Source organism: Alosa sapidissima, chromosome 5 (genome assembly GCF_018492685.1).
Source record: "Alosa sapidissima isolate fAloSap1 chromosome 5, fAloSap1.pri, whole genome shotgun sequence".
NCBI lineage: Eukaryota > Metazoa > Chordata > Actinopteri > Clupeiformes > Clupeidae > Alosa > Alosa sapidissima.
In genome coordinates, this window is record NC_055961.1 from 4,552,646 (window position 1) to 4,623,596 (window position 70,951).

At 43.5% G+C, this 70,951-nt stretch overlaps 6 protein-coding genes across 17 annotated transcripts in view; 3 read left to right on the forward strand and 3 right to left on the reverse strand.

Moving 5' to 3' along the window:
- Positions 1-3,614: 3,614 nt before the first annotated feature.
- cnot8 (CCR4-NOT transcription complex, subunit 8) lies at positions 3,615-14,866 on the reverse strand. The gene is given in 9 exon segments (XM_042091925.1): positions 3,615-4,590; positions 5,422-5,495; positions 5,498-5,531; positions 7,194-7,265; positions 7,267-7,339; positions 12,752-12,913; positions 13,539-13,732; positions 13,850-14,035; positions 14,714-14,866. Coding segments are annotated over 8 exon segments (855 nt in total). The 5' UTR covers positions 13,967-14,035; positions 14,714-14,866; the 3' UTR covers positions 3,615-4,461.
- A 7,365-nt stretch (positions 14,867-22,231) lies between these two features.
- On the reverse strand, positions 22,232-38,670 carry fam114a2 (family with sequence similarity 114 member A2). Of its 2 annotated transcripts, none has more exons than XM_042091918.1 (14): positions 38,524-38,670; positions 36,833-37,061; positions 32,751-32,850; positions 32,487-32,591; positions 31,932-32,023; positions 30,656-30,790; positions 30,017-30,184; positions 27,801-27,921; positions 27,536-27,624; positions 27,301-27,411; positions 25,947-26,092; positions 25,237-25,309; positions 24,972-25,025; positions 22,232-23,652 (listed from the first exon to the last, which is right to left on the reverse strand). In XM_042091918.1, the coding sequence occupies exons 2-14, from the start codon at positions 37,046-37,048 to the stop codon at positions 23,554-23,556; spliced, it is 1,509 nt and encodes a 502-aa protein (XP_041947852.1). In that variant the 5' UTR covers positions 37,049-37,061; positions 38,524-38,670; the 3' UTR covers positions 22,232-23,553. The 2 variants fall into 2 exon arrangements, with proteins under 2 accessions (XP_041947852.1, XP_041947851.1); XM_042091917.1 differs by having other exon boundaries at positions 31,932-32,026.
- Positions 38,671-39,142: 472 nt separating this feature from the next.
- pgrmc1 (progesterone receptor membrane component 1) lies at positions 39,143-44,149 on the forward strand. 2 transcript variants are annotated; one of them, XM_042091928.1, is made up of 3 exons: positions 39,143-39,472; positions 40,613-40,807; positions 44,046-44,149. In XM_042091928.1, the coding sequence occupies exons 1-2, from the start codon at positions 39,181-39,183 to the stop codon at positions 40,789-40,791; spliced, it is 471 nt and encodes a 156-aa protein (XP_041947862.1). In that variant the 5' UTR covers positions 39,143-39,180; the 3' UTR covers positions 40,792-40,807; positions 44,046-44,149. The 2 variants fall into 2 exon arrangements, with proteins under 2 accessions (XP_041947862.1, XP_041947861.1); XM_042091927.1 differs by having other exon boundaries at positions 39,144-39,472; positions 40,613-40,768; positions 42,723-44,149.
- Positions 44,150-48,737: 4,588 nt separating this feature from the next.
- On the forward strand, positions 48,738-50,025 carry mrps12 (mitochondrial ribosomal protein S12). Of its 5 annotated transcripts, none has more exons than XM_042091933.1 (3): positions 48,738-48,893; positions 49,092-49,147; positions 49,526-50,025. In XM_042091933.1, exons 2-3 carry the CDS (start codon positions 49,102-49,104, stop codon positions 49,903-49,905), a joined length of 426 nt encoding a protein of 141 aa, XP_041947867.1. In that variant the 5' UTR covers positions 48,738-48,893; positions 49,092-49,101; the 3' UTR covers positions 49,906-50,025. The 5 variants fall into 5 exon arrangements, with proteins under 5 accessions (XP_041947867.1, XP_041947868.1, XP_041947869.1 ...); XM_042091934.1 differs by having other exon boundaries at positions 48,744-48,967; XM_042091935.1 differs by having other exon boundaries at positions 48,744-48,939.
- Positions 50,026-50,363: 338 nt separating this feature from the next.
- Positions 50,364-60,713, reverse strand: nlrc3l1 (NLR family, CARD domain containing 3-like 1). The gene is made up of 7 exons (XM_042091911.1): positions 60,576-60,713; positions 59,289-59,471; positions 58,747-58,851; positions 57,983-58,075; positions 56,841-56,949; positions 55,256-55,496; positions 50,364-54,117 (listed from the first exon to the last, which is right to left on the reverse strand). The coding sequence occupies exons 2-7, from the start codon at positions 59,396-59,398 to the stop codon at positions 52,487-52,489; spliced, it is 2,289 nt and encodes a 762-aa protein (XP_041947845.1). The 5' UTR covers positions 59,399-59,471; positions 60,576-60,713; the 3' UTR covers positions 50,364-52,486.
- Positions 60,714-65,520: 4,807 nt separating this feature from the next.
- The window catches only part of cnksr2b (connector enhancer of kinase suppressor of Ras 2b), a 91,604-nt gene continuing 86,173 nt past the window's right edge, over positions 65,521-70,951 (forward strand). For all 6 annotated transcript variants that reach the window (XM_042091903.1, XM_042091906.1, XM_042091907.1 and 3 more), the window contains exon 1: positions 65,521-66,063. In XM_042091903.1, the coding sequence (XP_041947837.1) occupies positions 66,000-66,063 (64 nt within the window). In that variant the 5' untranslated portion in view covers positions 65,521-65,999. The remainder of the gene's footprint in view (positions 66,064-70,951) is intronic.

Here is a 70,951-nt window from a genome sequence, read left to right on the forward strand (position 1 = left end):
ATCAACTGCTAACTGACAGAAAATAAAAAGTTTAGCGATCAGGAATTTGTTCGATTGCGGACATGCACAGACTTGGAGTGCATTGTAGGCCTAGGCTTAGGTTACTTTCACTTGATAGAGTGTGCATTCATTACGTGAAAGATGCTTCAAACAAAAACAGCGATCAAACATCAAATTTATCATGACGTATTGTCACAAACACTTACTCCAATTAGAAAATCAAAACCAAATTCATGTAAGTAAAGACTATGTTAAAGTGTTCTTACACTTATCTCATTGACGCCTGTATAAGGGGGTGGAGGATGTGATATTTTTGACCTGATACATTTGCCTAAATAAAAGGCTTTAAATTAGAAGTATTTTAGCTTTGATTTTCTTTTGACGCTTCAAGGTAGATCTTGCCTTTGTTCAGGGCGAGGTTAGGGATCTTGGGCTCAAAAAGGTTGGTGACCACTGCCCTACATGGCTCTGCCCCCACACACCTGTCTGAACTCCTGCACCCCTACTGTCCTACACGCGCCCTGCGTTCCTCTCATCATGGCCTCCTCACTATCCCCCAAACCCGACTCCGCTCCATGGGCGACCGAGCATTTTTCTCAGCGCCCTCTTGCCTGGGGAATGCTCTGCCTCAGCAGATCAGATCTGCTGCCAGTATCAACTGCTTCAAGTCTCTCCTCAAAACCAAATCTTAGGATAGCTTTTAATCTATGATCTACATAGACCTTCTTTTATTGTCCTTTTAAATTGCTCTCTACTCACTTTTTAATTGCACTGGCATATGTCTGCTTCTATCCACACCCTCAAGGGTGTGTGCTCAGCCCCCTGCTCTTCACACTGCTAACACATGACTGTACAACCACTCACAGCTCCAACCATCTGGTGAAGTTTGCGGACGACACAACACTGGTGGGCCTCATCACTAAGGGCGATGAGGCTCACTACAGAGAAGAAGTAGACCTGCTGGCTAAATGGTGCAAAGACAACAACCTCCTGCTAAATGTCAGCAAGACCAAGGAGATTGTTGTCAACTTTCAGAGAGGCCACAAACAACTGCCACCACTGTCCATCGACGGAGATGCTGTGGAGAGAGTGAGCAGCACAAAATTTCTGGGGGTGCACATCAGCGACGACCTCTCCTGGACCACCAACACAGCATCACTGGCGAAGAAAGCCCAGCAGCGCCTCTACTTCTTGCGCAAATTGAAGAAGGCAAGTGCCACGCCTCCTGTCATGACTACATTCTACAGAGGGACCATCGAGAGCATCGTCTCCAGCAGCATCACAGTGTGGGGCGGAAGCTGCACAGATCAGAACAGGAAGACCCTCCAGCGCACTGTTAACACAGCTAAGAGGATCATTGGAGCACCACTCCCCTCCCTGCAGGACATTTACACCACCCGCCTCACCCGCAAAGCACTAATGATTGTCAAGGATACAACCCACCCTGCACACGAACTGTTCAGCCTCCTGCCCTCTGGAAAGCGGTACAGGAGCCTCCGCTCCCGCACCACCAGACTGGCAAGTAGCTTCATCCACCAAGCAATCAGGATGCTGAACACTCTACCCACTCTCCCATCACTGACAGCCCCCCCCCACCCACCAGCCAACCAGGAACCTAGGAAACTAGGATCCTGTCTACCAAACCCCCCCCCCCCCCCCAGTTACTTCATGTAACTGTTAAGACTATAGAAATATACAACACAACTACCTCTATTTTTTTTTTTTTTTAATATATGTCCTATATTTCTATTTTGATACATACATGTTCTATATTTCAGTCTTGCACTTTAATTTAATGTTTATTGTCTATGGCTATGTCCATAGTATGTCTATGTCTGTATTTAAAGCATGTCTATGTCTGCATGGGAAAGTAAGAAACGAAATTTCAATTCTTTGTATGACCAGTGCATGTAAAGAAATTGACAATAAAAGCCGACTTGACTTGACTTGCGACTGCCTGTACACTTTTTGTATGCCTCTTAATTAGGTTTTTTTAATTCTACTTTCTTTCCTTTTATTTACACAATGTTTAGTGCTTCGAGTACATGATAAAGCACTCTACAATTAAAATGTATTATTATTATTATTATTATTAACGATGGAAGCCGGGTATTGAACCACAACATTTCAAGCTACTGCATGTTAGCTCCACCCCTTAAACTTTGGCAACAAGTACCGGTACCCATATGTGTGGCGCCTTCTGATGTACATGTTTTGAACTTGCTAATGTGAATCATAAGGCCTGTGTCTGTGGTGTCTGGATTGTCTTGTATCCGGTATTGTCAGAGATCGACATGAGTATTTGGTTTGATAGGAAACACCCTGATGAGGGTGTCTCTGCCACTAAGGGTGGGTTGATGTGGGCATTTTGTGTCTTATGCATTTGAAGGAACAAGTCAACATTTTTTACAATTAGCTTATTCGGCATCTCCCCTAGAGTTAGAAAAGATGATACAAACCTTTCTCTCAGCGTGCAGTCTGACGTACCCACCGTTAGCCCAGCTTAGCATAGTTCATCAGGTGGTCAGAACCAACTAGCCAAGTACTCCCAACATTTTCCTCCTTGCATCTTGACTTGTATAGTTACAACATGTACAACTACCAATGTAAAATGACAGTTCCAAGTATGCATGCCTAAAAAAATCACTATGTTCTCATTTAGTGGAGGCACTGATAAAAAGCTTTTACTTCTGCAAATCTCCAAAGTAGCAGTGCTTCGCCGAAACGAGAAGAATATAGTTCCAAGTATGTAGGTTATGCTTAGAAAATCGTGTCATGTCAAGGGTATGTATTAGATATCTGACTCTGGTGTGAACGGCTAACAAGCTCATTTCCAAAAACGTAGGCGCGTTCCACAGAAGTTTCTCAGAACTACAACCACACGAATATTTCACATTTCTTAGAAATCCAACCACAATTTCACAAAACTATTGCCACAGAATCCACATCCCCCTTCTTTGCAAAATTAAACACTGCACTGCAACTCATTGTGGATACAATAGGTTTTTGTATCGTGCATTGATTTAAAGGGATTGCCTCACTGTGTAGTGTAGTCCACAGAGTAGCTAATGTTTAAATATTACGTCTGTTAATATGGTCATCTTCAGGCAGAGTCTTGTGCCCAACTCATCCCTGTGGTGGAGTGTGGAGATGTGGGGATGGCGCTTTCACCCTGCTAGACCCTGTAAGGCAGTGGTTCTCAAACTTTTTTTTGTTTTTTTCAAGCCCCACTTGGCCCAATCAACCAGGCAAAATGGAAACGTTTTTTTCATTTTGGTTAGTTATATTTCCCATCTCGGTCCGCTGGACCAGATGTTATTTTAATTCATATGTTGGTTTGTTTATAATTGTTCATGTGGCTGTTTTGTTTTGACAAAAAGACAGGCATTATTAAAGATATTTTTTATTTTCATTATTTCCTCATGTCCCACCTGTCATGTCTCTATTCCCCACTAGTGGGCCCCACCCCACACTTTGAGAACCACTGCTGTAAGGCAAACACTCTTTAATCCTAAAACAAAACAAGGGTAGAAACAAGACCACAGGAGCATGCCTGTTGCAGCTGTCTTTCTACATGCATACTTTCATTTAAAAAATAAACACAGTAGCACTGATGGATATAAACATTTTAATGTACAACAGCTTTAAACAACACATATCCTTTACAATAAAAAGATGCCACACATATCGGTTGGACATTCATGGAGTAGAAGACATGGCTGAAGGGCCGACGCCAGCCCGTCCCACCCGGCAGGCACGACCCAAATAAAATACCCAGAGACTCTGCATTAGGGGGGAGAGCGCAGAAAAAACCTGCTCACGGTCACCAACCCAACTCTTTTTTTTGTTAAAGCTTACGTTAAAAACTCCAATTCCCCCCCACAAGCAGTCTGTCCCCACAATCCTCCTGCTTTCAAAATGAGGCCCGGAGGTAAGAACTGTACCCTGGCAGCGGCAGACCCACGCAACTGGCCCACATCCGCACTCAATAGGAGCCAGACCTGAGCCAGAGTGTGTGTGTGTGTGTCTGCCGTGTGTGTGTTAGCTGGTGGCTGTTGAGAGCTGTGTTGGCCCTCAGGAGCTCGCTGGTGTTTCATGGTTGCCAGGGGTACAGTTCCCCACTCCAGGCACAAACAAGAACCTGTTGCAATGCTGTAAAACTGAAAATACACGGTTGAATACAAAACCTAAAGTCATCCAAATTACTTGGACTGATTTATTTTTTGTGTGTTTTCTGTTTGGGGATATTTGCTCAAGTCCCCCTGGAATGATTCTTGATTATTTTTGTTTTTGTTGGTATTGTTGTTGTTTTTGTTTTGTGTGTTGGTTTTTCTCTGAACAGAGTTGCATTTTGTTGCAGGAAGGGTTGATACCGTAGACACAAAGTTGTTGAATGGAATTGAAAACAAGTGCATCATGGTCTGGCTTCTGCAGGTTCGGGGGGGGGGGGGGGGGGGGGGGTCAGTGTTTGTTATTGCTCTCTTCCTGGGACGAGTTTGAGATGCCGTTCTGATTTTGGGAGGACCCTGACCCCAGCCCATACAACCGACCGCAGTACTTGGCGTCATCGATGTTGTCTTCAAAGAATAACTGTAGAATAAAAAAACAAATTGGCCTCCTCAGCGCTCTCGACCAGACACAAACTAGGGTCCCACAGGAACTTGACAACTAGCAGTGCTCACATTGTAGTGTGGTCTAGTGACACAATCCGAACACAAACACTTTCACTGATAACCTTTCATGTAGGGCTGTGCAATTAATGAAATGAATCGATTAATCGTCAATTATGACTTCCAACGATTATGAAAACAACATATTCGAAATATAACAATTATTTTGCTGCATTCAGTTTTATAACAATGCCCTCCTTTTGTTTTGAGTTGTCGTGTGTGTTATCTTTTTGATGTATTTTCTTCAGTTGAATTATATTTTAAATTCAATTTAACTCACTGTAAAAAAATTAAGTTTTGAAAATGGATGATGGCAAAATCATTGAGTAATTGTGTTCAACAATCGTGATCCCAATATTGACCCAAATAATCATGACAATGACTTTTGCCATAATTAATCAAGTAGCCCTACTTTAATGGAAACCCTGTCAGTTGTTAATTAATGTAAGACATGTGCATGTGAGATTAATGAATCTAGTAGAAATGTAATCCGATTGTGGCAAAACAAAGTCTGAAATCTGAGGAAATACTGACTTATGTGCAGATTGATGCTCGAAACAACCTCAGCTTCACTCCTGGAGCAACCACTGAGAAATCTACCTCTCTTGTGTGGTTATAATTAAAGCGTAAGTTTGTTCATCTCGTGTAGTAAACACTAGCACAAGGTTTCCTTGAATGGGCAGTCTAGGGACGCAAAACAGATTTCTGAGAAAAGGAGCAGGTTGTACGGTACGGTATTGGAAGTGTGTACCTCTTTCATGCGGAAGAAAGCCATCCCAGTGAGCAGCGAGTCCGAGCCAGCTTGGTGCTGCCTGCCGATCCTCTCAGCTCCAGCTGGTCTGCCACCTCCTGAAGACCGCCCTGCACAGGCAAACACACACACACACATTAAAACACCATCACCTCCTGAAGACCGCCCTGCACAGGCAAACACACACACACACACACACACACATTAAAACACCATCACCTCCTGAAGACCGCCCTGCACAGGCAAACACACACACACATTAAAACACCATCACCTCCTGAAGACCGCCCTGCACAGGCAAACACACACACACACACACACACACATTAAAACACCATCACCTCCTGAAGACCGCCCTGCACAGGCAAACACACACACACATTAAAACACCATCACCTCCTGAAGACCGCCCTGCACAGGCAAACACACACACATTAAAACACCATCACCTCCTGAAAACCACCCTGCACAGGCAAACAAACACACATTAAAACACCATCACCTCCTGAAGACCCCCACAGACCCACACAAACACCTTAACATCCTATATTAACACCCAGAAATCCACACCTCAAACATCCACACACCACTCGTCAACTAGTTAATGAGTTCAAAACATGTTAAACATCTCCATCTACTAATTTAAAATAATTAACCATCTCTAATTAACATCAAATCAGATATCTGCAATACATCTATATTTACTCTACTCACGACACTGACCTAACCAAATGTCTACATTTAACTCGCATCAACCTTCTGCACATAAAATCTTGGCCACCGGCTCCACCTGCTGGTCAAACTACTCTGCCACCCATCCGACTCCACCTCACCAGGGGGCTCATTCATAAAGGCTGCTACGCAGTACGCACCAAAGAGTTGCGTGAACAGGGCTGAACTGTGCATGCTTATCTTTCACCTCCGACGTCGGAATTTATAGAAAAATTCTATACGGGCAAAGATATAAGTATAAGTATATATACTCTTTTGATCCCGTGAGGGAAATTTGGTCTCTGCATTTATCCCAATCCATGAATTAGTGAAACACACACAGTGTACACACAGTGAGGTGAAGCACACACTAATCCTGGCGCAGTGAGCTGCCTGCATCAACAGCAGCGCTCGGGGAGCAGTGATGGGTTAGATGCCTTGCTCAAGGGCACTTCAGCCGTGCCAACTGGTCGGGGTTCGAACCGGCAACACGGTTACAAGTCCGAAGCGCTAACCAGTAGGCCACAGCTGCCTCTTTTCATGCGTAAGCAGATTGCAAGGTTTGGGCGTACACCATGTTTAAGGATGGAATCTACGCTCAGTTTTATAAATGAGGCCCCAAGTCTCTGAACTTTCACTCAAACACCTCTCCTGCACCCCCCCCCCCCCCCCCCCCCCCACACACTTATACAGAACATTCCCCAGCTCTCCCTATATCCATGTTGCTTTGGATGAAAGTATCTGCAAAATATCAGTCAAAACAACAACACAAGCATTCATTGAAAGGACATCGAAAGGACACCGCTTTACATACTTGTGTATTAAAACCCACACATTTGACATCCATACATCCGTACATTGTGATTCGAGATTATTTTAACCCCACAGATTTTGTATTTTGACGATTTTTATGTTTTTATGTATGAATGCTATTTCATGCATATTGTCCATCATTGAATTTGATTTGTGTGGACACTGCTGTCTTTACTTCAAACTGGCCCTCAGGAACAATAAAGATTGATCCATGCACGTGCAGTGGCAGGGGTGAGTGGAGTGGATACCTTCAGGTTCTTGCAGCTCTTCATGAGGTACTTGACGTCATAGATGGCTGGGAAGAAGAGGTTGAGGATGTGGGAAGAACTCGTGCTCTTCCTCGGGCAGCCTCGAGTCCGTCAGCAGCTTTACCAGGTAGCCGAAGTCGTAGCCACTGCAAAGGGAAGAGACACATCAGCATCGAAAAGACACATCAGCATCGAAAAGGCACATCAGCATCGAAGAGACACATCAGCATCGAAGAGACACATCAGCATCGAAGAGACACATCAGCATCGAAAAGACACATCAGCATCGAAGAGACACATCAGCATCGAAAAGACACATCATCATCGAAGAGACACATCAGCATCGAAGAGACACATCAGCATCGAAGAGACACATCAGCATCGAAGAGACACATCAGCATCGAAAAGACACATCAGCATCGAAGAGACACATCAGCATCGAAAAGACACATCAGCATCGAAGAGACACATCAGCATCGAAGAGACACATCAGCATCGGAAAGACACATCAGCGTCAAAGAGACACATCAGCATCGAAAAGACACATCAGCATCGAAGAGACACATCAGCATCGAAGAGACACATCAGCATCGAAGAGACACATCAGCAATTAACATTAACATTTATCAATTTAACAGACGCTTCTATCCCAAGCGGCTTACATATTACATTACATTACTTTTGGCTGATGCATTTGTAACCACTGTCCCTGGAGCTTGGGGTTAAGTGCCTTGCTCAAGGGCACAACAGTGGAAACCGGGTATTGAACCCACAACTTCTTCAGGCTACTACATGCTAGCCCAGCTCCTTAACCACTACGCTACCACCACCCTACAGGCTACTGCACGCTAGCCCAGCTCCTTAACCACTACACTACCACCGGCCCATTAATAAGATGGTGATATCTCTAGCAAGTTTGTTGTGTTTTGCCATTAGTAGACCAGCTAGTGCAAGCAAGGAAGGTTATGTCCATCCTAACATGTTCTAAAGATCTTAGAAATCTTGTCTCCACCACTGCAACAGCATAATGCTATGTTCCAGACCAGGGGTGGGTAGTAACATGTTACAAGTAACGCACATGAGTAAATAAGTATTTTTTTCGAGGAACGGCAACTTTCCATATTACTTTTTCAAAACTGTACTTCTACTCTTACTCAAATACATTTTGATAATCTACTCTTTACTCGATTACATTTTTAATTGCCAATTCCGTTACGAGTACAAGTATATTATCGGAGGAGAAAGTATCTCTAAGGAGAAAAGCGCTCCCTTGGTGCACAATGGCGTGGGAGAAAAGAAACAGGACTTCAGAATGCCCCTCGATTATAAAAGTAATGACTGGCCTATGCAGAATCAGACCATGTTGTAGTCTACTACACGGAAGTAGATCTAAGCTTAGTTAAAGGTTGTAACATAAATTATCACATTCATCTAATCTTTCCGCTAGCTGTCTGCCCTATAAGCAGGCTGTCAAAAAATGCATTTCTGTAGGTAGCCTAGGCTCCGAGATCTGTACACAAAAACAATTGCTACCAACAAGGGTTGGCAACCCACTCAAAGACAAAATAACGTGTTTCAACCAATAACCGACGAGAGAGAGAGTTTTAATTGCATGGGAGGGAGGGGGAGGGAGTAGCGAGCTAGCTCTCTGTTTTGTTTAAACATCAACAGAAGTGGCGTATCCCCGCTATCACTGATACAACCTTTAAGGCAATGACGTCCTGCCACCTGCTGCATCTTCTGGTAAGACTGAGTAGCAACGAGACGAGAGGTATGACATGACACGGAAACTTTCACCTATATTAATTTCTGGCCAGCATCGTTCAACAATCACATTGGACAAGGAAAGTAGGCCTACAACTTCATTCACAAGCAAAGCAAATGCACTGGAAATCGAGTGCCCAAGTTAGAAAAACCTAGCCTCCTATCCCCTAGCGTTCCTTTACGTAGCCTCAGTGTTGTCAGTGCAGGACATGGCAGAGATGGATGGCTGGAAAAAATAGCCTACTCTCTGTCCGAGTGGACATGCCTATGCTAATATGTAGCCTAAATATAGATCTACCCATAATGTAGCCATTGTTTTTAGGTTACATTGTCTGTATGGTGAAGTTATAACCAAACTTCCGTAGCCACTTAATTATTCTGGCTATGAATGACAAGGTAGCCTATAGAAGTGTGTCAAATAATATTAAAATATATTAAATACAATATATTTGAATTGGGCTGTTAAAATATGGTTGTCTATATGATTAGCCTACAGAGGAGGAGAAAAGCAAACAGATGTAAAGGATAAGCTTACTTTTGCATCCCTTTCAAGGGCCATCAAAAATATAAAAATGAAGAAAAAAGTAACTTGTTACTTGAGTAATTTTACTTGATTTTACTTGAGTAGATTTCTCAGATGGGAATATTTACTTTTACTCAAGTAATTTTGTAAGGAAGTAAAATTACTTTTACTTGAGTATAGATTTTCACTACTCTACCCACTCTAGAAATTCATTTGTATTGAATTATTATCCTGGTGCCTTAACATGCGCTAATGCCCAACCCAGACTAGGGACTTTCCCAGAGTATAAACTAGCAGAGGAGCTGCAGAGCCTTAACATGCGCTAATGCCCAACCCAGACTAGGGACTTTCCCAGAGTATAAACTAGCAGAGGAGCTGCAGAGCAGGTTCCGTCCTGTGTTGTGGCACGTGTGTTAAGACAAAGAAAAAACACACACCTGGCCAGGCCACACACACACACACACACACACACACACACACAATATCAACAGTATAAATGCACAACAAATCTAGTCTAGGGCATGATCTCTGTGCAAAATTCATAACGATAACACATTTCACAGACAGTAGCCAGCAGACCCCAGGTCTAGATAGCATCATAAGAAGACACAGAAAGCTACAGTGTGTTTGGTGGGGTGGTGGTGGTAGTAGTGCTCTAGTGCTTATGGATCTGGGCCTTCAAATTAACCACCTGAAGGCTGAGAGCTGCCGCCACTGTCTGAGCAAGGCACTTATCGTGTGTTCCATTTGTATGTGGTGATGGCTTAAGACAACCTGTAATTTGTGAAATTACGTAACTTTGAAGTCGTCAGAACTCGCCGTGAACTGAGGGTCCTCTGATTTGTACGAGACCGCTTCTTGTCAGACGACGTTAGGGGGGCGTGCCGTCACGTTATTTTGCGTAACTTCTTGTTTTTGGTCATCTTACTAGTCGTAAGAAGAGCCCTTCGTACAAATGGAATGCCCGATAAACCCCGAGTTGCTCCAGTGGGACAATCCACAAAATCTCTAGCATCAGTATGTAGTTACAAAAACCTCATTTGTAGGCTACACTCGGAAAAAAACGGGTCGCCGGTGGTAAGCTGGTAAAGCCAAAGTCCTTTTAGGCAAGTCCCTCCACTCGGCGGCCATATGGCAACGCTTTTTGGCCACTCATCGGGCATCCATCTCGGCAGAAATGCGCGTGTGCAAGGCTTCACGACACCAATCTTGCTCCAGCGGCGAGTTCACAACACATGATTGGCACGATGTCTTCACAACACACCATATGATTGGCTCAATATATTCACATCACGCCACATGATTGGCTCAATGTATTCACATGTCGACGTTTTGCCGAGGAAAGGGTTTGGAAGTGTAGACAACGGCCATATTGGCATTACAAATTAACCCCATGCATTTATATGGAGGATTTTTTGAGTGCTGTGTCTCCTCATTAGAAAGTCTCTGGTAAAGCATCCATAGCACAGCCTGATGTTTTTGTAGCATGTGCTACATATAAGCACTATAAGCACTGTAAAGCCCTGAGACACACACACACCAAACTCACACACACATGGCACTCATTTGAATCCATCACACACACAAAGTAGGGCTACTGTGCTGGAGAAACCATGCATGCAGTCAAAACAGGCGGTGAGGCCAATTTTTGATTATTTACAGGCTCAATGCAGGGCACAAGTAGGAATCGGTTGAGTAAGTGGTCACATTTTTTAACATCTAACATTCCCTCCACACTATACCATGTTTGCAAGTAATGTGGTGTTGCATGGAATTAAATTAGCAAAATGTTTTTGCCCAGTTATTAAATGAGCAATGATTTGCGCAGGATGTTATTAAAACATTCCATGGCATGTTGCGTGACATACAAATCAGGGTCCAGCCTTTGGTTAAAACATGGCACAACCTTTCACCCATTTAGTTTCTATGTCAGGCAAGTTGATAGGTGTGTTGGGGTACACGTTGTGCTGGCTTGACCTTGCTATTGTATTATCTTTTTCACTGATTATGGTCAAATCACTGTCTATGTTGTGAATGGGAGTGCACTGTTACGCTTTTTTGAATGGCATCATTGTGTGTTGACCTTGAGCTGTATCTGAGTGTTTCACTCACAGTGGTCTTAGTACAACCTGAAGCCTTGACTCTCTGTGCGTTTTATGGTTCAATGGGTGAAGATTAGGTCTAACACACTAATCTTATTTTTAAAACATAAAACCCTTAAACAAAACATTACCAAGGCTTTTAGATATGATGCTAGAGCTAAACTGTCACTGTGTCGACCCAAACCCAGAGGCTAGCGGTGTTCCTTGCTGCTGGACTCTGACCAGCAGGGGCGCGTAAAGGTGCATTTCTCCCCCAACCTATGACTGGGCACCCTCAGTGTAATCGTAGGGGTGCGTAAAGGTGCGTTTCTCCCCCAACCTATGACTGGGCACCCTCAGTATAAACGCAGGGGTATGTTGCACCCCCCACCTATGACTGGGCACCCTCAGTATAAACACAGGGGTACAATGCACCCCCCACCTATGACTGGGCACCCTCAGTGTACCACACAGTGAACAAGTGTGCCTTCTCACCCATTTTTGATACACCCTTAGTACCTGTAGAGTTGTACTGGATCCAGCCTTGCAGGTGGGTGCCTCCCCTTCTCACTCTATGCTAAAGAGGACCATGGCTGGCCACTAATGTGTACCAGTAGCTAGTCGTTACAGAGTTATGCAGCGAGAGATCCTAACTCCCACGACATCTTAAGAGGCGTGCCAGCAACACCAGCTGCTAGTACCTTTGGGTTTTAGCCTCCTCGGTAGAATGATGCTCACATTCCACATACAAGATGTGGGTTCAAGACTAGCTGCTCGTAATACAGGCTACAGACCGCACACAGAGTCTCCACAACACAACTAGCCCGGCCTGGGAAGGAATGGAGAGTATGTCTCTGTTACAACTGCTGCTTTTTAAGATATTTAACAGGGGAGCAAGGCAACAAGTGCTCTTTGAAACCGAAATAACTATTTTTACTGCCTTCTAAGATACCTTAAAATTACCCCAAAAAACAGTCGTCTTTGAAGACAGCATTGATCCATGTGTGGAGTGTGTGTATGAGGAGAGAGAGTGTGTGCGTGGAGAGTGTGTGCATGTGTGTGTGTGTGTGTGTGTAGAGTGTGAAAGTGAGTGTGTGCATGGAAAAAGAGAGAGAGAGTGTGTGCATGAGTGTGTGGAGAGAATGAGTGAGTGCGTGGAGTGTGTGTGCATGTAATCCAGTCAAACCCACCTGTGGAAGGACAGCCACTTGACGTTCTCACACAGCACCAGGCCTGACGTCATGAGCAGTTCGGCGAAGTAGAGTGTGTCGATCCCCTCCTCCTCGTGCTTCTTAAACTGTAGGCCGGAGTTCTGCAAGAGGTCTATGGAGTCCTGGGAGTACATGTCCTCTCTGCAGGACAACCAAGAAGAGAACAAACACGTAGATAAGTATAACAGAACACAGAATGCGGCAGTATAACAGAACACAGAATGCAGCATTATAACAGAACACAGAATGCGGCAGTATAACAGAACACAGAATGCAGCATTATAACAGAACACAGAATGCGGCAGTATAACAGAACACAGAATGCGGCATTATAACAGAACACAGAATGCGGCAGTATAACAGAACACAGAATGCGGCAGTATAACAGAACACAGAATGCGGCAGTATAACAGAACACAGAATGCGGCAGTATAACAGAACATAGAATGCGGCATTACAAGCTCTGAAAACAAATACTACCGAATGGTACACCCTCCCATACACACACAAACATAGCTTACTCATATCCAGTTTTTTTCTTCTTTTTAGATTAGCTATTTTTCTTACACCCCCCTGTTTTGAGCAAAACCCTTCTCTCCGACCTGTGCTCCTCAAAAGGTTTGTGGTGCCACCCACCTCTTACCCACAGCCCTAATCGGTGTCCCATACGAGACCAAACATGCAAGTTGCTCTCCATGCATCAAAGAAAGACCCTGGCTACAAAAACACAACTGCATTTCAAGGTAATGTTTATGAGCCCTCCTACGTTAAATTGAACTTGAAGTTGAACTGCCACGTTGTTGTCCCCTGAGGGTAGTCTCCATCTTCGTTCATAAACGTGAGACCAAGTTGAATGATCTTCAGTAAGTCGACATTACATCGCAGAAGCTGATATTGATAGTCCACAGTGCTCCGAAATTCTCCGATTGGTCTGACAACAACGCCAGGAAATTCTGTGTCCTGCAAAACAAAGTGTACAAAAACAGTGTAAGAGTCACACTTCTGTCAGTTACTTTAATGGGGCTTTCAGAATACTAGACATACTGCAACACACATATACATAAAGCAGTGGTTTACCATGGCAATGAAGTTGTAGCTCTGAACGATCTGTCGGATTTTCCTCATCTCCTCCTCAACGTTACTGGCCCATACTTCACAGATGATTTGGCTGGTATCCGCTAGAGCGGCAGGCATTTTTGCAGGTTGAAGAAATGACTGAAAACTCCTGGTTATTGTATCTCCGTCAGTAGCCAGTGAAGCACACTGTAACACACGCAAGTTCAGTATCAGTGGTCAGAAGTATATTGGTCTGTACGTGAGAGTTTTAATGCAGTTAACAGTAGCCTCACTTCAATTTCTGTCAGGATTTGTCCAGAGAAGAGCACAGTGACGTTACATGATAAATGTTAAGTTATTCTGACCTGTAATTCAACAGCTAACTGCCTAGCATAGCCTACAAGCAAACACCGTTAGGTCGTCGTTACGCTAGCACAGCTAGAACTAATTGTTAACACTGGATAGGTGTAGCAATCATCACAGAAACAACTGCAGTTGTGAGTAAAAATGCTAACGTTACCTAAACGAATGTGACGACAAGCTACATTTACCTGTAGCGCGAATCGTGTTCCAGGGAGCAAAGGAAGGCCATTGAAATAACGTAATATGATCTGAACATAGAGCCTGCGCTAACACGAGTGATGCAACCATCCAAGCTAAGTAAGCTAACGTTAGCGATAACTGGTTGCTAATATTGTTTTCATGGGTTAGCAGCCATAGCTGGCTTGCTAAGTTAGACAACGTTAGCATAGACAGCTTCTTTTGTTAGCTTGTGTAAATAGATAACTTCTTATTAACTTCTTTAAAGACGTATATTGTGTGTGTATTTAGGATATTTACACACGTAAGAGATTAATGTTAGAAATAAAAGCAAAAATGTTGTACCTTTGTTGTGCGCGTGTGGGCTGATGTTGTGATGGGGCCGTAGCAAGACGTTGGTTCTTTCCTCTGTATCTAGGAAGTGGCAGACATGCTAACACGCAGGCGCATTTTGCATGGATCCTTTCCCCAAAACTTTACAAACGTGGGGAGTCAGACCCTTTGCCACTAGAGGGAGATCACGCTCCGTCTACAACAGAGCCGAAGATTTACAACTCTGGCGCGTGCGCACAGCAAACAAAATTCAGCACCTCTTCAAAAGCCTACCTGAGGCTATTCTAGATAGATAGATACTTTATTGATCCCCAAAGGGAAATATAATGAAATTCTTTGAATTGCCTAGGGGTTAATTCTGAAAAGGGCTTCCGTTAAGGCTTTTGCGGACATGTTTTGGTATAAGCTGTCACACTATTTTTATTAGGTAGACACCTAGACACCCATAGTCAAGTCAGGTCAAGTCAAGTTTATTTATATAGCACATTTCATACACAGAGGTCATTCAATGTGCTTTACATAAACAAAACCAAACGATAATAACAAATAAAAGCATAGATGGGCAATATAGTCAAAGAATAGTTAAAAGGTAAAGATCATAATAAAAAGAAAACATAAAACACAAGGTAAAATCATTTAAAAATAAAGAATAATTAGTAAGCAAAAACAAAGGCAAAAGTAGTAAAAAAAAAGTAATAAAAGACAAAGTAGAATAATTATCGAGGCAGATTCAGAATTTGTAACTTGGCACAGTTAGCAGAAAGCGTCTGAGAACAGTTTGGTCTTAAGTCTAGATTTAAAACTGGCTACAGTTGGGGCCTTTTTAATGTCATCCGAAAGTTGGTTCCACAGCTGAGCCGCATAGCAGCTAAAAGCTGCTTCACCATGTTTAGTTCTAACTGTAGGTTTTACTAGCAGGTTTTTCACCTGGGACCTGAGAGGACGAGAAGGTGTGTACTGCTGAAGCATGTCTGACAAGTATTTAGGTCCTGCTCCATTTACTGATTTATAAACAAGCAATAGTGCTTTAAAGTCAATTCTGTGACTTACTGGAAGCCAGTGCAAGGACTTAAAGGGGACCTTGGCAACTATTTCAACGTAATAAACCCGTTTAGAAATCATTTGGATGGTTAAATGACCTGTTCCAGTGAAAATGGTGACTTTCCCCGCTGCGCCTAGCGTCCTCAGGTGAAAAACCAACCTTGCAACATTGAGACTACCGTCCCGGAAAGAGAAGTGAGAAACAAGAAACTAGTTTTAAATCGTGTTTCTTACCTTGTAACATCCACATAATAATGTTAGAAAAGAAAGACTGTCTTGCTTTGCATATTTCAGAGTTATATGTGCGGAGCATCTCGTTATGGATTTCATAGTGGATCTGAAGTTTGTATTTACGCCATTTTCTTTCAGTCTTCCTACACTCTCTTTTTAGAAGTTTAACTGCTGGATTTTGCCTCCATGGTGCTTTCTGTTTTTCCTTAACTTTCTTGAATTGTAATGGAGCAATGTCATCCATAATGTTTGCCATTTTTGCATTAAAGTGATCAAATAAGTCTTCAGAGTCTGACAGTTGACTTGACTTTAGTGAAAGTGCTTGCTCAAAGAGAGCACTTGTCTGATCATTTATGATTCTCCTTTTTACCATCATAGCTGTGTTTTGAGTGTGTGGGGACATAGACACATCAAAGAACACGCAAAAATGATCAGATAAGGCCAGGTCTTTAACAGCTGTAGAGACATCGAGACCCTTTGTGATAACAAGGTCGAGGGTATGGCCGAGAGAGTGTGTTGGCCCCTGTACATGCTGTGTTAGGGAGAAAGTATCGATTAGTGCAATGAATTCCTTGGCATAATTGTTTTCAGGACTATCCACATGCAAGTTTAGATCCCCTGATATAATAAGACAGTCATACTCTATGCAAACAACTGATAGCAGTTCACCTAGCTCTTCAAGAAAAACTTTAGCTGAATGTTTTAGAGGCCTGTAAATTGTCAGTAATAAAATCTGAGGAGAAGACTTAATGCATGCACACAGATATTCAAATGAAATAAAGTCACCGAATGACGACTGATTGCACTGAAAAGACGTCTTGAAAATTGTGGCTATCCCCCCACCTCTTTTATGTGCTCTGGTAGCACTCAAGAAACTGAAGTTTGGGGGAGCTGATTCGATGAGAGTAGCAGCACTGTTTGCTTGATCTAACCATGTCTCAGTTAAAAGTAAAAAATCAAGGTTGTGTGTGCAAATTAGATCATGAATTAAGAATGATTTGTTTGAAAGAGATCTGATATTTAGGAGTGCTAGTTTTGCTAGTTTAAGTGTTGGGGAAATATGATCCATGGGGGAAATCTGAGGTTGATGTGGTACGGGTAGGAGATTGGACTGGTTTACCCTATAAGCTCGATGCATTTGTGTTCTATTTCTTGTCAATACAGGAATAGAGAATGTCATGGGCTTACTGGGTCCCGGCATGTTCTCAAAACTACTGTCAGTACCATTTATATTGCAGGGACCCTGAGAATATCATGCAATACAGTCATCATATAATTGTCCCCTGCTGCTGCCATCTGTATTTTCCACTGCACATTCCATGCTATATGCCGGCTGAGAAAATGAACTAAGAGGTTGCTGCTGCTTAAGAGATCCTTCTAAACGGGGAGGGGGAGGGCGAGGGGGTGGAGGTGCCCTTCGCTTCTTTGGTGCTAATGATCTTGGGCTAGTAAAACTCTGCATGGCTACTGGTAGCAGTCTCTCCATTCTTGCAGGGAACATCATGTGCTTGGGTGGGGATGGTGATGGGTATTCAGGGGATACTGTGGAGTTTGAGTGGGTGGTGGGATGAAGGGGTAGGGATGGGGATGGGAGATTAGGGGGGTTTGTGTGGCCTGGGGAATTTGATTGGGTGGGGACGTGATTGGGTGTGGGTGGTGATGGGAAATCAAGGAGGTTGGGGTTGAAAATTGATCCAGAGTCTCCATCTGCCTGCTGAGGTTCTGGGGAGTTTGTTGCAGATGCTCCGCTTTCAGCATGTATTCCAGTAGTGTATTTCATGTTGTTGTGTCTTTGTGGTGACAAGGAGACGACGGAGGTGGGGAGGGGTATTGGTACTGGTGTTACAACATGACCCTTCCTTTCTGATATCCTCTCAGCAGCTTTGATAGGTGCTATCTCCTCATGCTCATCACATCCATTTGTTTGCTGAGATTCCAGGGAGTTTGACGCCAGTGATTGACTTTGAGTCATTTTAGCAGCACCCATCTTATCTTGTCCAGTGGACATGGCTTGGCATTGTTGAGCTGGTTGTTAATGTTTCTCCAAGGTCTGCATTTCAGTGGAGGCTAGCGGGTGTTTATCAGAGGGCCCCACAGCAGGGGAGGTTGGGCATATCTCTGTTTCAGCCTGTGCAGAGTGTTTTGGTTTAGCTGAGTTGTTGAGGTCATCCGCTTGTTCCGTCTGTATGGCCACTGAGCGCTTATCAGAGGCTCGGCTCAAGGTTGGCAGAAAAAATGTTGGGTGCAGGAGAGAGAGGTGATAGTATTCGGTTAAGATCTTGGCCCCAGTCCAACTCAGCTCAGTGCTATTTGGTCTGAAGTATTCCCTGCGATTCCAAAAAAGGTTAAAATTGTCAATAAAATTCATCCCAACTTAAAAGCATGTTTTTGCGAGCCAGGTGTTTAAACTGAATAGTCTGGAAAATACAAAGCTTCCCTCTGCTGGGAGTGGGCCACAGATGAAAATTTGTATTCCAAGCTCATATAGGGACGAGAAAAGTTCCTTGAAATCTTCTTTGACATACAGCTGTTCTCTGTAGATGTCATTTGCTCCAACATGCACAATGATGCGCTTGATAGTTGCATATTTTGACACCAGTTCTGCAAGCTTGTTTTTTGTGTCAGACACTGAAGCATTTGGGAAACAACATACAATCATCCTTTCCCCATTTATATGTCTCACAGCAGAGTCGCCTAGAACGAGGGTTGTGGGATGAATAGGGGTCGAGTGCTGCTTCTTGTCTGTGCCCATCTTTCTATTGTTGTGGTTTGATCGCTGCCTGCTTTGGGTCTGTTCCCAGGGAAATTCCTCTCTCACGTCCCAGAGGCATTCAAATCTGTTCCATAGTGTTAGGGGCTGTGGGCTTCCCTTAGGACCCTGTAGTAGTTTGCTGATCTGTCTGTATTTCTGATACGAGGCCTGAAGTTAACATCTGAATTTACTGGTGTTGAGGTGATTACAGTTCTTGTATTACATTTTTTGTTTTTTGGTCTGGCACCTTGCCTGTGCCAAGGCTCTGTACTCACATTTCCCTTTGTGAGGTCGATGCATTCATCTGCTCTATTAGCAGTGATATTAGACTGCTGGGTTACATTCTCTGCATTTCCAGTAGTTGCTGTACTCACTTCATGAGATGCCTCTCGTAGTTCATCTGTCGTTGATGGAAGGGCATGCATCTTTGATTCCAAAGTAGAAATCCTCTGTTCTAGCTCAGTACATTTTCGTCATGATCTCCTGGGTCTCTGGCCGGAGGAGCGCATTTTGTTTTAATCCAACTTCAAGGTGAATTGCCGTTCAGTTTTTGCTCGTTGACTTGGCTGGCTCATTTAAAGTAAAAAACTAACCACTAAAGTTTCAGATTTAAATGTACTGGTTTCACTGTCTTTGCTAAACTAGCTTGTAAATGAAATAAAAGAATGAAAAAGAGTGGAAATTGCTAAAAGGATAGGTGAAGCAGGAGCAGTGTGAAATGCGTCCTACTCGCTTGAGTAGGAGTTGAGTAGCACCATAGTAGTTGAGTAGTACCATAAGATATTAGGGTGGTTGTTTTTTGTGTGACTTGTATACGCCATAGATTGTATAGGCCTATGGTATAAGCAATTTCAGGCCAACTTTTTGGTTTCCTGCACACAATATCTCCACAACCACAAGGAACATAGGCTTATACTTTTTTTTTTTTAAGAGGTATCAAATGAAAGGTAACACTCATGGGCTGTCTGCAGAAGTGTCAGAATGGACATTTATTGTACAGTGTAAGAGACAACAGAACTAGAACATGAAAAAAACAATCTCTGCCTAAAGAGAACCAGTTTTCCAAATAAATATCAGGAAGCATAGTATCTCAAAACCTCTTTCAAAAGCTGGGGGACAAGCATTCCATCCTTCATGTGCCAACCTCAACTGGTTGGTGAGGGCAACTGTGGATGGGTCACTAGTGACTGTTTCCAAACCTTTGTTTGATAGTGGGCCCTCATGAGGTGCAGAGACAAGGCATCCTGAGTTGGTGGTAAATCCACATTGGCTTTCACTTTCCGAAACAGGGCACAGCAAACATCGTGGATTGAAGTGCTGGTCGTTTTTGGATCATACAGTTTGCACTGTTCTGCTGAGGATGGAATAGCTGGACTTGGTACTTCATCCTCTCCAAAGTTGTGGAGAAGATGAAGGCACAACCTCATGATGCCACAACTAAAGGATATGAGAGGCTCATCATTGCAGTGCAGACACAGATGATGTACTGTTGTTGCATCTTGTGTTTGCAACCTGCTGAGCCCAGAAATTTGGATGAAAGCAGGAACTGCCAAGAAACCACGCTACATTAAAAGTGCATGATATTAAAATGTCAAATGAGATTCTTGATGGTCTGTTGGCATTTCATGCCATCACTGGACGTGACACTACCAGTCAGTTCACTGGAATAGGAAAAAGGATGGCGTGGAGAGTATTCCAGCATTCCAGCAGTGCCCTCATCTTCTCCACAACTTTGCTGAGGATGAAGGCACTGCTGGAACACTTTCCACGCCATCCTGTTTTAGACTACTGCCTAAGGGGGTATAGAGCATCGCTCCATGCAACACAGGGAAGGATCTGGAGTGACCATCTAACCAAGGCGAGCCAGAAATCCTCAAAGACGCTGTCACTGCACCACTGTTTTTTTTTTAACCAAGATTTACAATGAAGTCGATCCTTTCCCCAAAACTTTACAAACGTGGGGAGTCAGACCCTTTGCCACTAGAGGGAGATCACGCTCCGTCTACAACAGAGTCGAAGATTTACAACTCTGACGCGTTCGCACAGCAAACATTGAGGTCATGTGGTTTATTCTGCGCCCAAATAATACTCTGTCTCTGGCTATGCTGACCAACGTCCGAACGGATAAAGTCAGCCTCACCCCCACTCCCCAGTTTGGCCCCCGTCTGGTGCCTGCGTATCACAGCGGTCAGAAGCGGATGGAGCTGAGGATCGAGAACGTCACTTCAGAAGACGCGGGGCTCTATTACTGTGCTAAGCGCTTAGGAAACATGGTCCAGATCGGAAACTCCTCTGAAGTCACTCTGTCCAGTTAGTGGGGCTCCTATCCATCATTCACTGTGTGTGTGTGTGTGTGTGTGTGTGTGATAGATAGATAGATAGATCTCCAAGGGGAAATTCAAGAAGTGTGTGTGAGAGAGAGAGAGTGAGTGAGAGTGAGAATGAAAGTGAGAGTGAGAAAGAGAGTTTTGTACTAAGTAAATTTCTGGTAGTTTATATGTGTCTTTAAAAATGTGTGTGTGTGTGTGTGTGTGTGTGTGTGTGTGTGTGTGTGTGTGTGTGTGTGTGTGTGTGTGTGTGTGTGTGTGTGTGTGTGTGTGTGTGTGTGTGTGTGATCTTTATTCACCACACCTGACTCTTTTGTTTGTTGCAGACCACAAATAACCAAAAGCACATGAGCCTGCAGGGTCCCCACAGCATCCTGTAGAGGAGAGATCACCTTTCATTAAAGGTGCTCTAAGCGATGCCAGGCGTTTTTCAGGCTAAAACATTTTATGTCACTTACTGCAAACAGCACCTAACCAACCGCTAGCTGTCTGTGAATACACTTAAAAAAAAATGCGATCTCTGTGGACAGCCCAGGCTCCAAGAACGGCAACAAAAACAACCTGGGCAAACCTAGCCCATGAAAACAAAACAAACTGTTCCAGCAAATCACAGACGAGATGCGCGTTTAGGAGTTTCAATTGCACGGGAGCAGCAGGGGAGGGAGGGGGAGGAAGTAGCGAGCTAGCTCTCCGTTTTGTTTGAAAGTCAAAAGAAGTGACGTTGCCCTGCATCGCTTAGAGCACCTTTAATATAAATGTGCAGTATGTACTGTAGTTGTTATTGTCAAAAAATAATATAATAAAGCTACACCAAATGTACAGTAATATTGAAAGTGAAGTATTCCTCAGTGTTCTATGCAGAAAAATGATGGGCTTTCCACTTTGTTAGACTGATAATGTGCAGAAAACATGACATTGTGGCAATAAAGTAGTTGAGAAGTGGATCCATACACACTCAACGTGCCTTCCCCCTTAAAAATGTCCAAACAAAAAAGGGGTCTGTTTCTGTTCAACATATTCATGGTTAAAGTGGAAACTGCATCTGAATTAAGTTGAACCAAATTCAATAGAAAGGCAAAAACGTTATGATATAACAGCCCCCATGACATAGTATGAGCCCCACCCCCCACTCCAGACAACCTAAGTGAAAGCACAACATATTCACAACATTAATCTCCGTTAATTAAGAAGGCATATTTATTCCAAAAATACAGACAATGTATATATCCATAAATTAGACCCAGGGCACTGGGAAAACTCAACACTGACACGTGTGTATACTGTAGTAGTGAGAGCCAGCAAATCCTTGCAAAATAAAAGACAATGCCACTATGTTAAGTAATTCCACTTGCCCCTCCTCTAGACGTTGGGATCTTGTTTACCCTGTCTGAACTTTTCCTATACTGACTGGTGAAAATACCTTATGCCATATATATATATATATATATATATATATATATAAAGTCAATTGTTGTGTCTAACTGGAACAATGTTATGCATAGTACATAAGGAACATCGTATGTGGCACCAGTAACACTGCTTGTAAAATTGTACAATTACATTGAAAGATCAGCATCAGTCACACATTTGAGCAGAGCATCATCACACTATTATTTCCCCACTTTACATATACGGCCATGTTTTTGAATCATTAAAAATACTTTGGGGCAATCGCTTTTGCAGTCTATGATGTGTTGAAAATCTTCAGTTTTCTTAGACCCATCTTAGACCTTAATTAGTCGAATGATTTTTGCATCAGATGCAGATCTGCTAAATGTTGCAAATGTATAGGAATGACACATGGGGAAGGCAAAAGACTAATAATTATCTACATTTTCTTAGACACTACTGTACCTAAACAACCGTTTTATTCTTAGGCCAAACACTAGTCTAGTTATGAGCAGTTTTAACAGTGCATTTTGTGTGACTTGTTCCTTGCAATATCTAACAATTGTCCGTTCTGACTTTGGAAATATTTTAAAAAACAATCCATTCCTGGTCACAGGGTAAGTTCTTGGCTTCTTACATGTTTTACTATTCTGGAGAGGACACTATAGATCTTGGTTCTTATGAGTGTGCTTAAACTTTTATTATTATAAAAGTATATATATTATTCAAGAGCAAATGTTTATAATAGAACTGACTTTATATTTGCTTAATGTGCAAATGTTTATACTAGGGCTGACTTTTTATTTGCTTAATGAGCAAATGTTTATATTAGGGCTGACTTTATATTTGCTTAATGAGCAAATGTTTATAACAGGAGTGACCATGATAGGTCTTTGATAATTAAGGCCATCTTCATATCCTGATGGCATTTACTGTTACCGCTTCCCCCTCATAAAAACACACTGTAGTATCGGACTTTGGAGCAATGCCCCCTCCCGCTCCCTTTCCAGAGGAGAGGGCTTAGAGGGTCCTGTGTTGAGGGCATGAAGTCCTGTGTTGGCACGGCGAGATGGCATGGCGGGCACAACAGGTGTGGTGGGTGGGCGCAGCGTCTACTTGGCAGCGTCGTTCGTCCTCTGGATGTGGGCCAGCTCCAGCACGGGCATGAGGAGCTGGAAGGCATCCTGGATATAGGAGGCACTGTTGGACGCCTGCGGGAGCCAAGCACAGAGACTGGACTTTAATACAAGGCCCTAACAAACACCAACAAACACCAAACAACCCTAACAAACACCAACCAACCCCAACCAACCCCACCCAATCTTAACCAATCCCAAACAACCCTAGAAGCCAAGCACAGATACTGGACTTTAACACAAGGCCCTAACAAACACCAACAAACACCAAACAAATCCCAACAAACACCAAATAAACACCAACAAACACCAACCAACCCCATCCAATCTTAACCAATCCCAAACAACCCTAGGAGCCAAGCACAGAGACTGGACTTTAACACACGGCCCTAACAAACAACCCCAGGAGACAAGCACAGAAACTGGACTTTAACACAAGGCCCTAAAAAACCCCAACAAACACCAACAAACCTCAACAAACACCAAACAACCCCAGGAGACAAGCACAGAGACTGGACTTTAACACAAGGCCCCAACAAATACCAACAAACACCAAACCAACCTCAACCAACCTTAACAAACCCCAAACAAACCTCAACCAAGCCCACCCAATCTTAACAAATCTCAAACAACCCTAGGAGCCAAGCACAGACAGTGGACTTTAACACACGGCCCTAACAAACAACCCCAGGAGACAAGCACAGAAACTGGACTTTAACACAAGGCCCTAAAAAACCCCAACAAACACCAACAAACCTCAACAAACACCAAACAACCCCAGGAGACAAGCACAGAGACTGGACTTTAACACACGACCCTAACAAACCCCAACAAATACCAATAAAACCCCAACAAATACCAACAAACCCCAACAAACCTTAACCAACCCCAAACAAACCTCAACTAACCCCACCCAATCTTAACCAATCCCAAACAACCCTAGGCGCCAAGCACAGAGGCTGGACTATAACACAAGGTCCCAACAAACACCAAACAACCGCAACAAATCCAAAAAACCCCTAACAAACACCAACCAGAGAGGGTGGAAGTGGAGTGGTTAAGGCTAATTTATAGTCCAGACGACAAGTATCGCTTGACAAACTATGACGTAAAAGCGACACAATTTCTGTCTGCTGGGATGTTGGGGAGCTTACATTTAAATTCATAATGTAAAATGATGTGACCGGTAAAGTTTTGGGAGAACTCAGCCATCTCCACAGGTTCGCCTGGACAAGGTGTCTGCACACTCTTTTGTAACTCTCTCTCTCTGTGTGTGTGTGTGTGTGTGTGTGTGTGCGTGTATGTGTATGCTCTGTCTGTCAGGTTGCACTCATGTTTATGAACTCATAAATGCCTGCATGATCTGTTGTCCGATTAGAGAGTGTGCAACATACCTCCAGAAAGACTCCAGTTATCAGTGGGTTGAGGACCTCCCCTTTTTCATTTGCCTGCAAGACAAAAAGATGGATGTTTTTAAAAATACGTTTCAAAAGGAATAAATAAAAAAGAGAAACAGAACAATGTATGTAAAGACACCACCCTACGCTGAAATTGAAGAAGTTTCCCTAAACTTCATGTTCGCACCATAGAGACACGTCAGTGACATAGGAGTGGCATTAGAGACAGAGAGCAGGTGTCTAAATATCTATGGTTTCATACCCCTACACTGGTGAGACAGGAAGTGAAGCTCTTTGAGAGGAGAGAGATCTCCTTACACAGCAGAACCGTGATCCTAGGGAAAGAAAACAACAGAAGTGTGTTGCATTTCTAAAGCATATTTAAGACCAAAGTGCTTTACAGAGAAATAAAAGAATATTAAAAAAAGACAAAAAACACACAAACATGCAATATTTACAAACAAAGTCAACAGTGAGGTACATGGGGTGTGGAGAAAACACTGACTGAAAAAAAACAACAGGAAACTGGGACTAGGAAACAGGATTTCGGATTAACCACACCAGGAAACCGACCGATTTAGGATTAAGACTGATGACCAAGTTAAAGCTGCAGTTGGCAAGTCTGACAGATTGAGGGGACTTTTTTGAATGTTTACAATTCTCATGTCCCTCCCCCACTACCACTGAGCACCCTCTCATCGAGTTCATGCTCGTCAGTGCGCACCAGACTGCACTAGACTGTGATTGACAGTCAGATCTCACACAGCCCTGCTCTGATTGGACCAGAAGAACCGGGAGCTGTGGATTTTTGCAAAACAAATAACAGGCTATAGGTGAAGGTAGAAGTGCCGATGATTTATGCTGATTTATGTGGTTCTGTGGGAGCACAGTATCAGTTTCAGTGAATATGATCAAAAAACAAAAATCTTGCCAACTGCAGCTTTAAAGGGAGAGGACGAAGACCGGACTCACTGAGCGAGGACTCGGGCCTGCTCCAGAGTGGCCACCTCCGCGCTGCTGCTGCCGCTGTGCAGCGTCACCTGGGCCACCTTGTGGAACTGCTCGATGGACTTCGCCGTGAGCTCTGCTAGGCCTCTGATAGCCGAGGAGTGCACTTCCTGTAGGCAGAGTGGTAGGTGCTGGTCAACACATGGTCAAGTGTGACTAGGAGCGTCAAAGCAGAGGGGTAGGAGCAGAACAATTAAACATGGAGACTGACAGCACATCAGTATTAGCAGAAGGATTAAACATGGAGACTGACAGCACATCAGTATCAGCAGAAGGATTAAACATGGAGACTGATAGCACATCAGTATCAGCAGAAGGGTATTTGCAACAGGCTCAAACAGACTGTTCTTACACACATACACACACACACCAAACAGAAGTGAGAAAAGACCACCACAAGCTTCAGTCGACAGTTTGGGGGCACTGCATGTTTCCTATATGTATGATACATTTCCTACATGTATCATACAACCCATTCAGCAGCAACCCACCAGTGGACCACAAACCCACAAGAAACATGTGGCCTCTTTCCTAGCGTCACCTAGGAAACCAGCGAATCAGAGATGACAGCAGAGGTGACAACAGAGCACAAAGTAGACATCGAGTAACTCATTATGACAAGGGCCCTTTCCCATGACGGATGGAACATTTTCCCATACAGACAATAGGCTTATTTGACTTGATGCAGTGCTGTGCTAATCTGGCTGAACTTGATGCACTGGTGGACTTAACGCATGTTTGCATCGTGCAAAAGTCCAGCATGAATCACCTTCAGCCAGATCTTAAGTTGAATTAGCCTGATGTCATGACAACAAGTCAATCACAGTGGGGCAGGGAGATCTCCATGAATGGAACTCTTATGGTACCGCTGTAGTGTACTTTGCTACAGTGAATGGAACTCTTATGGTACCTCTGTAATGTACTTTCTACAATTTATGGAACTCTTTTATGGTACCTCTGTATAGCACTTTGCTACAATGAAGGGAACTCTTATGGTACCTCTGTAATGTACTTTCTACAATGTATGGAACTCTTTTATGGTAGCTCTATAGAGCACTTTGCTACATTGAAGGGAACTCTTATGGTAGCTCTGTAGAGCACTTTGCTACAGTGAAGGGCACTATTTCATGGTACCTCTGTAGAGCACTTTAGTGCAGTGAAGGGCACTATTTCATGGTACCTCTGTAGAGCACTTTGTTACAGTGAAGGGAACTATTTCATGGTACCTCTGTAGAGCACTTTGGTGCAGTGAAGGGAACTATTTCATGGTACCTCTGTAGAGCACTTTGGTGCAGTGAAGGGAACTATTTCATTGTACCTCTGTAGAGCACTTTGGTACAGCTTTCTCCTCAGTCCCATCCTCTTCCTGCGGCGGCAACGCTGTGGCCGATTTGATATCAGCGATGCGGTTGTGCACATTTGTTGTAGCCTGCACACACACAAACACACAACGCACGCACGCACGCACGCACGCACGCACGCACGCACACACAGATTAGTCAGTGGCCTTGAGTAACTGAACTGAATTGATGTTGAAATTGTCAGAGGCACACCTGACTGAGTTTGTCTGCTGTAGTGGACAAATGCAAACGACTCATAGCGTCTGTTAACTCCTTCACAAACTCCACACCGTCACTGTCCTCTGAGAAAACAATGGAAAAAGAAAAAGGTGACTTTGTTAAACCCTGTAGAATCTCATAGTAAATGTTACTCATTACTGTACTCCACACAGTGAGAGAAGACCCCAGATGCTGTGCTGTGGTTCTCTCCCACACACACACACACACACGCACGCACACTCTCTATCTCTGGTGTTACCTTTTGAGTCGTCCTCGTCATCATCGAACTCCTCCAGGGAGAAGGGCTCTTTGATCTCCTCCAGATGGTGCTTGAGCTGGGCTAGTTCGTCCCCAGACATGGAGGTCAGGACAGACTTCACCTGGATGCAGCCATAACAGGCACCAGTGAATGGTTACAGTTCAGAAGTACGGTACTTAATTACGGTCCACACAACAGTCTTACTTTATTAGTCCTCACCGACTGGTTCCTGTCTCAATTAATAACAGTCCACACCTACTGGTTCCTGTTTTACTTTGGTACGGTCCTCACAGACTGGTTCCTGTCTCAATTAATAACAGTCCACACCTACTGGTTCCTGTTTTACTTTGGTATGGTCCTCACAGACTGGTTCCTGCTTAACAGTCCTCACAACTGGTTCCTGCCTTACTTTAACTCATTGAATGCCGCACTGTTTTCGGAAGCTTTGGCCCAGAGTGCCAGCAATCTTGATCATTGTTGACGATGTTTGTAGAGCCACAGCGTATTCTATCTTATAGCTATGGACACATACTATGGCTTGTTTGAAAGGTGAGACTTTAAGCTCTCAGTGGGTACAAACCGTTTATTTTTACATGCCTCTGTTCCTAAGAAATCCCAAGCTAAACAGTGGCTAGTTATCATCAAAATCCCTGTTTTATTTCTAGAAATGGAGATGTAGCGTCTTTGATGAAATATGAAGTGTTGCCTGTAAAGTTTCCGGGAAGTGACCTAGCGAGACCTAGCGAGACTGCCACCTAGTGAAAAACCCACGAAAATGGCCTGGTTTTGACCTGACGTGCATGTGTCACTGATTCAACCCAAAGCGGCAACCATCAAAAGCAGAGTTTTAAGATTAAATGTCCAGATAAAATGTCCAGATTGTGCGTTTTCATGAGTTTTCGATCATCATATATTTCATTTCCATTCATCACAGAGTTCCCAAAATCACATATAAGGTGTGTTAGAGTGTCTAGTTTCGTAATTAAAAAAAAAAAGCTAAAAACGTAATATTACGTTTTTGGCACTCAACGAATGGGAAGGAAAGGGCACTCAATGAGTTAAAGGTGCTCTAAGCGATGCTGGGTAACGTCACTTCTGTTGACTTTCAAACAAAACAGAGAGCTAGCTCGCTACTTCCTCCCCCTCCCTCCCGTGCTGCTCCCGTGCAATTGAAACTCTCCTAAACGTGCATCTCGTCTGTGATTTGCTGGAACAGTTTGTTATGTTTTTATGGGCTAGGATTGCCCAGGTTGTTTTTGTTACCGTTTTTGGAGCCTGGGCTGGCTACAGTTGGGCCATTTTTGATGTCATCCGAAAGTTGGTTCCAGAGCTGAGCCGCATAGCAGCTAAAAGCAGCTTCACCATGTTTAGTTCTAACAGCAGCTTTTACTAACAGTAGAGGTCCAGAAGGTGTGTACTGCTGAAGCATGTACATGATAGGTATTTTGATAGGTATTTACAGTAGGTCCTGTTCCATTTACTGATTTATAAACAAGCAGTAGTGCTTTAAAGTCAATTCTGTGACTTACTGGGAGCCAGTGCAGGGACTTAAGAATTAAAGTAATGTGGTCCCTGGCTGAAGTAAAAAACCCTGGCTGCTGCATTTTGTATCACCTGAAGCTGTTTGATAGTCTTTTTAGGAAGGCCTGTGAAAAGCCCATTGCAGTAATCAACCCTGCTGGAGATAAATGCATGAATTAGGTTTTCTAAATCATGTTTTGAAGTTTGGCAATATTTTTGAGGTGGTAAAAAGCTGATTTAGTTATTGCTTTCATGTGGCTGTTGAAATTTAGATCACTGTCAATTTATACACCAAGATTTTTAACAGTATCTGTCATACTTTCTCTTTAGATACTGTTAGCCAGGCCAAGCACAGATAAAAACTCCTGAAGACCCAGCTCTTTAGAGAACTTCTCCTCTCATAGCAACACTTACAACAAGTCTTGCTGATACCAGCACTTACCAGCCGTCTTGAACTGACACTCAACTGTTTAAAAACAGCACTTACTGATACACTTATTCTTACTGTACTCTACCGTTTTTAAATTGTCCTAAAACTGTTGAGAGAACTGCTTTAAAACTTAAACTGTTACCATGTTGTTAGTCGCTTTGGTTAAAAATGTGTCAGCCAAATGTAATGTAATGTAATAAACTGAGCCAATCCAAAAAAAAATCAATGCTAAAACCTCATGAGCCCAAATCTTCAGCAGACTCACCTTGATCTCACTCTCCCTGGACAAGCTCTCTAGCGCCTCCAGGTGGGCCAGACCCTGAAACTCGTCAAACAGCATGCCGTAGTGGGCCTTCTTCTCCATGTCCGAGGAGAGCTCATCGCCCATCTGCTGCTGCTGCTGCTGCTCTCGCTCCTTAGCCTCCCGCAAGACCTGACCAATCAGCAAGACACATTCCCTTAACCTGACCAATCAGCAAGACACATTCCCTTAACCTGACCAATCAGCAAGACACATTGAGCTTATGCATAATGCGGAAGCTGGCAGGACTTATAGGGTCTTTCTTAAAACCTCACCACACAGAATGCCACATTCACCTTTCCCTGCAGTCAGCAGGACTTAAAGGGGCTATCGTTTGTTTAGTTTAAAATGTTCAAAATGACCCAGAAATAGCAACAGAATGTGAAGAAATAACCATTTGAACTTAAAGTCAAAAATGCAAATACTACAAATGTTGCCCATATATCTACTAAAGTCAACTTGATAAGCAGCCAGATATCTCCTAAAGTAAGCTTGATAAGCAGCCAGAGACAGGCCCTCTCTCTCTTTTAATTGGCTACCACTTCGTACGTCTCTGGTGCCGTATGGAACACAGTGAAGTTGAGATACCGACTCGGCTCTTGCCTGTGAGAGTGTGGACGTTCTGATCATCAGGCCCTTGGTCTTTTTGAATCCCGGGTCTCCTTCGGCGATCACGTCCATCGTCTTCTTCCCGATGAACTCCAGTGCGTCCAGGCCGCCCGTGATGACCGTTTTACCCTGCAGAGGAAACGTGCGAGCATCACAAACCCAGCAGGACAGACGCCATCTTAATGGATAGCAGATGTGCAGTTAAAACTCAGCAGAGAGAGACTGCACTGCACTGTGTTCTGCTCCAGGGCTGTATTCAGATAGGTGGGGTCTAGCAGTGATCAGAGATCATTTCACCATAAATAGCGCTAGTAGCGTTAAAATAACCATTAAAAAGCTAAACTAATCTGCTCCGCTGTGGCTGTGTTGTTGTGTGTTGTGGTGTTGTGGTGTTGTGGTGTTGTGGTGTTGTGGTGTTGTGGTGTTGTGGTGTTGCGGTGTTGTGGTGTTGCGGTGTTGTGGTGTTGCGGTGTTGTGGTGTTGCGGTGTTGTGTGTTGCGGTGTTGTGTGTTGCGGTGTTGTGTTGTGGTGTTGTGTTGTGGTGTGTGTTGTGGTGGTGTGTGTTGTGGTGGTGTGGTTGTGTTGCTGTGTGTGGTGTTGTGTGTTATGGTGTTGTGTGTTGTGGTGTTGGGGTGTTTGGGTGTTGGGTGTTTGGGTGTTGGGTGTTGGGTGTTGGGTGTTGGGTGTTTGGGTGTTGGGTGGTTGGGTGTTGGGTGGTTGGGTGTTGGGTGGTTGGGTGTTGGGTGGTTGGGTGTTGGGTGTTGGGTGTTGGGGTGTTGGGTGTTGGGGTGTTGTGTTGCTGTGTGTTTTGTTGCTGTGTGTTTTGTTGCTGTGTGTGGTGTTGTGTGTTGTGGTGTTGTGGTGTTGGGGTGTTTGGGTGTTGGGTGTTTGGGTGTTGGGTGTTGGGTGTTGGGTGTTTGGGTGTTTGGGTGTTTGGGTGTTGGGTGTTTGGGTGTTGGGTGGTTGGGTGTTGGGTGTTGGGTGTTGGGGTGTTGGGGTGTTGGGTGTTGGGGTGTTGTGTTGCTGTGTGTTTTGTTGCTGTGTGTTTTGTTGCTGTGTGTGGTGTTGTGTGTTGTGGTGTTGTGGTGTTATGTGTTGTTGTGTTGCTGTGTGTTGTGTTGTGTGTTGTGGTGTTGTGTGTTATGTTGTTGTGTTGCTGTGTGTGGTGTTGTGTGTTGTGTGTTGTGGTGTTGCTGTGTGTGGTGTGGTGTTGTGTGTTGTGGTGTTGTAGTGTTGTGTGTTGTGGTGTTGTGTTTCTCTGTGTCCTCACTGTGTTCTGCACCACGCTGGTGAGGGATGACAGCATCCCCAGGGCACCTGCCATCGCCATGTCACCCTCAGCCTCAGCACCAACAGTGCCCCCTGCTGGACACACACGCGTATACATGTACACATGCACACACGCACACATGCACAAATACACACACACACACACACACACACGCACACACACACACACGCAAACGTATTTTAAGTGAGAAATTCTAATTAAATTCAAATGAAACTTCAATCAAACAGTGCAAAGCCAATAATAGCTACCAAAAGAATGCTAATATATTATATGCGTTGGGATATAAAGAATGCTACTATATTATATGTGTTTGTGTTGGGGCAATATATTATATGTGTTGGGGCATCAGGGACAACGCAAGGGGCAACGACGGCCATGGCCGTCGTGGCCGCCGTGAAAATCCTACCCTGTGTTGGGATATAAATAATGCTAATATTATAAAGAATGCTAACATATTAAATGTGTTGGGATATAAAAAATGCTACTTTATTATATGTGTTGGGAGATATTTCCAGAGCACTGGTGTGGCTGTACCGTCTGTGCTGCTGCTGTCCTCCGGAGCCTGTGCAGACAGCTCCTCTGGGCTGGGGATCCCCAGCGTGGTCTCTGCCTTCTCAATCACCTGGGACAGGCCTTGGCCTGAGAGAGAGAGAGAGAGAGGGAGAGGGGGAGAGAGATAACATGTACATCACCACACACACACTGAACACACACACATTCTCTCTGTGTGTGTGTGTGTGTGTGTGTGGGTGTGGGTGTGTGGGTGTGTGTGTGTAAGAGCTCTCAGTGGTCACTCACCTACGGTTGCCACGGTGGCCGTTGCTGTGGAGAGCAGCGACTTCCCCCAGCTTCCCCAGTATCCCCATCCACCCTGCTGCACTGCCGTCTCACTGGATGCCTGCACCATGGACACACGATGCACATCACCATGGACACAAGATACACATCACAATGGACACACGATACACATCACCATGGACACAAGATACACATCACCATGGACACAAGATACATACATCACACACACTATGGATACATGACACACACATTACACATCAGACATACCATGGACCCAAGATACACACATCACACACACCATGGACACGCACACATCACACACATCATACACACATCATGGATACACGACACACACATCACACGCACACACCAGTGTTTCCTCTACGTTTATTTCAGCATGGCGGCCCCCCACGGTTTAATTAATACCGCCACGGTAGCCTATCAGAATCAGGGCAGACACACATTTGCTTTTTAAATAATCCTGCGACGTATCCTCCCCTGCTGGCTGCCGCTCACATTGCAATTTAACAGCCTAAACTACTAGTTAGAGGTTTTTGTGGCCCGTCCAGTTTCAGTTCACATATTATATATTGTGTTGATGTAGCCTATTTAAAGCATTAACTTTCTTCTCAGTGTTTCCTCTTCATTTAGCAGTGCCACTGCTTCAGAATTAGGGGAGACGCAAAATATTGTCTGGAAGCATAGTAGGCTAAATGCCCTCCACTGGCGGCTGAAAATTAGCCTGGCTAGCGCCACCACTTCTCAATGAGACGTGGTCTGGGAACCAAACGTTCATTTTCTCGTATTTGAAAAAAATGCCCAGATCCGTTGGGTGCCACGGATGTCTATCAAATGCGTCTGTGCATAGCTCATCATCGTCTTGCTTTCCCACCTGTTCTGTGATTGGTTCCCTATCTCAGGCGAAAATTTGCTTCATGGTCTCCAGGCTGCCTTAGCAGCGTGAATCAAATTGCGCGCAAGGCAGCATGGGAACACCCAGGCTAGCTGAAAATTGCAGTTTAAGAATAAACAGCTATGCTAATCCGAGGTAGGCCTACCTGTCTAGTTTTATTCCATAAATATATTGTTTTTATAGACGTTAGTGGCATGCGCTATCAAGAGCTTCCATGTGCTACGCATGTTTGTCAACATCGCAAAAACTACAATTTTCGCAAACTTGGTGGAAAGGTGTAGCACAGGCCAAGGAAACCCCATTCATTTCTGAAGCTGATCGTATAAAGTATTTCCCATATCGTAATCCATTGGTCCCCAAACTACGGCCCGCCACCTCATTTTGGGTGGCCCCCCAAAACATGTCCGTCGTATATAGCATCCGGCCCGCACGGGAGTACAACCATAGACATAATATACATAGACGCCGCATTGGCTGCTGGAAACAAGAAATGCGGCCGCCATCTTGGACCGGTCATACTCCTCATTGCGTTGCAGCAGAAAACACAAGATGACAGCACTGTGCAGCATGTTCCTGCTCAAATCGGCGGACCATACTCGGGGGGATTTACTTTTCACAAGTAAGATTTAACATTACCGTACTATTGGTTGTATTTTGTATTTTCGAACAATGTGGCCTGTATCATAGCTACATGTATGACCTTTGCAGCAAAAAAAACCGCGTGAAAATCTGTTCGGTATTCAGTGAGATATGATTAATTAAGTGTGCTGACAGCTCATTGCACCGGCCAAACAGATTACACTGAGTGGAGTGGATGACCGGTCCAAGATGGCGGCTCCAAATCTCGTCAGCGCTAGTAGGGAGCAGCGGTCGATACGGCGTCTATGTATATTATGTCTATGAGTACAACATCGTCAAACTAAAACCTCCGCAATTTCCCCCATTCATTCTCTATGGCGAGTCTTAACAGTACACATGTAATACTCTTTTTGTCCACTGGTGGTTGTTTTGGCGCTGTTTTGCGTTTGCCATCGAAAACGGAAAGAATGTAATGTAGGCCTACCTGCAAACAATGTAAGAGGCCTATGCTGACTGCATCAGTGCTCAAAGTATTTTAAAAGTTTATCAATTAATTGTTAATAACTAACTAACTTCTATTCAAGTCATATTTCTGGGACTTTCTGGGATAATTATTTCTATTTTTTATTCACTCATTCAAATGTTCATACAAAGAGTTCACAAAGTTCTCATCAGGTGACTGAAAGTTAGAATGGTGGTCATTTCAGACCACTTCAGCACTTCATACAATTCTCATAGTTTGATAACTTTAAATTATTTGTAGGATATTCACAACTTGAGCTGTGTATGCAAAGACAGAGTATGCAGAGTTCACACATTTTTAATAAAATATACTTTTGGGACTCCCTGCTAATACTTTTGGGAATGCAACCGTTTTTTTATTATTATTATTTAATTTTACACTGATATGGCATGATGACAATATAAACACAGCTAACAATGGTATTAAATTGCAATAGCCTATGATTAAATGTAATAGAATATTCAACTAAGGTAGACTGCTGTTGTTCACAGCACTAAGCTATTTCCTATTTACTGGTTACTGATATACAACTACTCCGAGTCTCTGGCCCTCTCTTGGAGCCAGGCATATTGAGCTGGCCCTCGGAAGAAAAAGTTTGGGGACCACTCTCCTAGTCTATAGGCCTAAGCTCGCTCGCAACAACAGCAAAAATGAAACTGGAGAGGATGTCTCCGCGAAGACACCGCTGTTACATTAGATGCACTCAATTGCGAATCGACGCAGTAAAAAAAGCAACGACTGCTGGTAGTATCCAATAGCCTCACGTCAGGCTAAGTAACCAAGGTAAATTGCAAAACATTTTGTATGCACTCGCAGTGATGGCCTAGTAGGCCTAATGTGAATCGCGGACTATAAAGTAAAGGAGATTTGCACCAAATAAAGACAGTGTTGTGGGTTGTGTTTTTACAACGTGTTGGCACAAAACTTAATTTCTGTCATAAACGAAGTAAGCTAAGCGTTTCTCCATTGTCAACGTGAACTACCGGTATGTTCAAGCGTTCAAGTGACAATGTGGTTTAATGCATGGGTTAACGTGACGTGAGTCAGACAGAAGATGGGCCTGTTTTAGTTCCTGAATCCTGTCCCTCTCAAGTCACGTTAGGCTAAATGGTGTGATTAGCAACTAGAATTAAAAAAAACATCCCGGGAGTGACACCCTACCGGTTTTTTCATACTAACTTTTTTATTTCTGGGGGGGTGGGGGGGGCGCTGCGGGCGCTGCCGCCACTGTTAAAAAAATTCTAGAGGAAACACTGCACACCATGGACACAAGATACACACATCACACACAACATGGACACACAACACACACATCACACACACCATGGACACACGATACAAACATCACACATCACACACACCATGGACACACTACACACACACACACACACATCACACACACCATGGACACACTACACACACATCATGGACACACGACACACGTCACATTACACACATCCCCTTCCAGTTAACACCATGGACACAAGATACACACATCACACACACCATGGACACAAGATACACACATCACACACACCATGGACAAATCATGGACACATGATAAAAACATCACACACACACACCATGGACAGACTACACACACATCACGCATCACACACACCATGGACACACGACACACAGTCACATTACACACATCCCCTTCCAGTTAACACCATGGACACAAGACACACATCACACACATGCCCATCCAGCTAACACACCATGGACACAAGACACACACTGCTTCCAGCTAACACACCATGGACACAAAACACAGACACTCATTTCTGTGCTACCAACCTATACAAAAACATACATTACATGCCAGATTTCAATCTACACATTTGTATGTAAGTGGGTTTACATATACACATATGTCTATAAACACGTCTATAAAGTTTACAGGACAGTACAGTCCATACAGGATACTGTTATGATTTGCATAGCAAAAGCAACTTCTCCCGTCAAAGTGTAGTTCAGTATGATCTCTTATTCTTCACTGAGGTTGGATGTCCTCCACTGGGACTGCACAAAATACAAGGAGAACCAGAGTGGCGTAATGCTTACCTTCAGAACCTCTGCTGTGGCTTCGGATTTCTCCGCTGCATTGGGAACGTCCGCTGGGGGCACTTTGTGTTCCGGCCGTCTGCGCATCTTGCGTGTGGGTGCGACGTCGGGGGCGATCTCGCTCGCCGCCTCGTTTGAGTTGTCGGAGGGGCTGGGGGACGTCTGCTCCTGCAGTCCATCGGTCGCAGGGTCTGTGGGGCTTTCCTTGTCCGACATCTTACATTCCACACTGCAAGGAGGACAAGAGAAACAACAATAGAACCCTGAGTGGCACGGGGAGCTGTGGCACAACTGGCTATAGCACCTCTACAACATTTGGGGCCCATGGGGACCCGAGTTCAGGGTTGGGGCAGCCGTGGCCTAATGGTTAGCGCTTCGGACTTGTAACCGGAGGGTTGCCGTTTCGAACTCTGACCAGTAGGCACGGCTGAAGTGCCCTTGAGCAAGGCACCTAACCCCTCACTGCTCCTCGAGCGCCACTGTTGTTGCAGGCAGCTCACTGCTTCGGGATTAGTGTGTGCTTCACCTCACTGTGTGTTCACTGTGTGCTGAGTGTGATTCACTAATTCACGGATTGGGATAAATGCAGAGACCAAATTTCCCTCACGGGATCAAAAGAGTTATACTTATACTTAAGTCTGACCCTAGTCATTTCCCATCCTCTCTCTCTCTCGTCAACCTCTTCACTTCACTTCCTATGACAATAAAGGCAACCTGACTTGTCATGACTGAACCTCTCAGAGGCATTTGTTTCCGTCCTGTTGCTTTGCACTTTACAGCGCCGCTACCTGACTCTATACGCCGCTACCTGACTCTATACGCTGCCCAACTCGTTGTAAAGGTTGTGAGCATCTCACTGCTATGACTAGCGTAATGCTCGTGTTGAAAACCTTCTAGCACACAATGTGACAGCCTTGTAGATGGTCCAGAATGCGGCGTCTTGTCTAATTTTCAATTAACCATAAGGGCGTATCTATCTACTGTTCATAAATCTACACTAGCTAGATATGGCTGCAAACATTAAATTCAGTAAAATGGAAGAAAAATGCATATGTAAACAAACGGTACGCAGTGCAGCAGCCAGCATTTGCTTTGTCAAGGATTGAGTCAGGTCAGAGTTGTCAACAGTAATCAATAACAATATTGCGTGCACAAGGGGAAAGACCGTGTCATAACTGTGCACAAAGTAGACTACAAGACCAAAGTGACACTCAATACATGCTGTGCTCAATAGCACGTAACGCAGAGAGGGTTGTTAGTAATCAAGGATCTTTGCTTAAAGTTAGGCAGTTACAAAACCAGCCCCCGTTGCAAGGAATAAGGACTGACATACCATACGATTTCACTTCTTTCTCTCTAAGCTTATGCTGACACAACATTCCAAATAGCAAACTAGCTGTTTCTTCTGCAACCTCAACGTTATCTGACAGGCTATGCTAGATGTGGGGTCATAACAGTGAAACACAACAGTGCGACTTCTTTAAAAGAAATACACTTATGAATTTGATTTGTCTTTGAGTTTATTGCCTTCTTATGTCAAAACATCCAGTCAGCATGGGAAATTAGCTAGCTTTGTATTTAGAATACAGCGAAACTCTCCGTTCTGTAAGTCCATTCGGACATATCAAAAATAAGTATCTAGAATGAGAGGACTTACGACGAACCAAACCAGTATCCCAATGAAAACTTACATTAATCATCAATTTCTGCGTCGAGTGGTCCAAAGACTGAGCCACGTCACTTCACTTCGCTGGGCTGCTGTACTGTCCTGATGGGATTTGTTTTGTTCCGAGAGTTTCATCTATGTGCTGGACGTCGTACTCATTGAGTACGTAAGAAAGGCAGCATCGCCCCCTATGGATGTGGATGACCAAGCGCTTTGGGCATATCTTTAATCAGTGACAGAACCATAGAGTCTAAATAGAGTCTTTAATATTGTGATATCACAATATTAAAAAAATATTAATATTCACAAGCTCACAATATTAAAGACCCTATTTTGACTCTATAACCATATTATCTTTGTTATCGTTCCAGATAAACCATGTGTGTGTGTGTGTGTGTTTCACTCATAGACTGTAGTCATACATACATGCACAAACATAGATGGGTCTTGATTGGTTTAATATCAGTACAATAATAGGTAATTCATTAATGTAAATTATTAGTAGAGACATTTCAAGGGATTGTTATTAGTCGTTCTTTAAAACTACATATGTCTCCATGTCTCGATTGGTTGGAAAACAACCCTGTGTTTTTTCCACATCGCTGATTGGTTGCTGGTGGTCGCGATATCCTCACCCTCTTGCGCTTGCACGCAGTTGCATGCTGCTGAGCTCGAAACAAAGATGGCCGATGAAGAGGCAGTAGAAACTTCTCCTGGAATTCTGCAGGAAATTTTCACGTCCCCGTTAAATTTGAGTTTGTTGTGCCTTTGCTTATTTCTGTTGTACAAAATATTTCGCGGAGACCAATCACCGGATCTGGGCGAGGTCGAGGAACCATTACCGAAATTAAAAAGAAGAGATTTCACATTGCCAGAGTTAAAGCAATATGATGGATTGGAAAACCCAAGAATTCTCATGGCTGTGAATGGGAAAGTGTTTGATGTAACGAGAGGAAAGAAGTTCTACGGACCAGGTAAAGTATACCTTATCTCTACCCTTTCACTAAGTTCATTTTAGTTTTCAAAGGGATACAAGTGACACATATTCTTATTTCAGTAGCTGTCTGCTGCTCAATTATTGAATGTATTGCATCGTGGCATGCTTCCGTTCACATTTAGGGCGTCAACTAAATTCTGAGTTGGCGAGGGTAGAGCAGGTTTATTTTGCATGAAGTCAACCTGACTAACCCTAGTAACGTTACTGTCTATGAACATTTCACGGCCCCTGCCTCGGGACGCTATTTCCTCTTCACTTCCTCACCGAAACTTACCAAAGTGCCGTAATTTAGTGGTTTTCACGCCCCCCACCTCATCACTGTGGAATGAGATGGCAGTGCTCCATTTCTGAACTTGGCACAGCTAAATCCTATTCACACGCAATGTTGATGTAAACCTTCACCCACTGATTGTTTAGCTCCGTCTACCCTTTCACCCTCATGCATGCAGTTGTGTTATGCAACAGATGATACGCAAATTCAGAAAGCTCTTTGAATGTACGGAATGGCGTTGTTCAGATGTTGCGTGTGATTATGACCCTTCAAACGTAGTGGGCATTCATCTCACGTTTTGAAATATCATATTCGTCAGTTTTGTAATCCCATGAAACAGTCTGCCATGCAACAAACTTTGCATCAGTGAATTGACTTGTAGTCATTTACTACACTGTTATGATTTTAACCTAGATAACACTGTCTTTTTCTTGTCATCATGACTGTTTGTTTTTTGTAAATGAGTAGCCTAATGCTGATGTATAAAGGTCAAACGCTTCCCCCCCCCTTCACCAGACCTAGAACCTTCTGAAGTTCCAATGAACTTTTGTTGATTGGTCTTGAACCTTGAGACGTTTCCTTGAGGTTACTGATGAAACGTGATAAACACTCAGCTGTGCCCAGAACACAACCCTGCGTTTTTATAAGCATTGCATTCGAGACTTTAACATTCATTCATGAAATTCTTGAATTTCCCCTTGGGGATCAATAAAGTATCTATCTAGCTGTCTAGCTGTTAGGAGCATATACTGTATGTTGTATTTACAGCCAGCCATGCGTCTTGGTTGTCCATGTACCGCCACGTGTCTTTGTGGTCCACTCTAACTCACTGTCTTGTCCATTCAGAGGGGCCCTATGGTGTGTTTGCTGGCCGGGATGCGTCTCGAGGTTTGGCCACCTTTAACCTGGAGAAGGAGGCGCTAAAGGACATCCACGACGACCTCTCCGACCTGAACAGCATGCAGCAGGAGAGCCTGAGCGAGTGGGAGGGACAGTTTACCCGTGAGTTTCTCAGGGCTAGCTAAACGTGTGTGTGTGTGTGTGAGAGAGGGAGAGAAAGAATGCATTTCAGGGCTGTAGCAAGGGTGTGAGGAAGGCCTGTGGCCTCACGTTTTCTCCCATTTTTGTTTTCCATGATACAAAATAGTGTTCATAATTCTACAAGGCCTTCAACTGATTTGTAAGCCTACAGTAAGCATTTGATTATTGAAGGAGTTAACTTTTATGTGTCATTATGCTTGATTGAATGGCTTTTGATTGCTAATGGTTAATGGCTGTACCATATTGTGGATAGTTGGAAATATTCTGGGTATTTTATGCACCCCCCACTCCCACTCCTAGTTCAAATGGCTTGCTAAGGCCCTGCATTGATGGTTTTATGCAAAGCAGCAATGGCCAAGTGTGGCTCAAGCAAGGGGAAAATAACATTGAAAGGAAAGTGTTTTTAGTTTATGGGGCACAAGCGGCAGAACAGGAAGTGAAGTGACGTTTCTCGTGGACATCAGAGGGACACTGGACACTTTTACCAGCGCAGACAAAGTGGAGTTTATGTGCACAATCAGTTGAGCAGCAAGACTTTACATCTAGTCACTTAGCTGACACTTCTAGCTAGAGAGACTTACTGAAAAAGGGAACAACGAAGCCACTGTGTGACCACATGCTAGTGCAGCAATACGACTTTAAAGCAACATTACAGCACTTGTCCTCCGCTGCACGTACGGCATTTGTTTATCCAGCACCTGCAAATAACGATGTCCACAGACAAGGTAGAGTATGTTGCATGATTTTATAAAAGTATTGCGACATCGAAGCATATCAAATTTGTAGTTTCTTACATCTCATTCCATCGAACTACAGATCCGCTACCCGATCTGGTAAACTTACATAGTGCGGTTATAGCCGATAGAGGGCCGCAAAGTGAATGCAGAAGTGCCGTTCACCCTGTTATGAGTTGATAAACCGCTGAAATGATTTTGGAAACATTATTTTAAGTTACAAAAAACTCTTTAGTGTTGTTTTAAGACTTTATAGATTTTCCAACAGAACATGACGGGAGCCACATGCTAGTGCAGCAACACAACTTTAAGATCTTTTAGAGTTTCCAACAGAACATGATGGAAGCTAAAGTCCATCAGAAATGTGTTATGTTCTAAGATGCTCACCACCAAGGGTTTTATCCCATGGCATGGGCAGCTTGCACACCAGGGCACAATTAATGCTGAAAGATACAGGTTTTGAGCAACATATGCTGTCATCTTTTGCTGGGAAGACCTTGAATGTTTCAGGAAAACGTGGGCAAGCTGCATTCTTCCCCTGTTACAACAGCATGTCTATATTAGAAGAGTGCAGGCGCTAAAATGGCCTGTCTTCAGTCCAGACCTGTCAACATTGGGTGCATCATGAAACAAAAAACATGATTACGAAGACCCAAGCATGTTGAGCAGCTGGAATCTTGTATCTGGCAGAAGAATTGGACAACATTTAATTCTCAAAAGTCCAGCAACTGGTCTCCTCAGTTTCAAAATGTTTTTAGACGTTAAAAGAAGAGGTGCAGCAACACAGTGGTAAACTGTCCCAACTGTTTTGAGATTGTTGTTGGCATCAAATTCAAAATGAACATGTATGTCCAAAACAATAGAATGTCTCTGTTTCAACATATCAATTGTTGTCTTTGCACTATTTTAATAGATATAAGATGTACATGATTTGCAAATCATAGCATCCTGTATTTATTTACATGTGTCCTCACTTCCTTGTATATTCAGTATACACTCATAGGTATATTCAGTATACACTTATATGTATATTCAGTCATTTTGCAGGTTCTTCTACTCTGAACTGAAGCACAATGTAAGCAGATAGTGGAAAGCAAGTTAGGATAGAACACCTACTTTTGGACTTCATGGTCATAGTTTTCTAGGCCAAAGGGAGTTGCTAACATTCTGCTTGTCTGCAGAGAAGTACGACTACGTTGGGAAGCTTCTGAAGCCAGGGGAGGAGCCGACAGAGTACACCGACGACGAAGAGGTCAAGGATAAGAAGAAGGATTGAACAATAACAGTTCCATTTATTTCACGTGTAACATGTATTTCATGACCAAACTAAATGTGTGAGCCTCACTTGTTTTTTGTTTTTGTTTTTTTGTTTTCTTTTTTAAGTCTGGCTCCTCTTTGTTGTAGTCTGCTTGATTAAGGACAATGATAATCTCTCACTACACACCTTCTCCCAATGCATTCACTCGTAAACTATGCTGTGTGCCGAGTCCAAGGGAGGGAGCCCAACCAGGGACTCAAAAGAGCTGTCTTCCCAGAGCTGCTAATGGCTAACGCTAACAAGGACATGGCTCAGCTCTGGTGCAGACCCGTTCCTGTGCCCCCTTCCCACTGGCCCATCTCTAAGGAAATCACACCTAAAGAAATCATCAGTTGCTAATTATGCAGAAACAGGCTTTAAAAAAAACTCCATAGAAAATGTAGAATGTCACTACTAGAGTATGTCCCAGTAGAGAGAGAGATCTAAGAAGCATTGGTTTCAGACGGGGGGAGTGCTGCACACTCTTGACAATCTTAGTTTTGAGCCACATTTGAACAGTACCAATCAAGCACAGATAATCCCAGACATGAGGGGGAGGGGGGGGGGCTTCTTGGAGCTGTCGAAGTTAGAACCATGCAAGCCTCTCTAATCTCTGCATGTCTAACATATTTGTTTACGTATAATACGGCCTTGGAAAGGTAGTATACGAATACCATATCGTCTACCCAGATTAGATAGAGTCTCTATTGAATGCATGATATATTGGATAACTTAATCTCTTTATCATGCTTGTTAAAGCACTACATTGTATTGAATATTTACTTTCTGGACCGACAATACACTGCACCCCTAACCCACCTGCGTAATGAAATGTGTCCTGAAATTAAAACCCCAGCTGCCTTAACCCCATCACCTCTCAGTCACACAGCCTTGTGCGTCCGTCTGTCAGTCACACTTATATCGCCATTTCAAGCACTGGACCAATTATCTGCTTATAAACACCACTTGCCTTTTTATCAAAGACTCTGTTTTGCATTATGGATTACATATTCATTGGGCACCTCTCATGTGACTATTTTTTTGTATCACTTCAATTATTTGGATGGGGAGTGATCTGGCTTATGCCTTTAACCATAGTCAAGCCTACGGACTATAATATACTGTATGTGTACTACAAATAATATTTTCATGGGTAAAATGTTTTATCAAGTCATAATTGACTGATTCTTAACATTCCATTGGAGAGTTGTGTGTGTGTGTGTGTGTGTGCGTGCTTACCGATTCTTCGGTGCCGAGTGAATCTGCTTCTGTGCTGGAAGTGTACAACATTAAACAATTTAAAGCAGAGAAGAGCTTCTGTGTACGTCACTTATTTCAGTACAAATAGGTGCCTTTCATAAAACTCCAAACAGTACATTTACTTAATTTGATGGTTTTTACGCTCTTGAGGTAACTGATGGGGACTAACCTGATCATACTGATCTAATGGTCCTTGAACCAGAGGCCCTCATTTTGGTCCATCAGTACCAGGGATTAGAAACGGTTCAAAAAACACAATTTTTGGATGAACGTAACTGAAAATGGGAACAAAACCATTGTATTGGGTATTGTTCTGATTAATCTTTTTTTGAATATTATTAAAATGAAAAATTATTTAAATTCAGTCAATGTGTAAATGAGTCATTAACTACTATATGCCATAATTTGCTAACTGAAGTGCAGAAACCTCAACACTGGATAAAGTCTGCTTTAAACTTATTCTTTTAGGGTGTTTTGTGATATAGTAAGATGTTTACCCTATTTACCTGTAATATATCCCTATATAGACATATAATAGACATAAACATGGGGGTAAAACACCAATGTGATGCTGTCATTTATTCTCGGGGTTGTATACCTTACCAAAAATCACTATGAGACTTATTTAGATATATAGATAGATAGATAGTCTTTATTGTCATTGTCACTTTTTACAAAGGTACAACGAGATTGAAAGTGCTGTCAACTCATGAGGTATTATTCCCCTTAGATGGTACCGATTCAACCAACCCCTCTGGCCCGGACCCAAGGACTACAAGGAGAATACCATAACATACCCAAACATACACGCAATCTTAGGCCTACAAAGACAAGAGGTAGAGAGGCTAAGGGCACAAACCAATATACAAACTACTTATAGCCTACTAGTACTACAAACATTTAATCCATATTTTTATTTGCTTTGTTGGTTTTGTGTATGGCCATAGTTAGTATTATTGAATAAATTAGTAATACATTTAGTAATATAAATGTATCGTCATTTTGATACAGGGCCATGAAAAAGTTTATCCTACTTATTTCATTATAGTAGCAATTGAAACAATAAAGGCCTGCAGATTTTAACAAAACAAAATTATATTTAGATTGACTATGTGTCCCCATATGAAACGTAACGAGTTCCTCCCTTTTTTGGTCTACTGCTCTCCAGAACAGCAGGTGGCGGAAAACATATCACAGTGCTTGGGCATGCGCCAGTAAATCGATCGAAGAAGTAAAGGTATTTCCGTGAATTTCTGCCATTTTGTTTTTAGTTTTTCAAGGGTGTCCTCGACCACAGGGAAACCAGCAGACATGTTCAGGTTTACCAAAGCCGCTTTGAATCTTACCGGTAAGTTGTTATAGTACAGCTGCATTGTGTTTTTACGTTTACAAATACTTCTAATTTGTGTATGATACTTATGAACCTGGCCAGCCATCTGTCTGGTTATGAGAGCTCACGCTAGCTTGCAACCCAACTGCTACCGTTAACTTCAGCTTGCTGACAGAGGTCTGCTAATGTCAAGCACCTTTGGGCTATATTAACATTAGTTGTAAACATAACTATACTAATGCATACTAATGCAACTAATGCATACCATTCAATCGAGACACATTCAAGTAGTTTTGCGCACCATAACGTTTAAGTCCACCTTATATGGAACGATAATGTAAGACTATCTACATTATGCTAGTAACGTTATTCAGTTGTTTGTAGCCAACGTACCTAACATGAAAATTGCCTTAAAGATGGACTTACTAGTCTGTATTTAGCTCGTAAGACATGTTCACACGGCTGTTGTCATTCTAGTTAGTAATAAGAAGGAATTCAATGTTAGGGTTGTAAATCCAGGTTTTGTGACATGCTTCCTGTGTACGTTAGGTTGACCGCCACCTTTGGTTGGCCTCACGTTACCCCAAGTCAGACTTCAGGACTAGCTGATAATGATGAACTTGGCTTTTTTGTTGCAATTTCTACTATTTGGCTTGTAATATGCCATTCCTCTGTGTTGTGATCACCTGTGTGTGGTCAGCGCTTATTTGTTGATTTACTTACTTTGCTGCTTGGAATAAACTATTTATAATGATGCTTGTTTGCAGGCCAAAGCGCACGGCAGGTTGCTGTGCGACATTCATCCGATGTGAATCCTGAATTCCACGCCAAGTATGGCACCCCTTTGATGATCGCTGGAGGAGTCTTTTGTGTTTCAGTCTGGGCATATGTGAGTGTTACGTTATGATTACTACCATAATGTTAGATCAGAGGTTCCCAAACTGTGAGGCGCGCCTCCCCTGGGAGGCGCCAAATAATTTGAGGGGAGGCATGGAAGGTTGATGGTTGATGGCAGAGGTGTCACTGTTTTCAGAGGGGAGGCCCACATGGATGGAGTTTGGGAACCTGTGTGTTAGAGCATTGACTGTATCTCTGTCCAGTTCTATATAAAGTCAATGTATTAGATGTTATGTATAATTTGGTAATATTGTGATAAGTTAGTTTGTAAATGGCTCTTGGGGGAAAAAAACGGCATTACTCCCTATTTAAAAAAATAAAAAAAGTATGTAGTATTGCTAGGACTAGCCTAATGTATGATTGTATGCAATGTTTTCCTCAGGTCTTGACCTCCACTGGAATCACATGGAACCTGTCTCCAGTTGGCAAAGTGCAGCCCAAGCCATGGAAAGAGTAAAAAAAGACTGTCCTCACTGGGCCTTCCCTGTTTGTCTGTCGAGTCTGTTCCAGGACTCTCTTTGTTTCACATTTTACGAAAATATGTAAATCTCTGCACAGTTGTAAGCAGTAAGGCGTGTGTGATAAATTAATTCCAATCTGAATAATGATGTGGTGTGTTTTTTGGTTAAATCTTCACTATGTTTGTGTCTGTGTTTATGGTGCATTCATGGCACGTGGGATGTCAGGGACCGACCCCGTGGTTATGTTGGTTTTCCAACTGCGAGGGAGTGTTCATTTGCATTGGTGTCGCATTGTGTGAGCAACATGGATGCTACAACAAAGGTTAAAACACGCTCACTAATCTTAAATAAACAACTGCTTAAGAACATGGTGTAAGACGCTTGTGAAAGAAGGATATGCAGCTTTCAAGTGACAAAAACGCCAATTTCCCAAGTTCACATTTAAACCGTTGGACATGAAAGGCCACATGGACGACAAACGAACTACAGCGTGATGACAAAAGTGACGACGAGCCCCCAACTGGGGGGAACTCGGGCAGCAAAATCTAGACCCAGTTTCCCACCTCTTGTTTTCACTGGGAAGAAGGTTTTCCCTGTGCCCGTGAATGCCCTGTTAGACCTGTCACAGTGAGTTGTGTCTGACCAATTTCAGAACTGAGTGGTATTATCAAGCAGCTGAAACATCACACCATTTAAATCAATGAGAAAATTAATTTGTAAACACTGAATTGGCCATATGAGCAGACAGCACTAACCAGGAGAGACACAGTAGATAAACACTGCAGGAATTCCCCTTTGTGTCATTTTTCAACACTGTTTAAACTGAAACTACCTGTGAAAACAATGCTGTATAGTGCAATACTAAATACTTTTGGCAATGTCAAGAGAATTAATTCCCTCTACTGTAAGTCAGAGGCTTGCATCAAAATGAGTTTGAAGCTGTTCTCTTGATGCAAAGTAACTATGGCGTTGGGTCATTGTTATTTTTTACCCTTAGAGGGTGCTTAGTGCATTCTCGATGGAGGTTAGCTCTAAAACCAAGGATGTTTAGTCGATGTTTAGGCTTACATTACCGTACTTTTTTACAATGTAGGAATTAATTTTTAGATTTTTTCCCCCATAGCTGTCTGAATGTCACATTTGAACATTCAGTCCCATTTCAGCCTTAAATGGTTTGTAAGCTCTTTTCCAGTTTCAACTTTTATTATTAGTATTATTATTTAAAGGAGATATACTTTCCAGTTTCAACTTTTATTATTATTATTTAAAGGAGATATACTTCCCCCTGTTAACTATAGGCTTGGGAGATGTGTCCTATAATAAGCCGCTGGATGATCTGTTGATGACTGCCAGAAATATGATAGATTGACTCTGCCCAACTCACAGGTCAAGCCAGCCAGGGGAATTCACGCTACCATATACTTCATGGGTGAACATTTGAGTTAAATATAAAAGAGAAAGGAAATCAATACACTACACTCACTATATTTCATTATGCAAGACAAATGGGGTTGGTTTACCTAATCTGCTGTCAGCCAAGGTGCAGTTTTTTTGTTCACTTGGTGCAGGAGCCTACAGCCCTCTTGTATAGAGACAGGCCTGAGGGAGATGATCATTGAGGAGTATTATTTTTGAAATCTGTTTTCAATTCAGATACTTTAGTGTCTGTCCTATCTCTTGTTTCTCACTCTGTGTGTCTGGTGTGTGAACTGTGAAGATGTTTGTATAAAATGATGATGGGGAAAGGATTAAGTTTACGTTTGGGAATGTATTCTACTGTATCCTTAATATTTGTGTCCCTGCACCATTTTCTTCCATGTGGACTTAAATGTGGTTAGTGTGTGTGTGTGTGTATGGGATGATGGGAAAATGACTAGGCAAACGTTTTGTCACAGCCATAAACTCCAGGGGGCGCCCATATTCCCCATAAAGATTAGGCTTGGCTGAATGACAGAAGAAGAAGAGTTTCCGGTGTACGTCACTGCGGAGGAAACAACATGGAGGTGCACATGGATAAGTTGATGTACTAATTTGAGTGTTTAAAGATCGTATGTCTAGATTGCTCGCCACAAGTACAACCACATTTGCAGGAGCTGACAGCGGGCAGGTAATAGTTGGAGATCAGCTGTGTTGAAATTAGCGTTGATTTATAGGTAACCAAACCTAACGAGCTGTTACAAGGTGACTCCATTAACGTTAACAGTTAATGTAACTAACCTATCCCACTCTGTTGTTAAAATTGTAGATGTTATTTAGCTAATCGTGCAAAATTGAGATGACTCTGACCTTACGTTTCGTCTCTCAGATTTAGAAACATGTCGCTCTTGGGGAAGTTGAGACCGCTGTTGTCGTTTCTTCAGGGTGAGTAACATTGCTGCTGCTTGATGTGGTAAGAATTAGGCTTCTGTGGAAAATGGGCTTCTGTCTACTTACAGTGCAAGTCAAAGGCAGCACAAACTACTCCAGAGCCTCTCTAGGTTACTCCGTTTGGGTAGATGTGTAATGTCACATTTCACAAGAATGTCTCATGCTGACATGTGATTTATGTTTATCTGCTACCTTGACAGTAGCATGTTGTTTTTTCACATCCTAAGTTACAGTTGTTATATGCAATTCGTTTTATATGATGATGATGATGATGATATTTTGGAGTGCATAGCAGGGTGACTTGCTGCACCTGATTTGGTGGCCATGCACTAACATTAGCCTCTCCTGTTGCTGTTGTCTCTCCGTTTGCAGTTTCACCCGTCTCCCAGTGGTCCACTCCCGTCCTCTCCAGGACGATGGCCACCCTAAACCAGATGCATCGTCAGGGCAAGCCCACTTCCGGGCCACCGAAGGTCAGCGCTACGTTCGGACGGCCGCAGCTGAAAGCGGTGGTGCTGAAGACCATGATCCGCAAACCCAAAAAGCCCAACTCGGCCAACCGCAAGTGCGCCCGCGTCCGGCTGTCCAACGGCAAGGAGGCCGTGGTGTTCATCCCCGGCGAGGGGCACAACCTGCAGGAGCACAACGTGGTGTTGGTGCAGGGGGGCAGAACGCAGGACCTGCCCGGTGTCAAGCTGACTGTGGTCAGGGGCAAATATGACTGTGCCCACGTGGTGAAGAAAAAACAGTGATTTCAGGAAGAGGCGATGCTTGTTTGTGCACTGTATTTCATATTATATATTCTGTGTTGTGTGTGTGTGTGTGTGTGTGTTTTTGAATGTGGAATAAATGCAGAGGCCAAATTTCCCTCACAGGATCAAAAGAGTAAATATACTTATAAACCGGGTCTTTGTCAGGTTGTTCATCTAATCTCCTGTGTTATTTTTGTCTGGTATTATGACACCTGTGGGGCTGTGGCTAGTAATTTAGCATGCTAATTCAGGTTGATATCTCTGCAGCACTATACCTTGTCATTTTTTAATGACATCATCGCCATTATTTCTTCTCATTTTTTTGGATATTTTTACCTCAATTCTTACACATGGCACCTTTAACATGCCCACTTTCAGGTCTGATTTTGCATGCTATGCGCTTGCCATTGGAGAACAATTTTCTGTTCTCCACTGGTTTCTCTTCTCAAGAAAAAGAATTCAACTCAACAGCCCATTTATTTAGAATCCCTTCCAGCTTGACAGACATCAAACATATTCACATACTCATGAGTTTCCTAATACAGGAATAGTTTGATGAAACACCATACACACTGTGGGCACCTGCACATTTATAATCACACACCGACTGCTACTGTGTTTGCCCCTCTGACATCACTCTTCAGTTACACACACATAAATCACACTTCATGCCACTTTCTCATCTCCAGTGCTGTGCTCATGAGTTCACATACCCTGGCAGCATTTGTTAAGTATTGCTGAGTTTTTGGAAAATATGACTAACGAAAATCTTTCTTCACCCTGTAAAGCATGGAGGTGGATCTCTGGTGTTTTGGGGGTGTGTGAGCTACAAAGATGCAGGGAATGTTGTCAGAATTGCTGGCAAGATTAATGCATCATGCTATAAGGAGGACAATTTGCACTCACTGGCCCAAAAGCTGCACATGGGACACACTTGGACTTGGACCAGTTTGACCCTTCAGTGGCTACAGTAGGAGTAAGTGAAGGTTCTGGAGTGGCCATCACAGTTTTCGGATCTCAGTCTAATTAAGCCACTGTGGGGACATCTCAAATGTGCACTTCACGTGAGACAACCCTAGTGTTTACGGGACACGGTACTAAAAGTAATAAAAGATCCACAACGACCACAAAACGCTGCAAGCCATCAAAAATGCTAAAAGGACCAATACATAGTATTAAGAACTAAGGCTATGTAAACTTCTGAAAAGTACAGGGATAATCATGTTTATATTTGTTTCATGATTGCGCTATTCTGTGATGTCATATAGTTTAACTTGAATTCCATTAAAATAAAAGTAATCTGTTTTGGCAGATCACTCATGTTTTCTTAAAAGACTGGAACACATTCTACAAATGCAAAACTGTATAAATAAGGAATGAAAAACATGTACACATAGTAGTCAAGCAGTCCACTTCATATTGCGGTGCACTGTGGTCTTATTTGAAACTCTCGGGAAATCCCCATAGTCCTCTCCAGTGTACGATAGTATGACGCAGAACTCCGGTGTTTAATTAACAAATTATTGTTTTTGCCAGTTCACCAGTTTTCATGTCATGTGCATGCAGCTTTGTGTGACCATATTTTTAAAAATGCAACCTTCTGGAGATGAGTTTTCATATTTTGCTGAGATCACTCCCCTTGGGTGGAGAGATCATCATAGGCTAACAATGGTATTACAGGCATGACAAGCATAGACAGTGATAAAGTTATCCTTGGCAAACAAATACTAACAAACCTCTCCACCAATACTCACGCTCCCATGTACCCATCTGATCACCACATACACCAATCAACTGCTAGAATTATTTCACCAATCAACTGCTAGCATTATTGCTTGTTTCCCTTTTTGTAATTAACCCCACAAAACATCTTTCAACTTTTGCTTTTTCCTTTTCAGTTCTCAGGGATCTCTGGAAACATTTCATCTTACAGCACACGCTTGTTAAGACATATGCCCAGTAAAGATACATTTAGGTAAAGCTATTATACATTGAGACAATTAAGCATTTCTGGACAGGACATAATTTATCATGGTATTTGGCATTTATCATTGCCTTACTAACTCCTATGTCCATCTGACAAGTGCTGTAGATAGAATGGCCAATGTGATTTCCCTTGTAATTGTGGTTTCAGCAAATCACCCTCATGATGGGATGAAAGCATCTGATATATAAAGAAAAAAAAAAGACTAATTTTCCTTATATAACAAACCTTTTGCTAGTGCACAGCCAGAAACAATACAAACTCAAATGAATTTGCTCCACACTGCTGGTGGGCTGTCAAAAGCATCCCAGCGTTAGCTGAAGTTAAGTACTGCAACAGAATGACTTTGATCAGGACATTCTCAAATATCGCCATTTCCAAAAGAAAATATAAAGAAAATGCACAAAAAAATCATCTCAAATTAACGAATAAGGCACGTGGTGTCAGAGGGTGCAATGCAGCCTCTCTATAAACTGTTCATGTTAATGTTGTAATGTTTACTGATGTCATTGCAAGTTGCTTTGGACAAAAGTGTCTTGTAAATAACATAAACCCTATGTGAGTGTCATGAAGTTAGAATTTAAGGCTTCCTTTGCGTCAAGCTGTTAGGTTGTCTTGGGTTGGGTTGGTTGTTGGGTACAGTTCTTCAATGCACTTCTCCAAAGTCTCCTTTCTGTCTTGATGCTCCTTCATCTTTCTCCTGAGGGCCTTGGCGGCATCCTCGAGGGCCGAGTTCTTGCACCCGACTTGATTAATGAAATCACCCAGAAGCCTCTGGGTGGACTCCGCGCCCATGCCTGCCAGGAAGCGCAGAAACAGGTCGTAGTGGCGAGGGGCGGCGGCCTTGGAGTGCACCGCCTTGTCCACGGCGGACTTGTAGACGTCCGCCAGGCTCAGGTCCCGGAGCTTGATCATGGACATCTTGCTGGTGTCTAGAACGTTCTTTCCGTGGTTCTTGAACATGAGGAACACGTAGAGGGCAGCCATGAACTCCTGCACCGTGGGGTGGATGAAGCAGCGGATCTTCTCCTGATACAGGATGAACCTCTCGCGGTAGTACTCGGACAGCAGCCCCGAGCGCACGATGGCCTCCTTGGCGTCCGAGTCCTCGTCCTTCCAGTTGCTCTTGGACACGTGGAAGGCCTCCTTGTCCAGCATGGTGTACGCCACCTTGGCCATCTTCATCAGCAGCTGCCTGCTGTCCTCCCACTTCTTGTCCTCGGCCAGCGGGCCAGTCTCCCTCTCGCGCCTCTCGCGCATGTTGAAGTACACCTGCACCAGGTGCGCGTAGAGCTCCGTGAGGGCGCCCGGCGGCTCCTGCCCCCGCGGGTACTTCTTGAACACCTTCCGCAGGTAGTTGGACACCACCCAGCAGAACATGGGCAGGTGGCACATGATGAAGATGGTCTTGTTGGCGCGCACGTAGGCGACGGCGCGCTCGGCCTGCGCCGGGTCCTTTTCGCCGCCGAAGCGCTTGCGGAAGTACTGGTCACGGGCGTCCTCGTCGAAGCCGCGCACTTCCACCACCTGGTTGACACGGTCGGAGGGGAGCGCGCAGGACGACAGCGGCCGCGTCACCATCCACAGGAAGGCATAGTGCAGCAGGTTGCCCTTGATCAGGTTGATGAACAGGTTGCGCACGGGCACCACAGTGTTGGCGTCGCACCAGCAGTGCGTGTACAGGAAGTCCAGCTCGTGCACCAGCTCGTCCGCGTCGTCCAGGATGAACATCAGCTGGCAGTCCTCGAACTCCAGGTCGGCCAGGGGCACCACGGCGGGGTAGAGCTCGTTCAGGATCTCTCGGAGCGACTTCTCCTCGTCCAGGTGCTGCATCACGTACTCGCCCGACAGCGGGAACACAAAGTAGATCTCCTCGTGCGCCTTCTCGTTGACCCAGTCCATGATGAAGCGCTGCACGGCCGTGGTCTTGCCGATCCCGGCGATGCCCCTCATGACCATGAGCCTCAGGTACCGCTCGGCCACGATTTCCGGGTTGTAGATGTCGGTGTTCTTTATGGGCTTGTACTTGAACCCCTTGTCCACCCTCAGCTCCTCAACCAGCCCTCTCAGCTCGTGCTCGCCGTTGACCGGCGCGTACAGCCCCGACGTGATGAAATGGTCGGCGTAGACCGACTCAAAGTCCGCCGGCCCGCCATTCTTTGGGCAGCCTTCGTGAATGACGGAGTACTTCTCTCTCAGCTGCTGCTTCAAACCATAGCGCACCTCATCTGCAAGACAGAGATGTCTACTTATTACAGGTCGTAAGGAGTAATAACACGTGTGCTTATGAATAATTAAAAATATTCAAACCAACAGTGTTATTTGGTTGTCATTCGGTTATTCATATTACAAACACTGTTATTTTGAGGATACATAGTATAAGTACCGGTATATATACTCTTTTGATCCCGTGAGGGAAATTTGGTCTCTGCATTTATCCCAATCCGTGAATTAGTGAAACACACTCAGCACACAGTGTACACACAGTGAGGTGAAGCACACAGTAATCCCGACACAGTGAGCTGCCTGCTACAGCGGCGCTCGGGGAGCAGTGAGGGGTTAGGTGCTTTCACTTCAACCGTTCCTACTGGTCGGGGTTCAAACCGGCAAACCCTCCAGTTACAAGTCTGAAGCCCTAACCAGTGGGCCATGGCTGCACTATCAAGTTGTAATATGAAGTCATGCCAATATAGTTTACAGCCAAAATTTGCTACAATTATAGGCCATGAAGACCAGTCTCTATCATGTGCAACATGTGTACGGCAGGGATATCAGCTTATTAAAGGTCACAAGGAGTAATAAGAGGTTATATGATGGATGCCATCATAGCCCATGAAAGTTAGTCTGTTCCATATGTTTCTCATGCGTGAAAGTTCTAACATAAGACAGGGATATCAGCTTATTACAGGTCTCAAGGGCTGGTGATAGGACAAGATCATAGCCCGTGCAGGTAAGTGTGTGTCATATGTGGTTGGTAGGGATGTAACGATTACCGGTATAATGGTAAACTGTGATAAAAATGCTGACGATAACAATTACCGTTTTCATTTCAAATATCATAATTATCGCAGTTGATTACCACGGTGTGGAAACCGTGTGTTTAATCCTTCCCAGCTTCATCCGAGCCTGCTTTTGACATACACCCAAGCTGCATGATGTAATTAACTGCGATTCGGATTAGGTTACACCTGATTTTTTAAAAAGGCGGGACATTTTCACCGCGAAACGTCTGCACGCAAAACGCCACTCTGTGTCTTTTTATACCGCGATAATACCGAAAACCGTGACAATTTAGTCACTATAAGCGTGAGGTTAAATTTTCATATCGTTACATCCCTAGTTGTTGGTGGGTAAAGTTGTTCTTACTCCTATGAAGGTGTCCACATATGTAGTTCACGAGTTTACGGAGTCCCATGAACTCGAGCACATGCTGGGTGATGTTGAGCGAGATGTCGATGTCACAGCACTCCAGCATCTTGTCCACCACGTCGATGAGGTCCAGGACATCCAGAGGGTCCCTGAAGAACTCAGGGTAACGTTCCCACAGGAACTTCTTAAAGAACTTCATCTGAGCTTCAGTCAGCTTCTTTAACACTTGCTGGAGGAGCTGAACACAACAATATACACACTAGGGCTGGGCGATTTGGACCAAAAGTCATATCCCGATATATTTAAGTTGAATATCGATATAAGATATATATCCCGATATTTTTTCCGCAAAGTTAGAGCTGTAAAATGAAATGTTCAGTCAAATATGAGTAGTTTTATTGAAAACTCACTACTCAAATAACAATAAAATGTAAACATAAAACTGGAGTGCCTTTTTTGAAATCAAAGCTCCGTAAGGTGCACATTTAAATAAAAAAAAGTATCTTAAATAAAAATAGCCTATAAAATAAAATAGGCCAATCTTTTTCTGAAATAAATATATTTATATGAGAAAAGTAGCGTGCAGTTTCACAGCAGTGCAGAGAGGGGAGCAGTGCAGAGAGCTCCGGTCAGCGGCTTGCGTGGAGCAAGGATCACGGCACAAATTTGAACTATATCGATATATGCGATATGGTCTAATTCCATATCGCATTTTAAAATATATCAATATATCTTTTATATCGATATATATCGCCCAGCCCTACACTACACAATATAAAATGTATAAAATGTTACACACTGTAAAACAGGACATCTTCCTACCATATTTTTCCAAGTGAACTTGTGACTATAAAGTTGTGAGTAACTGTATGTACAACTCCAAATCAGAAAAAGTTGGGACGTTGTGTAAAATGCAAATAAAAATAGAATGTGATAATATACAAGTCTTGTAAACCCATACTTAGCAGCAAAAAGAACATAGACAACATATAAAATGTTCAAAATGAAACTTTTGACCATTTCATGAAAAATATGTGTTCATTTTGAATTTAATGCTGGCAACATGTTTCAAAAAAAGTTGAGACAGGGAATGTTCCCCACTATGCTGCTTCACCTCTCAATTTAACACAACTCTGTAAATGTTTAGGAACTGAGAAGACCAGTTGCTTGAGTTTTGAGAATTAAATGTTCCATTCCTGCCCGATATAGGATTTCAATTGCTCAACAGTATGAGGTATTCTTAATCATGTTTTTCATTCCATGATGCACCTAATTTGACAGGTCTGGATCGCAGACAGGCCATTTTAGCACCTGGACTCTTTCTCTATGGAGAAATACTGTTAAATATGATTTCTCTTTTTCATACCCAATGAGTTTAAGTGTAAATGGAGTTACAACACTCTTGCTCAATTCCCTTGCACTATTCCTGCCTATAGCTCAGCCCTGGGTAGAGATGTGGACAACTGCAAAATTGTATATTCTAAATATTGTTCAAAATGTTATGCACTACAAAAAAACACAAGTTGGATGAACTTCTCCAAGTTGCATGAATTATTAGTGAACTTGAAAGTGAAAGGCGAACCTTGAACGTGTATTTGACAGTCAGAGCCGGGTGCCTCTTGTAGTTCGGGGCGATCGCAAGCTCCGGTTTCCCAGAGCAGCTTTTCTTGTTTTTGGGCCTCCTGCGAACCCTAAACACAGAAGCAGAATACTGGGAGAATTGGCATCCATTGAACCACTTCATGTAAACATGCTGGTGTACTTTATATACTTTAACTGTTGCTACTGATATTATTGTTATTATATTGATATTATTACTATTATACTTAACGTGTAACTCCAGATTAAAAACAACCTAGGGTCTATTTATGGTAGTAAACAACTTCAAACTTTGGATTGAGAGCAAAATTATGTTGATTGGTGGTGTTTTGAGCAAGACCGTGAAGACGTGTTCAACCTTGGAGTGTTGCGCAGATCTGGTTGAATCTTTCGATACAAACACACCTTACGTTTAGCCAGATCTGCGCAGCGCTGATTCGATTGAACGCGCCCACAGATTTGCCGATACCAGACCAGGAAGCCATGGAATTCTTTTCCTACAGATACAGGTCTTGTTATAACCTCCTTGTACACTTGTTACAATCTTCGGTTTGTCTGTAGAAACCACCACAGAAGTATAATTACAGTATTTTCCGGACTATAAGTCGCACTTTCTTTCATAGTTTTGCCGGTCCTGTGACTCAGGTGCAACATATATATATATATATTTATATATGTGGTTTTTTCCTCTTCATGAACATGTTTTGACTGGTGCGACTTATACTCCGGTGCGACTTATAGTCCGGAAAATACGGTCTATTTTGAGCATTGTTAGTGGTATAAAATATTAACGTGGCACCTTGCCCTGTTAGCATCACTGTAAGTGCATTCAGTGATAATGCAAATAAACGGTCTTGCTCAAAACGCCACCAATTAAGGTAATTTTGCTCTCAATCAAACGTTTGAAGTTGTTAACTACCGTAAATAGACCCTAGGTCATTTTTACTCCGGAGTTACACTTTGATGTAGGCTTTTTCAACTTTTTTTCCAAACTGAGAATCTCTGTTCACTGGTGTCCCAGTTCATTACACAAGGGTGTCTAGGTCATATCTGCAGATGGGAGAGTCTGATGGGAGAGTGGGTGGGGTTTGGTGTGTGTGTGTGTGTGCGCGCACGTGTCCTTACTGGAGTTCGGCCTTCAGCTCGTCCTCCACGCCCTCGTCACTCTCCAGAGAGTAGACACTTGATGCTGTCGACTCCGGTCTTTCAAACTCAATCCTGTAGGCACAACAACATCTCATGAACACCTGAAGGAAAGAACACTTACAAGGAATCATCACTAACACATCTTTACAAACTTCTCCATAATGCACCCTTGACATTTTGTTCATTATTATTTACATTTTATTTATTTCAACATATCCACCCATTTCTAGAGATGAAGATTAGACAAGAGTTGTTAAGTCAAGTGTTAAGCTCCTAGTTTTCCTGACGCTACTTGCCAAAGTTCCCTACGGTTTTTGCTGAGATTATAAAACATCACTTTGTGTCTGGTAACGTCTGGGGACGTTACCCCGCTATCGCTGATACAACCTTTAAACTCAGGTTTACACAGAGTGATGAATACCCCTACATCTTTACTTCTAAGAGACTCTGCCTCTCTGGGATGCTCTTTTTCATACCCAATCATGTTGCCAGTTACCCTAATTAGTTGTGAAACATTCCTCCTATTTTTCCAAGTTTTTTGAAATGTGTTGCTGGTATCAAATTCAAATTGAACATAATTATATTTTCCATGAAATAGTCAAATTTGTCATTTTCAACATTTAATATGTTGTCTGTGTCCTTACTAAATACGAGTTTAGGAAAGAACGCGTAAAACATGACTTTGTGTCTGGTAATACGAGGTTCCTAATACACTCATCGGTTAGCAGCAAACCCTGACATACTTGAATAAAATGTCCTCAGGTGCAGTGTCTGTGTCGCTGCAGTCCATGCTGTCGCTCTTCATGGACAGGTAACTTGGGGCAGGTGAGGCGGCTCTCTGGATGTCACTGGGCATGGTCACACGGCACAGGATCAACAGGTGAGAAACAAAACATGTCACTGGGCATGGTCACACGGCACAGGATCAACAGGTGAGAAACAAAACATGTCACTGGGCATGGTCACACGGCACAGGATCAACAGGTGAGAAACAAAACATGTCACTGAGCATGGTCACACGGCACAGGAACAACAGGTGAGAAACAAAACATGCAGTTTAAACATCTAAAAGGGTAACATAAATGACTGCATTACGTTATAGTTATATTTGACTCCCTCCTTCTACAAGGGTTCTTATGGGAAACATAAAACAGCACTTGTGTGTGGATACAATGCCTGGCTTTGTTAGGCTCCGGCAGGAGCATCTTTAACAGTACTTATTCACTGTTAGAAGAACTAGTGAGAGTTTGGAGCACACAAGCACAGGCACACAAGTATCACATACCATTCTGGTAAATCCAACGATCGCCTATCCCAGGTCATGCCATCGTCACCATCCTCAGACCCGTGGATGGAGGCTCCGCGACCGGCTGGAATCTCCGACTGCGTGTCCATTTCTCTACGTGTTTGTCTCTCGGAGAGAGTGCGATGCGTGGTGGATGTTGCTCAGGTTCAGAGGAGGGCGATGCTAACGAGACAAATATAGAAAGGCACTTAGAAATAACACACACTCAGAATTAGCACACACTCAGAAATAGCACACACTCAGAAATAATACGCAGACAGGAATTAATGCTTTTCGATTTTCTTATTTAAAAAGATCAGTGTTTTCATCAGTCTAAATATTCACTATTTAGTACATCTAATACGTATATTTTAATTACAATGATTTTTTGAAATCATAAGAAATATAAATGTCCACAATAAAAACACTGATTGCGCAAATATGATAAAGTATGTTTTTTTAAAATGTGAAAATTGTGATAAATTTCATGGGGGTTGAATACTTTTGCAACACGTTTGTTGTCACCTTTGAACATTTGCTTAAATCCTGATGTAACATTGGATGACTCTGAGTCTGCACACTAGCTAAGTGACTGCAAACACTGTCCTGAGCTGCAGGATGTCTCGAGGTAGGAAGGGACAAAATACAAACCTCTTGACAGATGAGCTTTTGACAGTCTTTAAGCTATATCCTGATATTGGCTATACGGACTATATGACCTCATAAAACACGACATGGACACCTGCCTACCCCAACGATTAAGACGGAGGCTTGTGTGACCTTTGACATGTTCTTTCATGTCGTGACTCTGGTATGCAACGGTTACAAATGTGGTTGCAATAAATATAGAGAGGATTGTGGAAAACTGGCCTAGACTAGGCACCACGTTTCAGCTGTGGTCTAATTTAATGGGACTAGGTTAACGCATACACCACAAGGGCCGAACTTTGAATCAGCGTTGTTGCAACCTCCCCCCACCCACACACGCCTAAAGTTACAGTGGCCTACAACGACTATGCATGCATATCACGATATCGATCTTCTGAACAGCTAAACATAAACTCACTCATAAACCTCTCACCAGACCTTCAATAGTGCATGTAACGTGTTACATTTAAAGAATGAAAAAATACCTATCGCCAGCAATCTGATGTAGTATGGGTGTAAAGGTGTTGGAGAGGCTAGCTAACTTCTTATTATTACAGCTACGGAAATGGGACAGTAGGTTACCTCTAAGTTATTGGACTGACTTTCGAAGTCAAATAGTTTGTTACAGCAGTTACTTACATTTCTACTCTTTCAGATCCTCATTTCAGCTGTTAAGTGGACAATATTACTTTACACATTCGACAACGTAGTGCATCGAGGTGTGCATGTAGAGACTTTCTAGAAGACAGGAGGAGCACTTCCTTAGCAGTTTCGCTTTCGTCTGTTTGTGTACGCCTGTTTTAAAGACACAGTAGCCTACTGAGAACTATATGACTTATTAACGTGTCAAAACTGCATTTTTGTAGTGCATATGCAGAAATGCAATGTTTTGGACATGAAACTGCATTGTAATGCATTGTAGCCTACTTCAGAAAGTTTTTTGTCACATAACTGCATTTATTTTTGTAAAGGCTTGCCAGGGGCGATTGTAGATAAGACCTAGTCTAGGTGTGCTCAGCCCCTAACAGGCGTCACTTAGGGTTGCCACCTGTGTCTGACAAAAATCCTGGACATTTTGACCATCTAATCGACCTTTTTGTTTGTAAGCAACGGCGCCTTTCGCACATCTAACCCAAGATAAAAACCGTCATTCTAAGCGACAATTGTATATAAAATTAGTAAGAATGACAATTTCTAGTTATTTGTTTAGTTAATTGCTTTATTTAATAGCAGACCTTTATTATTTTGTTATATTTTCAACAGATTTTAGTTGTGGACACCTGGGGGCAGTATTGAGAGAAGGGGGGAATACATAATTAGGTTCTGCTTTTTTGCTTGGAATAAACTTTCCTTTCTCTGTCTCTCCTTGTCCCACACACTCTCCGTCTCCACCTTACCATTTCTAATGAACCTCCACGGTGCGTGCCCCCACCACCACCACCCCCCATGTTATGCTACGTCATTTTTGTAGAGCCAATAAGGCTGTGCATACGTTTATGGACGTAGGCACGCTTCAATTAAACTGAAATACACATTTTGCGCATCATGTACAAAAATCCGGGACATTCAGTGTCCAGGATTTTTATTTTTATTTTCCTGGACAGACCATGAAAATCCTGGACAATCAGGAAAATCCTGGACAGGTGGCAACCCTAGCGTCACTAGACCTCGAGCTGCAATAGGGCAGAAGACCCCCCCCCAGGGTGGTACGGGGGCATGCTCCCCCTAAGAACATGTTTTATATTTTAATGTTTAAATGTATCAATCTGGTACACTTTGAAAAGAAATTCAGTGCTTAGAATTGATCATTTGTATCTATGGATAGAAATATTTGCACTTCAGAATTTTAACCATGCACACACAGATGGAATAGTTATGATGATGCTGCAATACGTTTACAACCACAAAACATATTTGCTGAATTTCACAGTTCAGAAATGGTCAAAAATAGTGTAATTTCAGCACTCCATGAAATTATGCAGTAGTGGTCACCTGTGTTGTTCAGCTAGTTAACCTAAGCTAATTACTTCGGCCTCATGCATGCTATATATTCCTTTTTCTGGACTGTCTGGGACACAGCAGTTCTATACTGGGGCACGTGTCCCAGTATGGACCCTTTCAAGAGTGTTCCATTATCAGCATCATAGTTGGCCCCACAAGACTTCCTTTTTAACATTCCATACGCTATCTTAATGCAGAGGAAGTAGATTGGGGCCCAAATAGAACGTTCAAGCATTGTTTTTGTTTACCTTGTTGAAAGGGTCTATAATGGTTCTGGCCCCTAATGAGCAGCTGACAGTGGATCTCGTACCAAGAAGTGGGCAGTTCAGTCCAGTTTAAATATATTTCAGAATAAGCCTACATGAACAAACAATAATGGTTGTTTGAACTGTAGCCTATTTATTTATTTTATTAATTATGTTTAATGGTGTTAGGGACACTAAACATTGTGGCTATGTAGGTGTTATCCCAAAATATATCATATCCCCCAGTAAATAGCCTCTGAGTGACTGTCATCAGCAATTGTAGTATAATAGGCATTGTATAAAATTAGTTAAACAGCTAGGTTGATGCACAAGAGAACCCCTAACATTAAATCACTGACCTCAATGTTCATCATAGTCTAGCAATTTCATTTGGTCTAATCATATTGGCTTATTATTTGTATGTTGTTATTACTAGTTTATTCTACAATTGAATTAGTTGTCATTTCAACTAAAAGGGTAAAGTTGTGTGATGGTGAGCTAACTCATTTTTATAGGTTGCAGTTCTGCCCCTTGAAACCCCCATATAGGCAACAGTTAGAGCATCAGCACGTCTGTCTCGTCCTTTGAGCTATGCCTTTAAAGGCTCATCTTAAACTTTCTCACCTGAACCTGGCTGTTTTCTTTTTTAAAAAAAGAAACATATATCCATATATCCAAGGATCTGCCACACGTGTAGTGTGTGTGTGTGTCTCTCTTTCTCTCTCTCTCTCTCTCTCTCTGTGTGTGTGTGTGTGTGCATTTCCAAGTTCTGCTCAGTTTTATTTCTGCACAAACACCCTCTACTGGTGGCAAGAACAACAATCAAGAGGTGACAGGAATGCATTTGCATTTGCATTTAACTGTAACTTGTATCCATAGCAGCAACTGACAACACAAATTAGATTTAAATTAACATTTCCACCAGAGTATGCCCAGGCACCATTGGGCCCACAACAATCGTAACAAATCCTTAGCAGAGCTATATGTATACATATATAATGTATATGTATACTTTGGGGCAGCCGTAGCCTACTGGTTAGTGCTTCAGACTTGTAACCAGAGGGTTGCCGGTTTGAACCCCGACCAGTAGGCACGGCTGAAGTGCCCTTGAGCAAGGCACCTAACCCCTCACTGCTCCCTGAGCGCCGCTGTTGATGCCGGCTGCTCACTGCGCCGGTATTAGTGTGTGCTTCACCTCACTGTGTGTTGTGTGTGTTTCACTAATTCATGGATTGGGATAAATGCAGAGGCCAAATTTCCCTCACGGGATCAAAAAAGTATATATACACTATATACACTATACACATATATATCTAGAAGGAAACCACATAAACCAGGGATTCCCAAACTGTGGTACAGGAACAGCCACTATATGCAAGATGAAAAGGGCAATGTCGGAAAGGTGTTAAAAATATTTATTAATTAATAATCTAATTAATTAATAAATAATAAATCATTTTGAATCGGGTTTTAATGATATGGAAACGTGAAATTAAAGGAAATCATTTGTAAACTCTATAGTAGGCTATGTTTTCATTAAAAAATAAGCTATCCACAATGCATGTGATTTCCTGCGGGCAGCCAGAATATCTGCGTTGTGGAACACATCCTACACACATCCTAAAGTGCCTTGATTTAAACAGGATGGAACTTTTTCCTCAAGGTTGGTCAAAATGCCACAGGCTTGGCCTTGTCAGTGAAAGATTCTGTCAAACAACCACAATCTGCCCAGACATCTACTTGCAAAACAAACGGGAAAAGTCACACCTGACCCGAGGAGACAAACTCCAGCATGATGACTTTAAGCGCCTGCATGTCCCCATTTCCACTTCCAGAAAACAAATCCAGTTGTGTTTTTTGTATCTGGTGGTGTAGATTAAACACTTTGTGTAAAATAACAATACCCCCCCCAAAAAAAAAAAATCCTGGACCAATGGAGTTGTAGTGTATTGGGGATGCTGAGAGAGATTGATTTCAGGTCCAGTCACAGGTCCTCTGCTTCGGTGTCATCTCCTGATAGAGGCTGATGGATAGGCTACTGCTTGAGACTGACCTTGAACTCTGAGACACTGACCTTGAACTCTGAGACACTCCTTCAGTGTTCCTGTCCCCCCTCCTCTCCTCTCTCTCATCCAAATGCAGTCAGTCACCAGGACATCTGGTATACACACACACACACACACATCTGGTGCATGCGCACACACACACACACACACACACACACACACACACACACCTGGTACACACATGCACATACACACACACACACACACCTCTGTCACACATCCATCCAATTTAAACTTACATGTTGGAAACCTGACATTTAATTCATTGGTTAATTAGTTAATTAAACAGTAAAAGATTAAAACGAGTAAAATATTAATTGCAGGAGGGGCTTTGATTTTTTAAAAAGATGATTCTTGTCAAAATGACATACAAATCATAATGAAATAGCTTAAGGTAGGATATACCAAAATGAAAGGATTTTAAGTTAATAAAATCAGATCCCGTCCAGTCAGTCAGTTATTCAAGAAATGTTCCATCAGATGAGCCATCCGTGAGGTGCTTTACAGTTTATTCTATACTTCAGTGAAGCTATTTACTCCCGCAGATTGAAAACTCTCTAGTTGGGGCGAGGCATCTTCGGGAATGTAATCGGTGTGACGTTACACCCGAGGGCGCCTTAGCCCTCTCTTTCTCCTGTAGCTCCTCGAGGCGGTGACAGCCCTCGTGCAGCTCGTGTCGTGAACGCTTGAATTGGCGAGGCGCGCGCAGCAGCCTCCTCCTCATCTTCCTTAAAAACGAGTCACAAGAGTCTGTTTCAGTGGTTGCCTGCTTAATTGGTTTAAATTGAGACGTCAATAATTATTTACTCGACACAGTCGCATTTAGCCTACCTGAGGATAACCTAGGCTACAACCTATCGACACGATCCCCTTCGCGTGTTAATGAAAGCCTTCTTTTATTAGCCTTCTTTTATTAGTCACCACGTCATTATGTACTATCAGTACCCTATTAACATCATATTCCCTGCAAATCATAAGCTATATGTCGCTAGTGTAGCCCATCTAATGGAAAATCATGAAGCTGCCTCATAATTGCCCTTGTAGCCTAGGACGCTTTATGTGTTATTTATAATAAATCCACTAACCCCAAAGGGACAAGCCACAGACAACACTCTCCACGTTCACTATCCCATTGTTGCGAGGGACGTTTCCGCTAGGCTGCGTTCTTTGATGGTTGAGTTGAGGAAAAGAGAGAGATAGAAAGAGAGGGAGGAGGGAGGGAGGGAGGAAGGGAGAGAGAGCTGGCGACAAACAAGGAGAGGAGAGGGATACGAGAGCGTGCGTTGGAGAGTGACGGTGCTGTAGCGGAGCTGCAAGTCGGAGCGGTGTGACACAATGCCAAATTGATGCTTCGTAGGGATTCAGCCGTCTTTTATCGAAGGCTCATCGAAACACTGACCAAAATCATACGACACAGAGAGTTTGGAAACAGTATATACAGATATAATTGAAATAAAAAACAGATTGTGTCTGTGCGCATTGAAGGGCCAAGTCGCTTATGAAGGAATGCCCAAGACTTCAGCGAACGGGGATGCTGTCCGCAACCAACGATGCTTCGGAGTTAAGGACCTTGATCGTCGCTTTTGATATTGCTCTCTGTTAACACGGACTGCAGTTATCATCGGATGACCAGTTCAATCTAATTTCGAGGCAATTGGGAGCAATTTGACATTGCGCCTTGCAGTGTCGAGGCGATTCTCCTTCTGACTCTATCGTAGGCAGGAAGGACAGGAACTGCCAAAACTTCCACAATGGCACTGATAATGGAACCCGTGAGTAAATGGACAACGAGCCAAGTGGTGGACTGGATGAAAGGTGAGTGTGTCACCGACAGCTTAGGCTCTGACGGACGGGCATGTTTACATGTTTACCCTGAACATTAACTCATAAATGCCTAGCAGATCGGACACTGATGCGCTGGTGATGGTAACCTTGAGTGAGTGAGTGAGTGAGTGGAGCGTCGGTGACGCGAGAATCTCGCATGTTATTGTTTTGGACTGATGGGGTGGACGTAGGCTCTTGGGACTGTTTTGGACGCGATTTTGGTATTTGGACTACCCCCAGGCATTGTCGTTATCGCCAAATCTATGTATTTTTAGCTTTAGCGCATCATTTCTTTTGTCTGTTTTTGAGAGCATAGTGAACAGGTGTCTTGGCTGTATCTGTTAAAGACACAAAAAGCACTCAAAAACACATGCACGCCCACACACATACACAAATAGAATCCACATTAGTATATAAAGAGGCATTGCGTTAAAAGCAAATGCCTATACTGTTTGAGCATCATGTCTTTGTACATTACATTATGTCTTTGGAGCATAGTGGAACTGCGTGGGCTTTTGTTGCCATCCCCAGAGCCTAGAATAGGACTCTAAAGTCCTTACCTGCTACCTGAATATGTATACCTGTCATCATATTGTCATCTACCCAGGTACACTTGAGGTTTTGCAAGCAATGTTGTTAGACTCCTCAGATTCCCTTTGCTTCTACTGAGATCAGTGCTGACTGGCCAGACTCTGGCTCCTATCTGGCCCGGGGTCGGCTCAGTACATAGTTTTGGGGTGATGTGGGGGTGTCAAATGGGGGGGGAGTCTGTGAGCTGGCATGGAGGGGTCAGTCAGCTGTTATAGGCCCAGTATGGGGGGGTTCAGTGAGTGCATGTTGTGGTTGGCCGTGTCGCGTCGCGTCTTGTCATCACCGTGCAGGAAACCGGATGGGTCACGTGTAGCTCACTACCCATCCACTGGGAGACCCCCGGGCTAGTCGGGGGGAATCACCCAACACACACACACACACACACACACACACACACTTACACACACTCACACTCACACACACACACACAGACAAACACACACACAAATACACACTTACATTCGCACACACACACGCATAGACATACACACACACAAATACATACTCACATTCGGACACACACACATGTACTATTCACACTTACACACACACACACACACACTCTCCAATTCGATTTCTCCTCAGTAATTCTTTTCTTTCTCCAGGTTCTTTATGTATCTTCCTCCCTCTCTTCCTCTTTTGTCCACTGTTCTGTTCTTACTTGTCTCTCCCTCAAACATGCGCTGACACACACATAGACAAACACATATGCAAAATCTCTATTTATAGCACATGCACAGTACAGTGGAGAGCTTGATACCACAGAGTGATTCTGACTCCTTCATGGTGCTCCCTTGTAAACAGCAGACGGAGAGTTTGGCCGAGTCTCCGTCAGGGCTGTTATTGATTTCATGAGGGTTTGGTTTGCAGGAGGGAGGGACCGACAGACTGACAGAGTGCAGCTGTATCCAACCTGACAGCCATCTGACAGGGCTCCCTCTCAGTATCAGGCCATCAGACACTAATCACATCAGATCGCCAGCAATGGTCAAGTTTGGAGCAGACGGGACCGCACAGGACGCAGAGTTACACCCGCAGGTTCTAGAGTTCTAGAGGAGAAGAGAGGAGAGGGCAGGAGAGGAGAGGAGAGGGCAGGAGAGGAGAGGAGCGAAGAGAAGAGAGCTCCATCTCCAGCTTCAGTCACAGTAGCAGATCAGATCCGATCCGAGCATGACAGATGAATAATGTAACGCTGGCCAAACAGAGGAGGGAGTGGCCTGTCCACCCTCCAAAGCTGGGGCTCTGAGGAGGGCACTAAGCCAATGCAGTGCACTCTACCCAACGCACCTGCCCACCCCAATCTCTGGATGCAAACACCAACACAGAGAGCTTGTTGACCCCAGCACAGATTAAAGCCAAATCCAGGATGAAATTGCATTCCCCCAGGTCCAGCGCAATTGTGTGTCCATGTTACTGTTGTTGTACACGGGTCAGCTTAGTGGTCTCAATCTCCCTGCCTGTTTGGACACAAAGTTCTGATCCAGAGTCACACAACAGGTACAGATACCAGATCACCTGTTCTCTCAGCCAGCTCACTTGTTGCAATCCCATGTTCACCTGGTGTCAGTGGCCTGCTGTGTGTGTGTGTGTGTGTGTGTTTGTCACACACACTCTCTCTTTCACTTTCTCTCTCTCTCTCTCATTCTTTCACTTTCTCTCTTTCTCTCTTTCTCTCTCTCTCTCTGTTCCAGACAGGTCTCAGTACAGGGGCGACACACACACACACACACACACACACACACACATTACGCAGCTCTTAGTGAGAGATCTCCCGTGTCTCAGTACAGGGAACCATCACTCACTCACTGAGATTAAAATGAATAGGCAGCGGAAGTCAGACAGACAGACAGTTGGACACTGTAATACCCAAACCTGAGGCCTCAGAGCCCAGAATCCATTTTGGAAATAAAGAATTAAAGAGTTCACCATAGCAACACACATTTGCATTAAAACTCCAGTAAACCGTAGAACAAACACCTCCAGGCACCATCACAGCATTACACAACAGGATGTCGTGCGGTTGTGCCCAGTGCCCATGTGCAGCGTGAGCGGGAATGTGTGTGTGTGTGTGTGTGTGTGAGTGGGGCTTTATACGCTGGTTAGACGTGTAATCTGAGAGATGGACGGCTCTTCGGGCCTCTTTATGCCCAATCCCAGATTGTGTGCTGTGTGTGTGTGTGTGTGTGCCATGTGATTGTGTGCTGTGTGTGTATGTGTGTGTGCCATATGATTGTGTGCCGTGTGCGTGTGTGCTGTGTGATTGTGTGTGCCATGTGCATGTGCGTGTGTGCTGTGTGTGTGTGTGTGCCGTGTGTGTTTGTGTGGGTCAGTGCTGTATCTGTGGGATGCAGAGGATTAGGTCCTCAATGTTACGGCTTAATGTGTTTATTCGTTTACTCATGCTTATGCTACTCTCTCTCTCTCCCTCCCTCCATCTCTCTCTCTCCCTCTCTCTCTCTCTCTCTCTCTCTTCCTCTCTACCTCCCTCTCTCTATATCTCTTTGTCTTTCTCTCATTCTATGTATCTGTCTTTCTTTCTCTCTCATTCTCTCCCTGTCACACACACACATACATGCATACATGCACATGGCACGCATATGCACACACACATCCATAAACAGGCATAAACAAATGCACACACACACACACACACACACACACACACACACACACACACACCCATGAACATATGCATGTGTGTGTTGCGTGTCAGGCCTCCGGTGTGTAGGATATTTAATCATGTGATGTTGGTGCTGAGAGAGGAAGCCTGACTCAGTGCCCGTCTCCATCCCTGCCTCCCTCACACACACACACACACTCGCACATACACACACACACTCGCACATACACACACACACTCTCACATACACACACACACACACACACATTCACTCACACACACACATACACACACACACTCGCACATACACACACACACACTCGCACATACACACACATACACACACACACACTCGCACATACACACACACACTCGCACATACACACACACACACACACACACACACATACACACATAAACACACACACACACACACACACACACTCGCACACTCACACATACACGCACACACACTCGCACATACACACACACACACACACACACATACACACATAAACACACACACACACACACACACTCGCACATACACACACACACACTCGTACATACACACACACACACTCGCACACACACACACACACACACATAAACACACACATACACACACACACTCGCACATACACACACACTCGCACACACACACACACACTCGCACACACACACACACACACACACACACACATACACACACACACACGCACTCACTCACACTGCCCAAAATGGCCCCAGGGGCTCCCTCATTAGCCCAGGCCTTGTGAGGGATGGCATCGCCGCGGAAGAGATATCGACAGAGGGAGCGTGAGAGACGAGAAGAGAGGGAACGAGGGTGGACAGATAGAGAGGGGGAACGAAGACAAGGGACTGGAGGACACTGGGATGCAGACAGAAATAGAGAGAAAGAGCGACAGAACGGGGAAAGGAAAGAGAAGGAGGGCAAATGAGAGAGAGGAGGGATGGAGAGAGTGGATAATGAATTCATCGGAGGGCTTATTGAATTTGCAGTGTGTGTACACAGACTCAGAGTGATGGCTATTAGCATTTCCCAGTTCTGCCCTAGTGTTAGCATTTCCCAGTTCTGCCCATAGAGTTAGTGTTAGCATCTCCCAGTTCTGCCCTAGTGTTAGCATTTCCCAGTTCTGCCCATGGAGTTAGTGTTAGCATTTCCCAGTTCTGCCCATGGAGTTAGTGTTAGCATCTCCCAGTTCTGCCTATAGAGTTAGTGTTAACATTTCCCAGTTCTGCCCATGGAGTTAGTGTTAGCATTTCCCAGTTCTGCCTATAGAGTTAGTGGTAGCATCTCCCAGTTCTGCCCATGGAGTTAGTGTTAGCATCTCCCAGTTCTGCCCTAGTGTTAGCATTTCCCAGTTCTGCCCATGGAGTTAGTGTTAGCATTTCCCAGTTCTGCCCATGGAGTTAGTTTTAGCATCTCCCAGTTCTGCCCATAGAGTTAGTGTTAGCATCTCCCAGTTCTGCCCTAGTGTTAGCATTTCCCAGTTCTGCCCATGGAGTTAGTGTTAGCATTTCCCAGTTCTGCCCATGGAGTTAGTGTTAGCATCTCCCAGTTCTGCCCTAGTGTTAGCATCTCCCAGTTCTGCCTATAGAGTTAGTGTTAGCATCTCCCAGTTCTGCCCTAGTGTTAGCATCTCC

What these genes read in the sequence shown, in the direction of transcription:
- nlrc3l1 (XM_042091911.1), bottom strand. Translation starts at nt 59,398, where the DNA reads ATGGACACGCAGTCGGAGATTCCAGCCGGTCGCGGAGCCTCCATCCAC. An exon ending in CCTGAGGACATTTTATTCAA is followed by an intron (nt 58,076 to 58,746) that starts GTATGTCAGGGT and finishes TTGTGCCTACAG; the next exon opens with GATTGAGTTTGAAAGACCGG. An exon ending in CTGTCAAATACACGTTCAAG is followed by an intron (nt 55,497 to 56,840) that starts GTTCGCCTTTCA and finishes TGTTGTGTTCAG; the next exon opens with CTCCTCCAGCAAGTGTTAAA.
- mrps12 (XM_042091933.1), top strand. Translation starts at nt 49,102, where the DNA reads ATGTCGCTCTTGGGGAAGTTGAGACCGCTGTTGTCGTTTCTTCAGG. An exon ending in GCTGTTGTCGTTTCTTCAGG is followed by an intron (nt 49,148 to 49,525) that starts GTGAGTAACATT and finishes CTCCGTTTGCAG; the next exon opens with TTTCACCCGTCTCCCAGTGG.
- pgrmc1 (XM_042091927.1), top strand. Translation starts at nt 39,181, where the DNA reads ATGGCCGATGAAGAGGCAGTAGAAACTTCTCCTGGAATTCTGCAGGAA. An exon ending in AAAGAAGTTCTACGGACCAG is followed by an intron (nt 39,473 to 40,612) that starts GTAAAGTATACC and finishes TTGTCCATTCAG; the next exon opens with AGGGGCCCTATGGTGTGTTT. An exon ending in GTGGGAGGGACAGTTTACCC is followed by an intron (nt 40,769 to 42,722) that starts GTGAGTTTCTCA and finishes GCTTGTCTGCAG; the next exon opens with AGAAGTACGACTACGTTGGG.
- fam114a2 (XM_042091917.1), bottom strand. Translation starts at nt 37,048, where the DNA reads ATGTCGGACAAGGAAAGCCCCACAGACCCTGCGACCGATGGACTGCAG. An exon ending in GAACGTCCACACTCTCACAG is followed by an intron (nt 30,185 to 30,655) that starts GCAAGAGCCGAG and finishes CTGATTGGTCAG; the next exon opens with GTCTTGCGGGAGGCTAAGGA. An exon ending in CCTGTCTCACCAGTGTAGGG is followed by an intron (nt 25,026 to 25,236) that starts GTATGAAACCAT and finishes TTTGTCTTGCAG; the next exon opens with GCAAATGAAAAAGGGGAGGT.